The sequence below is a fragment of the Mytilus edulis genome, chromosome 3 (genome assembly GCF_963676685.1).
Source record: "Mytilus edulis chromosome 3, xbMytEdul2.2, whole genome shotgun sequence".
NCBI classification, from domain to species: Eukaryota; Metazoa; Mollusca; class Bivalvia; order Mytilida; family Mytilidae; genus Mytilus; species Mytilus edulis.
The window spans coordinates 21,044,079-21,113,570 of NC_092346.1; the positions used below are offsets into that span (position 1 = coordinate 21,044,079).

At 31.5% G+C, this 69,492-nt stretch overlaps 3 protein-coding genes across 4 annotated transcripts; 1 reads left to right on the forward strand and 2 right to left on the reverse strand.

The window, feature by feature from the left end:
- Positions 1-7,892: 7,892 nt before the first annotated feature.
- LOC139514189 (RCC1 and BTB domain-containing protein 1-like) lies at positions 7,893-27,279 on the reverse strand. 2 transcript variants are annotated; one of them, XM_071302995.1, is made up of 15 exons: positions 27,013-27,279; positions 26,473-26,580; positions 26,001-26,167; positions 24,642-24,732; positions 23,506-23,573; positions 22,875-22,982; positions 19,018-19,157; positions 18,007-18,197; positions 17,299-17,316; positions 13,478-13,533; positions 12,718-12,788; positions 12,179-12,232; positions 11,349-11,446; positions 10,811-10,941; positions 9,517-10,434 (listed from the first exon to the last, which is right to left on the reverse strand). In XM_071302995.1, exons 1-15 carry the CDS (start codon positions 27,179-27,181, stop codon positions 10,294-10,296), a joined length of 1,611 nt encoding a protein of 536 aa, XP_071159096.1. In that variant the 5' UTR covers positions 27,182-27,279; the 3' UTR covers positions 9,517-10,293. The 2 variants fall into 2 exon arrangements, with proteins under 2 accessions (XP_071159097.1, XP_071159096.1); XM_071302996.1 differs by lacking the exon at positions 17,299-17,316 and having other exon boundaries at positions 7,893-10,434.
- Positions 27,280-29,477: 2,198 nt separating this feature from the next.
- Positions 29,478-37,327, forward strand: LOC139514194 (aprataxin-like). The gene is made up of 6 exons (XM_071303003.1): positions 29,478-29,682; positions 33,484-33,602; positions 34,360-34,413; positions 35,099-35,202; positions 35,839-35,920; positions 36,822-37,327. Exons 1-6 carry the CDS (start codon positions 29,518-29,520, stop codon positions 36,907-36,909), a joined length of 612 nt encoding a protein of 203 aa, XP_071159104.1. The 5' UTR covers positions 29,478-29,517; the 3' UTR covers positions 36,910-37,327.
- Positions 37,328-41,463: 4,136 nt separating this feature from the next.
- Positions 41,464-59,795, reverse strand: LOC139516007 (zorya protein ZorA-like). The gene is made up of 20 exons (XM_071305811.1): positions 59,721-59,795; positions 57,242-57,307; positions 56,655-56,839; positions 56,462-56,504; positions 55,916-56,100; positions 54,544-54,586; positions 53,698-53,882; positions 53,221-53,257; positions 52,610-52,794; positions 51,835-51,880; positions 51,203-51,387; positions 50,098-50,134; positions 48,224-48,408; positions 47,411-47,447; positions 46,394-46,578; positions 45,517-45,553; positions 44,431-44,615; positions 43,555-43,591; positions 42,467-42,651; positions 41,464-41,531 (listed from the first exon to the last, which is right to left on the reverse strand). Exons 2-20 carry the CDS (start codon positions 57,304-57,306, stop codon positions 41,497-41,499), a joined length of 2,082 nt encoding a protein of 693 aa, XP_071161912.1. The 5' UTR covers position 57,307; positions 59,721-59,795; the 3' UTR covers positions 41,464-41,496.
- Positions 59,796-69,492: the final 9,697 nt, after the last annotated feature.

The following is a 69,492-nucleotide window of genomic DNA, read 5'->3' on the forward strand; positions in this document are numbered from 1 at the left end:
AGGGTATCGATTCTAGTCTTAAATCATAAAATTAATTTGTATGTACCCACCATGGATAATAGTGTTTAAAGATTTTTGTTTCTCTCAGACATGACTTTTATTCTTTTCGTTTGATCGTCATGTGGTAAATCGCTGAAAAGTATGTCTTATCCCAGACATATATATCCTTAGACGTATTTGGCGTAACTTTTGGGAATTTTAGATCATAAATGCTCTTTAACCTTATGTTTGGCTTTCCAACTATTTTGATTTGAGCGTCACTGATGAGTCTTATGTAGACGAAACGCGCGTCTGCCGTTTTAAATGATAAGCCTGGTACCTTTGATATCTATTCACCGGTGCCATGTGAACAATAAGTACTAAGTAACCTAGTACATGACTGTATTGATATCGTATGCAGTGTTTTCATGTCCATCTATAGTAATCACAAAACGTGATTTACTCGTGGTGTTTCATCAGAATACATAAGAAAATCTTCTAGAGAAGTAATTTAGGATAAAATAATAAATAACTAACGTGAATATGGTATTCACTATTTTGATGCACTTCATTTTCTTTAATATTTATTTACTGGTATTTGTTTTTCATTTTGATCAAACTTCCAATTTCAATATAAATAAGAAGATGTGATATTAGTGCCAATGAGACAACTCTCCATCCAAGTCACAATGTATAAAAAGTTAACAGTTAAATGACAACGTACAGCCTATTCTGTATCTTCATCTTACGCACAATTTGACAATATTCCGTGCTTGCACTGCATTTTGAATGAATTGGATGCCTTTGACATATTCCTTTTGTTCATTTTTAAAAATTGACTTGTGGTTGTCGCATTTGACTTTTTCATCGAATTTACATTTTTCACTGGATAATTCATCCATTCATATATCATTTGACCGTTATGTGAATAACTGAGTATATTAAGCTATGTTGAAAGCAGCTGGTGGACGTTTCGTCCCCGAGGGTATCACCAGCCCAGTAGTCAACACTTCGGTGTTGACATGAATATCAATAATGTGGTCATTTTTATAAATTTCCTGTATACAAAACTTGAACTTTTTGAAAAACTAAGGATTTTCTTATCCCAGGCATAGATAACCTTAACCGTATTTGGCACAATTTTTTGGAATTTTGGATCCTCAATGCTCTTCAACTTTGTACTTGTTTGGGTTTATAAATATTTTTGATTTGAGCGTCACTGATGAGTCTTATGTAGACGAAACGCGCGTCTGGCGTACTAAATTATAATCCTGGTACCTTTGATAACTATTAATGGGAACGACTTGTACACTGTTTAGTCTTACAGAAAACATGCAAGACCTCAGTTGCTCTTTTTACAAAATAGTTGCAAATTGGGTATTCGGTGATACTTAGGAACTGTGATTTGAATTGATCAGTCATTTTTAGCTCACCTGGCTCAAAGGTCCATGTGAGCTTTTCTCATCACTTGGCGTCCGTCGTCCGTCGTCATCGTCGTCGTCCATCGTTAACTTTTACAAAAATCTTCTCCTCTGAAACTACTCGGCTAAAGTTAACCAAACTTGGCCACAATCATCATTAGGGTATCTAGTTTTAAAAAATGTGTCTGATGACCCGGTCAACCAATCAAGATGGCAGATATGACTAAAAATAGAACAAAGGGGTAAAAGGTAGTTTTTTATATATCTGTAACCAAAGCATTTAGAGCAAATTTGACAGGGTAAATCAGGTTGAGATCTATCTGCCCTGAAACCCGTTCTTGGGTTGCTGCCCCTAAATTGGTAAATTTTTCGTAAATTTTTGTGATCATTTTACAAAAATCTTCTCCTCTTAAATTGCTGAGACAATTTTAACCAAACTTGGTCACACTAATCGTTAGGGAATCTTGTTTTTAAAAAATGTGTCCGGTGACCCCCACCTTCGAACCAAGATGGCTTACATGGCTTAAAATAGAACATAGGGGTTTTGGCTCATATCTCTGAAACCAAAGCATTTAGAGCAAATCTGACGGAGGTAAAATTGTTCATACGGTCAAGATCTATCTGCCCTGAAATTTCAGACCAATCAGGCAACCCGTTGTTGACCTGCTACCACTGAATTGGTAATTTTAAGACAATTTTGCCGTTTTTGACTATTATCTGCAATTATATTAAAAGATAAACTGTAAACAGCAATAATGTACAGCAAAGTAAGATCTACAAATAAGTCAACATGACCAAAATGATCAATTGACCCATGAAGGAGTTATTGCCCTTTATAGTCATTTTTTACCAATTTTCATTAATTATGTAAATTTTTGTAAATTTTTACAAAATATTTTTCTTTGAAACTACTGGGCCAAGTTTATTATAGATATATATATCATTGTAAGCAGCAAAAATGTTCAGTAAGGTATGATTTACAAACACACACCATCACCAAAACACAATTTTGTCATGAATCCATCTGTGACCTCTGTTTGATATGCACATATACCAAGGCGAGCGACACAGGCTCATTAGAGCCTCTAGTTTAAATTGCTTACTAAAAAGGTAACATATATTATACCTAGTCTTTTCACATACTGCGATATACCGAGTGCATCAAACATCTTGTAAGAGTCTTTGCATTGAGCAAGACATTGGTTAAACTACGATCCCAGCAAATTACTATGTATTTAACTTATCAATTTGAATTTTATAGTTATAATAACTTATGATTAAAATTTCTTTTACAGAACGATCAAACACAAACATTTAAAAGTCATGGATTGATCAGAAAACATGTGAAAGGCTATATGACAAAAGGGATGGTGAGGTAGTATACTCATTGCAACCTCCAAATCTAAAAATGTGAAGAATTCGAAAAGAAACCCAACTCAGATGTTCAGACATATATCTATAACAACACTTGATTATATTTTGGAAATTTATACAAATGAATCATATAAGGCCACCAATACTAAATAAAGATAACCCTGTGATTAATCAAAAATAAACAGTGTAGACTTTGAAAGGTTGAAATTCCACTTTAACATGTCAGTGCAGGGTTTTGGCAATCAGGAAGAATGCAGAGTACAATTAGATAATTTGCACTTTTTGCCCGATCTATTTTATAAACCTATATCTCTTCGTCTATAGTAATTTAAAGCAGAAATTGTACTATTGATATATTATTACGGTCATCACATTATTACATTATCTATAGTCGATAGCAGTTGTGTTTGTTCTATGAATATATCCAATGTAAGATTGTAATAAAAATTATAAATAAATATGATACATTGCAATATAAGGTTACAGAGAGATAAACCAAGGCAACACACATACACTGTGGGAATATCATGAACTCCACAAGTAGCGAGACTGTGTTCGTCTAAATAGTCAGCATCTCCTGATATCCACGCGAATTCACACTGGATAGTAATTTCACAATCGGGAATAGAGAACAATTTGTCAGTGGATTGTATTTTGACTATTTTATTTTATTTTAAGCCTTTTTTGACTTGCTGATTACCTTTCATCGTTTTTTTTTATTATTATTTTAAAAGAAAAATTAAATAACATAATGCATCAAAGAATAAAATATCTGACAAGTATCAAACATATACATGTATTATAAAACATCCCCAGCCAAACTTAATACATGAACAGTGTCGTTTAAAGAATCAGAAACAAGAATCATATTATCAATTTTTACCATGTTACTGGGACAAAAATTTGAATTATCACCACCAATAGTATCAGTAAATGTTATGATCTTTATTGGCAACGTGAACAGTTTCTGATCGTTTAGATCGTATTCGTAAGTATGTTGGATATCGCTGTTTTGGTTAAGAATCACAATTTTTCTGACGCTGTCGTCTGTTGACACAGGTGAAGCAGGTATACTGTCCGTCAGCCCTACTATAATTTGATTGCTTTCTCTTACATGAACACTTATCACATATAAAGGAGAAAAGTTTTTGAATGTTTTCAATTCCCAATCGCTTGAACAAATTCTTAGATGACTATCTCGAGATGAAACTAGAATTTCTTTATTCTTTAATGTTGCCATATCATATACTGGAATTTCATAGACGGTCTTCCTAAACCTTAACATCGTCTTCAATTTTCACTTTTTGGAATTTATCCCCTGAAATACTTACAATAAACGCTTTGTTTGTGTTAATCAACAATATGCTAGTTTCATGTTCATCTTTTGTTGTGTGGATATTGGCTTGTGTTGAATCAGGTACTTTGTAAAGACCTCCAAACATTTCACTTATTTGACATTTCAGTATATTTCCAGGAATAAACTTTGCAGACATCAATTTCAATCTGCTCAATATGTGCTTCTGGTATATTCGGATTAATGGTATCCTTTTTTCGGGAAAATATTTAAGGCTTGATGAGACATTAATAGTTTCTCCATCTTTTCCTTTGTTTCTTCCCCTTCGTGTCTAATATTTGTTGTGGCAAGAAGTTTTGTTTTAATCATTGCTCTTGTTGTAGTCTGTGTCAAAAGTTCATCAGAGTATCTTGTTACAGCCTCTCTTATTTCTTTGTCTCTCTGGCGAATATTATTCTTTAAATCTTTGTACTCTTTTTTCCTTTCCGAAAGGAGCTTTTGGAGTTCGTCTTCAACATTTTGAATTGAATAAATAGAAGATTTTAAGTTATCCAAAAAATGCTTCTTTTCACAAAGGTTATCATTATAAACATCTATGATTTTCACAAACTCGTGGTCTTTATGGGTTCCGATTAAACAATCCATACAAGCGGGTATGTCACATTCGTTGCAATATGCATAATATATTTGTGCACGGTGGATTCCACATAGCAAGTTTTCAAGATCGACTATACGGATTGCATTTGCATTATTCTCATTTCCACCATCTTTAATGTTAATGATTTCATGTTTCTTTGATGCTTTACTTTTGCTATGAATCCTTGAAGAACAATTTTGGCACAAAAATAAGTCACAGTTAATACATTTGCATGTGATTTCTTTGGATACGTCACAGAACTAGCAAAGGTCTTTATTTCTAGTCACATCATCCAACGACTGCGAAAGGGCCATAATTCCTAATTCAAATGCCTACTAGTATTAGTGTTTTGTCTTTCCCTCCAGTGAATGCATAATGCTGGTATGTTCGAAAGTGACTACCTACTGTAAAGTAGTCAATTTTATAGGCTTAATGTGTTTTCAAGGTTACAAGAGATAATGTCAATTTTTATCAGTGTACTCAATAGATATTTTAATTACATCATATTTTCATGCTGGTTCATGTCACAAATCATTAGATTCTATGGACTTTTATTATTGAAAATCATGTAGACCTGGTATCACTTAGAATCGACAAATTCGACTTACATGTAACAGCCTTAATTAAGAAGGCTCGAGGGTACACAAATTTCAGCAAAATTTTAAACATATTTTTTTCGTTACAAATTATTTATTATACATTTAGTTGTAACTTAGTGATATGGTACAAAAATTAACCAAAAGAATTTGATTCGTTTTGGCCCCCTTTGAAGCAATGCCACTTTTTTACATTAAAATTGAGATATCTTTTTTTAACTCATCGGTGACCTATTTTTTTATTTTTTTTTTCAAATAACCTGTGCTTAAACTAAACAATTGTAAAATTGAAGCGATTTCTGTAATTGATTTTTTTTTATTTCGATATAACCTCCATTTCTCCTATTAGTTCAACAGAAAAAAAGTACCCTACCAATCATTTGATGTCAAGTAGGGTATATACATAGATTTTAGTTATTGAATATATAATAGAACTTGAAATATACCCTTTTCTAATAGACTGGTATGCCGAGTCAGGTTTTTGATCTTGCTTACTCAAAAGGTAACATAGTCTCTAGGACCTTGAAGATATATTTGGACGCCGAACCGACTCCTCGCACACATTTATAAGTTTCCATGCCTCAAAAAAGTATAACAAAAATACTGAACTCCTAGGTAAATTCAAAGAGGTAGAAATCAAACGTTCGACTTTATTAACCATTGGAAAACAACTAATATATTCCTGACATGGTGTTGGCATTTTGCGAAGAAAGGTGGGTTAAACCTGTATTGATAGCTAGCTAAAACTCCCATGTTTATGGTTCCGGTATATTGAAAAAATCGGGTGTGCAACCCAAACAGACATGATAGTTCCATTTTAAGACACTTTCAACAAAACAAAACTATTAAAACTATGCTGTCATGCTGAAAATGTTATACTGGTGAGTTAAGAAATGCACTTCTATGTGATTTTTTAATATTTGCAATGGCATGTTCCTGGTGATCATCATATTCATCTCTACTAGGGTATATTTTAGAAATAAAGCATCGACGTTTGGTTATGGTCGTAATGATCTCTCAAGACCAGCTGTTTCCGACAAGTTTGACATTCGTTGTGACAACTTCTAAGCGCTGTAATAAATCATGCTTGACAAACAAAGATATAATTTACTTCCAGTTCCCCTTATCAATTTGATTTTTTTTTTAAATATGGCTAAATGGTGAACTCATCCCCGCCTCACTATTTTAATATGTAAGATTTGCACGAAATCAAAGTCACCAGCAATTAATTTTCACACGTGCATCTATAACAACAATAGTATATATTTTGGAAATGTAATTCAAAATTCATATAAAGACCACAAAGGTAGATTGAATTAAAAAAAATCGTAATTTTGAATTGCTAATCAAATTATTACAGAAAGTTATGCATTTGAGAAGAATTCAAATACATCAGAGTATTTGCCCAACATAATTCATTAAATAGATTGTTTCGTCAAATATAATTTTAACCCAATATTTACGTGTAATGTTTGATCTCTGTTATCCAATTATCTATAGATGATAACAATGTTACGTAAACCAGCAGGTCATTTTTTAAAAACCAGTGGATTTGTATTTTGTTCAGTTTATTTTTTAAAACATTTTCTCCTTGTCGATTTCTATTCATTGATAATGAGTTTTCTTCTTTTTGAAACAAAACTGTCATAAAAAAAAAAGATTGCACAAATAGACCAACATACTTTTCAATATTCCAAGTCGTACTTGATACATGTGCAGTGTTGTTTATTAAAGAATCAAAACACGTTGTTATCAATTTTTTTACCATGTGTTTGGACAAACATCCATACTGGTTGCTGAGTTGAAAATTAAAAAAAAAATAGCAATGTGTCCAGTGGACACAGATAATGCCCCGCTTTCATATCATATAAAGATGTAAAAGACATGCTACCCAAATTTGTACTTGATCTGAGATTTGTGGTAATAATAATTGTGTATAAGATTCGTACCATTTGGTTGAGGCCAGCTTAAGTTAGAAAATGGAAGGGGCAATAAATAATTTTATGTAGAAGAAATTTAATGATGTTTAAACATATTTTAAATCTCTATTTTCAATAACAACAATAACGCTTATCACATACAAATCATTGCACAATCAATAATTCAACAACAATATTCTTACATGTGAGTGGTCTATGAAAGATAGGTATCAACTGCTTTCTTACATTATACCAACTAACATTTTTATCAATTACTCTCAAATAGAGAAATGTTAATGTGACACCACCAAAGTTCAAGCTTGATCTGAATTTTGTGTTAATAAGCATTGTGTATAAGTTTCATAACATTTGTTTGAGGCAAATTAAAGTTGGAGAACGGAAACCAATTTTGGGATGTACGGATGGACCTACAAATGAACAACGGTAGAAATGAATGCCCCCTTCGCTCAACATCGGCTTAGAAACATTGGAAAAGATCCTGGCTGCTTGTTTCTCCAATCATCCTTATGATTTAGATGACATTATTTTTATGGTGAATGGATGATTAACCCCACCAAGAGCCAAAAGACAGCTCGTGTCACTAAGAACATTAACTAATGCTGTCCCATATAGTTAAATAGTTTTATGTAGAAGAAATTTAATGAAGTGTAAACATATTTTAAATCTTTATTTTCAATAACAACAATAACGCTTATCACATACAAATCATTGCACAATCAATAATTCAACAATAATATTCTTACATGTAAGTTGTCTATGAAGGATAGGTATCACCTGCTTTTTTACATTATAAAAACTAACATTTTTATCAATTACTCTTAAATATAGAAATAACAATGTCTTTATAACAAATCCTTGAACTTCCTACTACAATTCATTTACTATTTTAGGGTAATGAATATGCCATAGGTCTAAAAAATAAGTGTGCATGGTTGGGTACACTTAAAATCATTATGATAAAAAAAAATTAACACAAAAAAGAGGTGCATGCTGAAATTGTATAACACGATACAAGCCATAATTTCACTGAAATTCTTCATAAATCAAGGTTATGTATGTGTTGGTAGTTATGTCCATTCATTTTATGCTTTTGGAGAAACTAAGTGTTAACAAGAATTCTACTTCATAACCAAATTAAAGTTATGTAATGGCATTATCTTCTGTACATTCACTAATAATTCCACTCAGTCAGTTCACTAGTTTGAGAACTGTTTGTTAATATGAAAATACAATTGATTTGACCCAGACAACACAGGACAACTAACTGTAAACATTAGTGAGTACCATCAAGGAACACAAAAATACTGGAATGTTGATACTTATATACTGTTTCAAACCATAAAAACCAATACCATAACTTCAACATCACAACTGACTCTCAAAGTAGTGTATGTACAATATTGCAATGATTCAGAAATGATTGAAATCAATTACTGTCATGTTGATAATAATTTATAACATTGCTCAGCATGCAACACATGTTTCTTTTTACAATGTACATTTAAATGATCTTGACAACACAATTAAATATGAGAGATTGCAATACTTAAACATTTTCATTTAATCTTCCAATATCTTAAATATTTTGTAATGTCACATTCACCAATGACACAAATTTGTAACAACAAAATTAAATGATCTAACTTTGCCAGTATATAAGAGTTTCTTAAAAAGATATAAAAGCTTAATAATTGTTAAATTTAATTCTATCTGTTGCAAGTAGCCAGACTTTCTGCATTACATGACATCTGGCTAACTCGGACTTTAATGCCTACCTAGAATTTCTGAGGTAGACAAATCTAGATTTAAAATGATCAAATTGGCTAATTATGTTCAAATATAGGCAGATAGTTCATATACAAACTTCTATTGCTATCTGCTTTCATTTCTGTTAAATAAAATGATACTAAAATTGTTTTAGCTTTGTGTAGATGTGCATAAAATACAATTTTGCTAACACAATATCTCTTACATATATTGTAACTCTAAAGTCCACAAAATGAATGAAAAGTAAATAGAATAGATAAAAAACGCAATTTCCAATGAAACTTTTCATTATACAACAAAAGAAAAATAATCTGATGAGTATTTTCAGGCATGGTCCTAACAAATGTTGTACACCCTTACCATTTTGTGATAGGGGTAAGAAATTGTGTGTGGGGATAAAACAAGTATCAGTAATACAAAGTTTCCCATAATTCACTTGAAAATATGCTTCAATATAGTACAAACAAATAAATCTCAATTTAACAATCACAATGTTTTATTTTCTTAAAATGGAAGAAAGAAACAAATGTGCCAGTTTATACATTTTGTTTTACTCTTCAAAATGAAACGTTATAAGTGACTTGAATCAAATGACAACAACAAACAACATTGCTTTGATCACAAACCCTACAAGGCCTTTTAAGCTGTTGAGCATATACATATAACATTATTAAAAAAATATCGTTAAAAGTTTACAATCTGACTACATGTACTATTCACTGTGTTGACACTTTCCAGTACTTGATCCAAATAAAATTGATTTGGTTAATAGGTGATCTGTCATTTTCATTGTCGTGTGGCAATTGAAAAATTTGTCAATCAGTTAAGCTCTTTCATGTATTAAAATGGATATGGGAGGATAGATAGGGACTTCTAAAATTTAACACCTGCAATCAGAATACTTTTGTTAGGTTATTTTACATACCTTAAACGAATATTTAACCATAGTGACCTATGATCCACCACCTACGTCCAAAAACCCTACCACATTCATTTCAATAAAATAGCCCTGAGTCTTACCATTAACATCATCGACCAAAAGCACAAAAAGTTTTCTTGTATCAAATAATGAACTTTAAAAGGCTTTTCAACGTCATTTAGAACAATTTTCAGGCACGGATTTAGTATTTGATAATAGGAGGGCACTCCTGAAAATAAGAAGGAAGAGAACCATATTTTGACAAAAAATGGCTGTAAATTTAACTACAAATTATTGTTTTTTTCTATTTTTAGGAGGGGGCCCTGGGTGATCATGACCTGAATCTGCACCTGATTTTGATTTTGGTCAGTTTCTAAAAGCTCCTGATAATGCAGCTTTTCTAATGAACTCTTTGAGAATACATTCCTCCAGCTGACTAAATGCTTCAGTTTGTGTTACAGCAGTCATATGATTCAGGGCAAAGCGGAAACAAAAATCTTCCAATTCCTGTAAATACAAATATATAAAATGTATTCTAAATAGCTTCATGCCATGCATTATGACTTGTACTTGATGAGAAAAAATGTGACAAAAATGTTTTATAGACAGAGAACAAACATAATCCAGTATACCCCATCTTTTGGGACTGGGAAATTTAAACAAATATATACTAAAAAGTATTTCCAATTTTTTAAAACAAATGTACAAACCATATAATTTTTCTTAAAATAGTAAAAAGTTTCATACAAGGCAATACTTAACTGATTTTTGTATCATAATAATTCTGATCTTTTAATTAATGTGTGTTTCTTCATCTTTTTTTGTTCAATGTTTTTATTCTTTGACTGGAGAACAATTTAGATTAATGAGATAATATTCATACCTTAGCTTCAAATTTAATAGCAGCCGCATACAACATTGCTACATTATCTGTTGTCATCCCTTTCTTGATGATCTGTTCACACATTTTCTTCAATATTGGTTCACAGTAGGCATTGGCTAAATCTAATAAACCTAAAATTATCATAATATTCTCCTGAAACATCTGCCCTTTGCATAATTCTTGCAACTGTGTTTTACAGCCATGTTACAGTTACAAATAGTGTATGGTATTAAATATAACAAGGATAAAAGTTGGCCAAAACATCAAAAAAAAACCAGCAGTTAATCATACATAGCATGGCTTAGCATTTAGTTGTATTCATTTTATATATTTTTAAGTTCGGATAAATAATGTCAACACTTTGCAGTGTTTTGATCTTAAAATAATTGACTTTCAAAAATTAGTTAAAAAGGTTGTAATAAAATAGGCCAGTTTACACATAACTTATTTATACCTGCCTGCTAAACTCTCATTTGTACATGTAATTATCAGTATACATGTATACGGAGTAAATGTACAAGTTTACTGACAGACTCACCTATTGCTTCTTCAGGTTTCAGGTCTACCCTGTCTGTATACAGGTATCTAAGGAAAGCCTTGTATACTGTATAAGTGTACTGACTTATTTCTATAACTCTGTAATCACAAATTGTTATAGTATTATTTCCTGCAAATAGTTCTAACAAATACTGTCTTATGATTGTGAAAACAAATTGGAATGAAGAAAGAAGCTGTTAAAGATCTCTGTACCAATCACAAAAGTATTTTAAATATTGCAACCTGTCACCAACAACATATTTGTTAACAGTACAAATATTTGCCTGATTTTCTCCCAAACAAACTTTTATTTCTATCATAGTTGCTGTAGATTCACTTTTTTCTCACAAGGGGACCAAGTTTTCATGGATCGATGGAAAATTCTTTTTTGATGGATAGTTGATTCCTTGGTTTAAACAAATTCTACATACAAGCTCATAGAAAACTTGTTTTTTGTTGAATACTTGAAAATGCATTTACCCTCAAAATCCAAAAAGTTGATATCCACAATAAATAATGAATCTACACTGAATAAAAAGTGAAATGCATGTAAAATTGATTAGACATTTCTCAGCATTAGTACAGTACTGCAGACATGGTCTTTGGGCTTCAACTTTCAGGCAGGTTTACTTGTAAATCTTTGAAATATTATCTGATTCATCAGTTCATTAAAAACATTTCATCATTTCATTTGGCAATACTAAAAATAAGATTCAAACAATTGAGAGCCAGAATTTTTTAGATTGAGTTGTTTTATATTTACAAATAAACACATGTGAATAGTCAGTAGCAATATGCTTTGAGTGAACTCTGTTTACTTGAAGAACTTACTGTTTTTCATCTTCTTCCCAGCAAGATTGAAACATTGAACTGAAATGGTCACATCTGAAAAACACATACATACAGAAATATAATTTTACAGTGTTACTTGCCTAATCCGACACACGAGGGGACCAGTAAAATGTCGGTTAAAGCAGGATGTTGGAATACTCAGGTGTCGGATTAGGCAGGTTTCACTGTATATGTAAAGTTGTTTTAATAAAATTAATGGAAATCTTATAAGTTTGCTAATTCTCATCTAACATACTACTAAACTGTTGTATCAATGTGTTAAATGAGCTGCTTGTGAATAATCTGAAATTCTATTCCATGTAAAGTATGATCTTTAATTACTTCTTCTTTATAAATAGTTTGTCTGTCTAAATTTTTTCACTTCAAATCATTTACCTGCAAATTATATTATGTTGTCTGCGTGAGTCACAAAAGTATGTTATAAATGTGTATACTTTAGATTTTCATGACATTGATCAATAAAATTCAAGCTTGCATCATTTACATACAACATAGAGATCATTAAATTTAAAATTTACCTTATTTTTAGTATTGATTTGTGGACATGAATTAACCTTCCTTCAACTGAAAACTTTAAATCACTAGTCACCTGGAATGATAAAAAAAAGACTTAATGTAAACTTCCAAACTTTTGGATCTGGCTATTAAAAGGAATGTAAACTGCCAAACTTTTGGATCTGGCTATTAAAAGGAATGTAAACTTCCAAACTTTTGGATCTGGCTATTAAAAGGAGTGTAAACTTCCAAACTTTTGGATCTGGCTATTAAAAGGAGTGTAAACTTCCAAACTTTTGGATCTGGCTATTAAAAGAAAACAATAATCAATCAAGAGTGTTATTGCTGGTATTAATATTTAAAAGTCTGATATCGGAAAATTTAATGATTCTAACAAAATGTCTATATTTTTATCTCACTTTGAACTTAATATTTTTGGGAGCTCAGGTGGTTCTGGTCATTGTCAGTCCAAATTCTATGCAAGCTTACTTTTTTGCAAATGTCAGGTTACAAAATTTGTCAAGATGGATGCTCTTATACTAGCTAACCATGCTGCAATGGTTTTGCTCATTACTGAAGATTGTATAATGACTTTAAAGTTGCTTACATCCACATCACTTGTACTATAATGGATAGTTGTCAAATTGGCAATCATACCACATTTGCTTATTTTCATACTATATAATGATCTTATAAATGATCTTAAATATATACGAGAATAAAAAGGGATGTTAGAAAATACCAATGCAGTGATATGATAATTAAGAAGTTTTGTTTACTTACTGGATCATCAAATGACCTGGTAATGTCATCTAATACACTAGCACCTTTCTGTCGATCTGAAATTAATTTTTTTTCTATAGTATAGTCTCCTTTTCTATTTTGAGATTTAGATTTTTAACACTTGTTACATATACATTCACTATCATATTTACAATTAGATTGTATAAAATAAATAATTTTTATAAAAGATCATGAAGATTGCAAAACAAAATATAAAGAAATAGATTTGATAATCAATATAACAGAATAAAGCAAATCAAGCTTAAACCAGATGCTCCGCAGGGCGCAGCTTTATTTGACTGCAGAGGTCGAAACCTGAACAGTTGGGGCTAGTATGGACACAACATTCAAACTGGATACAGCTCTGAATTTGGATTGTGATTAAATAGTTGACACAGCATAGGTTTATGACACAGAATGAATGTGGTCTAATGAACTTAAAATGTTTTTTTTTGCTTTTGAGCAATTCACTATGCTGTTAAATATTAATCCTTTGATATTTGAAGAAATTTTCTTTTTCATTTCTGAAATCTGAAATAAGAAAAATTGAACCCCACCATTTTTTTTTCACCTCCCTCTTTCCCTTATTCCAAAAATGATCTCAATTCAAATTTCTAATGTAGTTTTCAACAATAACTACTCATTTAAACACATCATAAAATATAAAATGTCATACAGTCATGATTTAAGTTGATTTAACTACTATTCTGGACAAAGAAAGATAATTCCAATGCAACATTTTATAATGGCAAATATCCAATGAAGTTCATTAAACTAAAGTTTTTGGAAAATTTCCAATGGAATTTATTAATAAAAAAGATTTTGGCAAATTTCCAATATACATAATTTAAGAGCAGTTTAAGTGAGCTAATAAAATGAGTTTCAATTACCAACCTTACACTGCTTTTAAATTATGTTTTGTACTTAAGTTATTGTCCATTAACCTGGAAACCCTTTTCTCCCCTTTTTTGCACCTTATTCCTTAACGGTTTGAGCCATAACTCCCAAAGACAATTCTTACCATCCCTTTGTGGTATTCCAATATCCAAAATCTAAATACATGGTTAGATTCATCATATCACTGAACTCCAGGAATTCAATTTTTGATGAAATCAAATAAGTTCAATTTTGGACCCTTTAGACCTCAATGAGGACCAAATTGATAACCAGTCCTAAACATTAAAAATCTAAATACACACATGGTTAGATTCAGCATATTGAAGAACCCCATAAATTGAATTTTAGTTGAAATCAAACAAAGTTTAATTTTGGACCCTGATTTGGACCAACTTGAAAACTGGGCCCATAATCAAAAAACTAAGTAAATGTTACGATTCAGCATATCAAAGAACCCCAAGAATTCAATTTTTGATAAAATCAAACTAAGTTTAATTTTGGTTCCTTTGGACCTTAATGTAGACCAATTTGAAAACGGGACCAAAAATTAAGAATCTAAATACACGGTTAGATTCGGTATATCAAAGAACCCCAATAGTTCAATTTTTGATGAAATCAAACAAAGTTTAATTTTGGACTCTTTTGGCCCGTAATTCATTGGGACCAAAACTCCCAAATTCAATCCAAACCTTCCTGTTGTGGTCATAAACCTTGTGTTTAAATTTCATAGATTTCTATTAACTTATACTAAAGTTATTGTGCAAAAACCAAGAAAAATGCTTATTTTGGGACCTGTTTTTGGCCCTTAATTCCTAAACTGTTGGGACTTAAACTCCCAAAATCAATCCAAACCTTCCTTTTGTGTTCATAGACCTTAATTAGAGTGCGAAAACCAAATGTCTTCGGACGACGACGCCAACGTGATACCAATATACGACCAAAAAGTTTTCAATTTTTGCGGTCTTATAAAAAATTACAAAATGATATATTAAAACATTTCTGTAAGATTTTTCAGTCTAGTACAAATAATTTGAACTGACGCCAAGAATATAAAATTTTAATGATACCATCATTTTTTTTTTAAATCATTATTTATCTTAAGGGAGTTGGCTTCTCAGTTTCAAAGTAATTAACTTTTCAAAACACTAGTTTATATTGATAGGGGATTAATAAAGGAATCCAAAGAGCAAAAAAAATATATATGTCACCGTGCTTGTTTTCAAGATATTAGCCATTGAAATTTTTGGGGGAAAATATTCTCTCTTGACTTTTCATAGCTTTATCATTGACAAGTTGAAGTTCTCAAAAACTGTTCAAAAGTAATTAAAATTTTATAAGACTTTTACAAATGGCTTATCATTATATATGTAAAAGATTTACAAAAAGAAAAATGGGGGTCACCGGGCAGATTTTTTCAACGCATTCAAATGGATAAAATCAGAGGATTCCGAAAATCTGACAAAAAATCCAAAACATGACGAGCCAGCTTCCTTAATTATTTTTAATGTATGCCAATTATAAAAGTACACATTCAGTAGAACATATGAATACTTGCCACCATTTCCCAAATTCAAAGCCAAGAAATCTAGCATCTACTGTATAGGTTTGGTCAATAATAGATTGTGCATTACTTAACATGTTATTTCTCTGTAGTTTTGTTATTTCTCTGCAGTTTTGTTATTCCTCTGCAGTTTTGTTATTCCTCTGCAGTTTTATAAGTATATGAAGTGTCTCAATCAAAAGAATTTTCCCCATCACCAAAAGTCACACATGTATATCTACCTGAATTTCACTTGGATCAACCAATTTTAATATGGTCATTATATTTATCAGTTTTAAATAAAAAAAATTCGAAAAACAACCCAAAACCTTTAAATGTCACATTACTTTCAATTGTTTTATATTCTATCACAAAGTCTTACCATTGAACTTTTCTTTTTATATAAATGTTTTGAAATACAAAATTATTTATTTAAACCAAATAACTATAACAGAATATAAATAAATTGTGTCATGTTTTTTGTTTTTTTGAATATTTAATCATCCTCATCATGTTAGTTGTGAATTGCTCCGTCTTTAATTCATTTGAAACCTATAATTGTCTTTCCAAGTAATCTTTCTTTCAATGTTCATTCAATGTAGAGAATCAATGGCCTTATATAATATTTACTCCAAACTCATATGAAACTGAGAGTTATTTTCTCTCCCAAATTGATGTTATCTGACAGAGTGATATACGTTTTGGATTTTGAATACAGAAAAGAGAACACAGTGAAAGTACATGTATATGATAAACAAAAAAATCCTTTTAATTATCAGTGTTTCTTATTCTGTGATTGACACAGAAAAAATATTTTAATCTTAAAATATCACCACCACCACATAACATTAAAGGACCTAATTTCAATGTGAAGCAGAAAAAGAAAGATTTTTCAAATATTTTGGTAAAAGTTAAAACATTTGAAAAGTAGAAGTGCAATTAGCTTATGTGACACACTATAATGAGTTTATAAAATATACTTCAGTCACTTATATGTGGCATGGCTTGTAAATACACTATCTAAACACACATTGACATTGACAGAAGAAACAATTTTTGTCCTTAATATACATGTAAATATTAAAACTATGTTTATTTCAATAAAATAATAATTATAAGAATGCTTTTTACTAATTTTAAGATTTCATTTTGACAATTTTACAAAATACGTTTCAAATTTAAGAAAGAGAAAGTTCCTCTAAGTTCTGCAACCAAAATCAGACAACTGCCAATGCTGAAAACATACTTCATTCAATGATGATTAAATAAATGAGAGGTTAGAAATGAGAAAGAAATTAATAAATCTCAATTTAATAAAAAACCAAACAAAAATCAAAAGTTGTTAGTTACTTAACAATGTCAATTAATTTGATATATATCCTACCACAGAGATCAGGGTTATCTACAATCAAAGTTTAAATCACAATGCATCTTAGGGTTAAACATATGTGTGTGTGATCTACAATAACAGATTTTTCTGTTCCTTGATCTGGTTGCAAAAATGCTATTATAGACAATAAAATAAACCTATTACTAGTTCTAATGTTAGAGATATTCCTACTTTTAATGGAAGACTTTGGTTAACTCACTCATAACATTGCAAAATGTTACTGTGTTATAGATGTTGTTTTTTTTTTATATAAAAAACGTATGTTCAAAGGTCCAGTACTAGTTGTTTCTATAAAGAAAATATTCACTAGTTGCACCATTAGTGATGTATTTGTGACTTCATAAAGGTAGGGGAATTTCTTTAACTTGATCATTTTGCATAATTTTACAAAACCAACAACAGTTTTCTGAAAACTTAGCAGCAACGTGATCACCTCCTAAAATACTTTAACTTAAATATTCTTTACAAACCCTATTCTTTACCTTTCAACCAAAATTTCAAGGGGTGAAGGGTGGTGTCACGTATGAAATCATGACAAATATACTGCAAACATTGTCTTTCAATAATAACTTTAATACAAGTTAACTGGTTAATAAGTTGAGAGATTGTTTGAATACCCGGTCTGGCAAAAATGTCTAATTTGACAACATTTATGGGAAGTAATGAAATCATCAGCATACATTTTTGCCTGTCAATTCTTACCAATGGAATAAGTTCTCCATGTAACAGGAGGTGATGAGAAAGAGGCAAACACTTCATCAGTACTGGAGAATTTGGTTGGGTATAATGATGTTATAGACTGTCCTCTGCACTGCCCCCACATGTAAACTTGGCCAGTTTCTGTCATGGCTGCTGATATGTGGGCATAATGACTGGCGGCTATCTCCACTACCCTAAAAATAATGATCATGTTAAATAGACAAGAACTTAGCACTTGTAAGATTCAACAGATGGAACGGAAAAAAATCTGAGGAAAATCACCTGAATGATAATTGTTTTGTCTCAGCAGTATTTATCTCAATATCAATCATTTTTTCTATGTTTGTTATAATTATAGATTTAACTGACCTATGCATGAACAAATGATTTACTCATAAACTATTAATCTCTAATTTTTGTGCTATTTTCACATTCCTTGATCAGTGTCAGAAAAACATTTCTTCTCAGTAATTTGTTTTCTTCTGAATTTTCCTATTGTGATGTCATGAAAAAAGCAATCATGTCTGATGACGTCGCATATAAAGACCACAAGTTTGTGAAAATCTTTGAAAAAGAAGGATAAAAATCATCAGAGGAACAAATTCCGACACTATAACTGGTGTGTTACAAAATTTCTCCACTCTCACAGTTAAATTTTAATTATTTAAATATAATCAAATTTAACTGTCTCCAGTGGAGAAAAATCATAATACACTTGTTGCGGTGTAGGAATCTATATCTCATCACTTTTTTATTTGGATTATTGAATAAAGATAGTACTCTTAAACCTTACAATTTGGTAGATTTGACTGATACTGTTGATATGTTATTATTCTTTGGATACCAATTTTCATGGATTTCGTGGGTAAAGGTGAACCATGAAATCAAATGTTCAATGAATGACAAATTTACGAAACCATGAAATCATATACCCATGGACAGTTGTGTTTCCTTAATCCATGAAAATGTGTACCCATGAAAGTATATGAATCCACAGTAGTATTAATTGGATACCTCTCATTGGCCATAACTTTTATAGGTGATACTTGATTAGCCTTGTTTCCTGTTCCTAACTGACCATAAGAATTGGCTCCCCAAGTATATAATGTTCCTTCATCTGACAATGCCAGTGTATGAGCATAGCCACATACAAGCTGAAAATTAAAAATATCATTCAATGAATGAAATAAAAAATAAAATCTAGTTATAACTGAGTATTTAAAACAAATTATTAAAACAGTAACAATGAATTCTAAATTGAAGTCTGTGACCTTTTTTTAGCAAACTTCTATCATTCAAAATGTAATAGTTTTGATAAATTATTCAGAAATACAAATCTAAGCACAGAATTTTCTTTCGGATTTGAATAAGGGACTAATTTCTACAGTGGAATTTAATATATGGTAGAAATATTTTTGGATCATGATGTGCTTGTTTTGATTTGTTTCAGAAGTTTAAAAAGGCTGTCAGATAACTTAAAGGGAAACTTCGCAAAAAAATCAAAAATTGATATTATGTCCATTCTATATAGAAATGCTCAAATTTAAAGATATTAAAGTTTTATTCCGCTAGATAAGAGATCACCATCGATTTTAAATTTAGAGTATCAATTCTCTGCGTTCCGCCATTTTGTCGTCTTCACCGATTAAAAGTCATGATATGTCTATAAACCACAAAGGACCAAAACTACAGTAACCGATGTAGTCGTAATTGCGTGTCGATATCTTTTCAATCGTACGGTTGTTTTATCTGACACACTAATTTGATACGGAACATGTTCTTATTTTTTTTAAATAACCATAGTCTGTTATTTTTAAACTGTTAATATTGGAATTAGTTAAAAAGTCAAAGTTTAAATCATAAATAAATGTTCCGTGAAAACTGTTTTCGTAAATCTAATTCGTTTATAATTCTTTAAAGTAATAAATTTTATTCAAATAAATTCTGATCTTCCCTCATCTGATCACCAGCATGACTATGGGAAGGTATTACTCCCAAAGGTATTGTGAGGGGTGTGAGGTGACACGTCCAGGTATTCAAGCGATTTCCTGTCGGGCTTGTAAGTTCATGCATCGTTTCACTTCTGTAGGTATTGATCAGTGTACACGGCCGATAACTTATAACTCTCCATTTTGAACTATGAGGTGTATAATATACATCTCTGTCTTGCGTGTCCGAAAGTGATATAATATACTAGTCATTATTAAACTCATACGCTTGTTTATAAATAACATTACTGGTGTAAAGAATATTATTTATAAAAATATAAATAATACAAAAAAAAAAGATTTGATAAAATAAAATCTATTTACATTTTTTTTCCAAGGTTTAATTTGGGAAAATTTAATATATACTCGTTGTCAATAGTAAAGGACAGATTGGAACATACCAGAAATATTGATTTAAAAAAAATGTATGCACTTGTCGACGATTCATTTCTACGCCTGGATAGAAAGTTACGGAGCTATATCGCAATTGAAAATATTTACATGTATACATTGAACATAAGAAAGAAACATACATTGTGTGTAAATTGGGGTAACATTTATGTAAATAGACTATTCCACGTATGCCAACAGTATGTAATGATCAAATTCGATAGACTATTGTATACCAAAAGAAGAAGAAGAAGAAGAAGAAGAAGAAGAAGAAGAAGAAGAAGAAGAAAGAAGAAGAAGAAAGAAGAAGAAGAAGAAGAAGAAGAAGAAGAAGAAGAAGAAGAAGAAGAAGAAGAAGAAGAAGAAGAAGAAGAAGAAGAAGAAGAAGAAGAAGAAGAAGAAGAAGAAGAAGAAGAAGAAGAAGAAGAAGAAGAAGAAGAAGAAGAAGAAGAAGAAGAAGAAGAAGAAGAAGAAGAAGAAGAAGAAGAAGAAGAAGAAGAAGAAGAAGAAGAAAAAGAAGAAGAAGAAGAGGACCAATTTGATTTAAATACAGGTCGATATAATAACTTGCTTCGGTTCATCGAAGTTATGAACATAGTAAAATCACAAATTTATATATCAATTAGATTGTTCTCCAATAAAGGAAGAAATTCGACATCATCACCATTGTTCCGACATTCATGTAAAACATATGCAACTGAACGTACACTAATAAACCCCAAGGGATGTGAATATTTTCTAGGAAAACTTTTGAGTATTAAAGTTTCAAATTGATTTCGGGATTTATTTTCTTTCTTGATATTCAATGACAGCAATTTAAAGAATAAACTGCTTGCCCGCTTTAGGGGTATTCTTGCCAGTTGAACAGACTTGTAATTACATTCAAAAATAGGTAATTAAGATGACATAAAATTCGTTGTCTTTTTTTTTTTTAAACATCGTTGGTCAAATAGCTTAAGTATTATTCGTTGAGAGAAGAAGACTATTTTAATAAGGACGCTCCCGATTATGAATAAATTTGGTTGACGTTTTTCACACTTGAAAAGAATTTCTATTCGTGATTTTTCGATTCCATTCCAAGAGGATCCTTAAATTTCCTGTCAATTTTTTAAAACATCTTTTTTTTCAAATAGCTGAAGTATTCATGCGTTGTGAGATTTAAAATATTTTGATGAGAACATTAATTCCTAAATAGGTAAATAAAGATCGCTTTGGATGGACTAAATTATATAATTGCAATCTGTTTGAAATATTAAAGGTTGGCGATTTTAATTTAAAAAGTACAATTTTTAGTTCATACACTCGTGTTTAGAAGGCTATTTTTATTTATAAATTTATTCAATTAAAATAATTTAGTATTTTATCGTTACAAAACTAATCAGAAGTCATAATTCAATTAAAAGTGAGCTTATGCAAAATATATAAAAATATACAACAGCTATCCAGTTATTGTGCGACCTTATTTCTCCCGTAAATTCATTTTAATTCTTTTTCTTACATTTCTGTGTCTATAACTATAACTGACTCCCGTATATCATTCATACGAAATGTTGTTCACACCTGAAATGCTGAACCGTGACGCCTAGGTGTCACTGAATGAAGATCAAAAGATTAGAATTACATAATGCTAATCTTTTAATTACCTTGAGTTTAACTACGCATTCAACATTCACTAAGTGTCACAAATTAATACACATTTAATTTCCACAGTACAAGCAAGTGAAAATGTTTTCTGGAATGAAGCAAAAAAGTTCAGAATACAAACATGTATTTTTTAATACACTATCGATCGTGTCAGTTTCATGTGTTTGTTTAAAGTATTTGAAGAAAAAAAATCATAAAAATGTTCTATTGTATTATTTACTTTAATTACTAGAATTCGTATAAAAAATCCACACATGAATCCTACAATCTAATTTAAAAAGTTACATGGCTATCACTTACTTTTCATTGGTTAATAGCTACACCAAAAGTCGTCGATGCGCTTTAAATAGCGTTATTAGATGGTTAACGAACAAGACTTAAATGAGATTAATTTCACTCCCGGCATGCTCAAAGACTTAAACTACGTCACATAAGTCAGGAAGTTTGATAAAATAAAATTCATTATTCCCAATTTTCTCCTTTATTACTTTTCATATCGAAATAAAACTTGGTGAATATGTTTTTTATGGTATTATGAACATAATAAGATGAAAAGTGAAAATTCGCGAATTATCCCTTTAAGGTCAATATAAGCAAAAAGAGTTGTGCCAAGAAGAGTGTCTGATTCAATAACATATGTTTCATTTGTTCCATTGGTTAGAAAAGCATTTTCTAATTTTGCCATTTATTTTGAACTTTTTGTTTTGTATTAACTAAGTTTAGAATACTTTTGGTTAGCATAGATTTAGAACAATGAACCAAACAGGCAGAATTAAATACTTCCAGGTATTATCTGCAGTTTTACAGAATTGACCCATTTTAACAAATAGTCTCATAAAGGAAACAAACCTGACTTATTATTATTCCTTGAAGCTGTTGTACTCTACAAGGATTTGGTTGATTGACATTATTACCCAGTCCTAGTTGTCCATTACCGTTATAGCCCCAGCCATACACCTACAATAAAATATTAAACATAATGTTGTTGTTGCATCTAATAAGCAGCTAAAAAGATGCTTAAATTATACCTAATGTAAAGTGCATTGCCTATTTTTGTGAAGACATGCACTTGAATTTTACTTTATAGTAATACATATTATATAAACCAAATATCACAATAAGAGCTGGACAAAATATATAGTCTAAATAATAAAAAAATGCATTTAAAATCATACCGAACTGTTGCCTTGTTATAAAAAATCAAAATGTATCATAAGTTTTTGTCTTATTTTTTTTTTCATCTCGGCTGAAGCTTGAAGGTCTTCAATGGAATTATTCAAAGCCAAATGGATATCACTGATTGTGGAGTTTTATTCACTGATATGGTTACATTTTCTTTCTATTTCATATTTTACAGTATGATTATAACTGTCATTCAGGTCGCACTCCATTTTTATGATCAAGTTTATTATTTATTCTGACTTTTGAGTGAGATCTTACTAACAGCATGAACAAGTTTTTATAAGATAAGTGTACATACCTCACCATTTTCCATTAGACACATTGATGAAGTTTGTCCGCAAGCTATAGATATGGCCATTTTAGAACCTATTAAAATACATCAAAATTTTGAAAGACTTAAATTAATCATTCAGCACAATAAACCTTCCACCACTGTCCCAGGTTAGAGGAGGGTTAGTGCCCATTACATGTTTAACAACTCCACATTCTGCATGTGCCTGTCCGGTCAGGAGCCTGTAATTTAGTGGTTGTCATTTGTTACTGTGTTACCTTAATATTTTTCATTCATTATTTTGTACATAAATTAGGCTGTAAGTTTTCTCGTTTAAAGGTTTTACCATTGTCATTTTGGGGTCTTTTATAGCTGACAATGAGGTATGGGCTTTGCTCATTATTGAAGGCAATAAGGTGACCTATACATGTAGTAGTTAATTTCTGTGTCATTTGGTCTCTTGTGGAGAGTTGTCTCATTGACAATCATACCTCATCTTCTTTTTTATACTTCTGTACACACTTTAGTTTACAGTTCTGGTAATCAACAAATGTGAACTTGTTGTTAAAGGAGTAAGTTCGGTAAGGGCCATATTTGGCCCCTATTATAAAGTTTAATTTATCAAGATGAAAAATGTTTTGAAGTTGACTTTATGACATGAGAGAAAGTTAAATAGAACTATTTTTGTCAAAGTTTTATTCTAAAGCGTTGATTTTTACAGCCAAAATAGGTCAAAATAGTAGATTTTGAAATTTTTTTACAAAATCGGCCAAATTTAAACCAAATTTAGGAACAGGAAACATGGAGCGCAGGCGTCGACATACTAAATATTCAAGGTAGACAGGTAAAATGTATTAACACACATTTTTTTTAAAGATTCTTGCTGTCGACAAATGCGCTCTATGGTTCCTGTCCAATAATCGAGTGAAATTCACACGTTTTTATTGACTTTTTCAAGGAAAATCAAAATAAGTACTATTTGTGACGTCATAAATAAAACGCAGGAAGGTAAATTTTCAACAAAAGGGCTTGTTTTCTATCTAGTCACTGTATAAGCTTTGTTTCATTGTGATATTGGTCAATGAAGCATAATTTGAAATTTAAACTAAAAAGGGGGCCATTTTAGCACCTTATCGAACCTACTCCTTTGAAAATTACTTTACCTATGACGGCCATGACTTTTTTTGGTGTAGGTTGATTAGTTGTTGTTCCTGATCCTACCTGTCCACAATTATTCTGTCCCCAAGCATATATCTGTAAGAAAATAAATTATATAAGTGAACTAAAGAAGAAACTAGTTTTAACGTCACTTTAATAAAATTTTGTTAACTGCAAGTGCACAACACCTTGTGATTATAGGGTTGTTTTATGAATAATGTGAGGAATAGATTGTTACAATGAATGAGCTTGTGAGTCAATATATTCATCAAAGTTCATGCTGTCTGTTTAAAGCATATTTTTGCCACTGATGATGTCACTAATTTGGAGCTTTATTTCCACCTTAAATAGTGTAACATGATACATTATCATTATTGCAAGCTAACTTTTGGTTATGTTCTGTATAAAATATGTTAATGGTATACACCTTATCGCTATTTGTCTGCCATTACTGGATATCACACAGGTTCCCGTAAAAAATTTGACGTCATAAAACAAAATATCTGACGCCACAATGGAAAAGTGATTGTTTTATGCATCAAAAGTTCAGCCGGGATTAGCAATAAGGTGTATACCATATGAGACCTTATCATAGTTTGGCATAAAGCCAAAATGTATGACAACATTCTTCATCCTTTGTGATCTGTCAATAAAATTACATTGTTTCCCTTTCATTAAGAGGGTGTCCATGGAAAAACCAGGCAGTGGATGGCGCATGACATATTTTGTTTTCAAATTTTTTTCATCTATTTCATATCACAAATTCATTCTTTCTCAAAGTTAAATTTTGGTTTTTTATTAACTGCAACAAATAAAGTGAAAAAAAACCATAGAAAGCACTGAAAATTCATTGAAAAGGGGAGATAACTCTTCATTTTGTACAAAATTTTGTTGCATTGATAGTGAACTTTAAAATCCTTTTCTGAGCCATCCACTGTTGATTCAAAAATATCTTTGTATGATATAAATATTGCATTGGAACCAAAAATTCAGTGGGAAAAAAAATATGTGTGCCACCCATATCATAGGATTTGCCTGATATTTACTTGGACAGCCTCTTAACAATTATCTATCAATATTTCAAATTTCTCAGTAGATTATTCATACATTGTACTTTGTCTGAATTTAATTTGATGTTCTTCTTTTTGGATACATGTGTTGCTGGTCAGTAGACATTGTACTAACTCTAAGTTTTACTCAGACGGCCACATAGAACTCTCTATGAAAGTGAATTTCCAACTGAGAAATCCATTCCCATTAGAAATAGTGAAGGAATGTATATAGTGCATAAGCTGAATAATGTTTGTACTTTCATTTCTATGAAAAGACAAAATTTGAAATTCCTTTTCCTTACTGTATCCTACCTCACCATCCTGTGTTAAAGCCATAGAATGATGACTGCCACATGCCACCTTAGTCACTTTTTTCCCAAGGACATTAGTATTAATCAATGAAGGACTCAGTCCCTGGGTGGAACCTCCATTGCCCAGCTGACAGTACCCATTGTGTCCCCAACTATATATCTCACCATCTGAAAGTACAAAAGGAAGAGCAAAAAAGTGAATCAATTCAAAAATAATATTTGTCTCAATTCAAATGTAGGTTTAAAAGATACTTTATCAATTTATCTATCTGTTATAGGAAATTCAATGTAAATATAGAGTACATGTATATTTCAAAACTAATCAAACACACACACACATGAAAATGTCTAGCATATAATGTTTCTCAAATTTGTCTTGATTATCCATGTATTCAACAAAATATGATAAAAATTCAAAGTCGACAAAGACACCTTATAGATATTTTTATTTTCACAATTGCACATGGATTTACCACTTGAAACTGCTAAAACGTGAGGACCACTTCCAAAGGCTATGTCTATAATTTTCTTCTTGCATAAAACTTCAATTTTTCTGGGTTCAAAACTGCTGTGTGAATCACCTGTTATAATATAAAATCAGTACATTTAGTGACTAAAAATATCAGTTAAAGAAGACATTTCTTTTGCATGTATTACAATAAGAAAATAAGGTCTAATTTAAAAAGACAGATTTTATTAAAGAAAACAAAACAATCTATTTATTGGGAGTCTTGCATCGAAGGGATTGGCTTCTATACCATGTATACTACTTTTGACTTATTTAGAATAAACATTATACAACATTAACTGTCAGGATGAACATAAAATAAAGAACTATTAGTTTATATTCACTTTAAGAATATTGATTCTAACAGGATTAAGAAAATTCAAATATCCCCACAATATTTTTAGCTATCCCTATCTTAAACTAGTGATGTAAATGTATTATTTTGACAGTCGCCATGTAAGCTTCATAGATATATCTGTTTACAAGGTAGGTCAGGAAAACTAACCTAGACCAAGACAGCTACTACAGTTAGATCCAATAGCATACACATCATCATCTTCATTGATATAGACAGCTTCATTACCAGAACTACCAAACACACAGATTTTCTTTATAGCCTGAACTTCACTTTGATCTAGCACACTAAACATTGGCCATTTACTAACATCTAGCATGGTGAAGGAATTTGTTTGATCTTAGCCTTATAAAGTAGTGTGCAGGAAATTTTCAGCCACCAACATTTTGCATGTCATGTTGAAGTCAATAACTACACCTGAAATAGTAATAGAAAACAAAAATTTAGGTGATCAAAATTTTTGAAAGAACAATTGAATATGTATAGATAATGCAAATCATGTTAAGGTATGAAGTTGAAAAAAATAAATTAATCATGTTAATAGCACTATTGCAGATATACATACATTCTTGGATGCATGCTTTTCAGATGGAAATAACATTGTTCACAGTTTATCTGTCCAAAACAATAGGCATAAGAGTTTATAGTGATGAGTGTATGAATTCTAAATGTTCTTATTATCTGTAAGTTTGATGAAAATATTATTATTTCATGTTGTTTGCAAATGTTGCATGAGATGATTCTTCAAGTTTTTACTTTTATTGTGAAAGAAATTAAACCTTTCCCAGAAACAGCTTTTGTTAACCTAGATACTCAAATTTTAGGAGGCAAGTTGCTTTGACACCATGCTTTTTGACTCTTGTTTTGTTGTGCAGAAGACAGAATAATCCCTCAAGATAAAATTCCATATACATGTATAAGAACCATGCCATGTGAAATTTTCATCAAGGATGACAAATGCAACTATGCATGGTACCTACATGTATAGGACACAGAGAAATGATGATTAATTTATTGTGGAAGGAAAAGAAGTACAGATAAACAAAATTAGGTCTTCTCATTTATTAGTAAAGATTCATAAGAAATGAGGTGACACTGTAATATTTATTCTTATCAAATGATTGTGTATGAATTTATATTGCCTACTTATTTTGTATTTGTCATAAACTTATTGTTCATAGTTTGTATCATACATGACATGTATGATACGTGTTTCTCGTTTTTTTATATAGATTAGACCATTGGTTTTCCTGTTTGAATGGTTTTACACTAATAACTTTGGGGTCAAGGCTCCATGTTGAAGGCCGTACATTTACCTACATGTATAATAATTTACTTTTGTTATTTGGATGGAGAGTTGTCTCATTGGCACTCACACCACATCTTTAATTCCTTGATCTATGTAAATGTGATTATTATTATTATTTTTGTTACAATTCCTGAATTTGCCAGGTTCACTATTCATATGAAAAAAAATCAGGGTTGTGTGTAAAGGAAACAGGCTAAATTGTAACAAACCCCTATAAAATGAATCCGGGTCCGTTCGCCCTGATTCATGTTCGCCCTAGTACCTGTTCGCCCAGGGTCCATTTGCCCTGATTTTTATTTTTATTCTAATTGTTGTCTAGTCGCATTATATTAAGTATTTGAAGAAAATATGTTAAAGTTTGTTGAAAAATTGACAGAATATTTATATTGCCGCAATTAATTTATCATTAATTTTTCCCTTTGATTTGCAGAGTAGAATACTGGAATACAATGTATTTATCTTTATTGATATTTGTTAACAAAATAATTGTATTCAGTCAATCACGAATGTATGCACTATGACTAGTCTTAAGACTAGAGTATAAATAAATGAACTTGTAAATTTTATCTGTTTCATAATTTACAGTTCGTACTACATCATTGTTTTTATTAATTTCAAAATATATTTTATCAAAACAAAACCAGGGATTCAAATTATTTTGTCATTGAACAATTTATGATCCTAAACAAATCCATAAATTTCAAAAATATACATGATTATAGATATAATTTACCATAGAAATATCTGAATAAGTTTATTCAACTTCATGAAATGCCCTCCACTGGCGGATCCAGGGGGTTTTGACGATCAATGTATTTGAATGGGAGCATATAGTTGGAACACCCGGGAACACCCCCATTTTAAAATGGCTGGTTCCGCCCCTGCCCTCAATGACCTCAATACTAATATTTTTAAAGTAGGGCGAACTCAGAGCGAACGGACCTAGGGCGAACATGTTATTAGGGGGAATGGTCCCGATACCCTATAAATGGCAATAAATATTTATAAATTCATATATTCCAATAATCACAATATTTCTTCTTCTGACCAAATTCATGTTTAAAATATTAAACATGCATAGTATAATTTCAAACATATGGGCCAAAGAGTGTCACATATGTACCTAAATTTATAATGATTTTACCAGGCATGAGACCGAGTGAGTGCATATAACAGTATAATAAATGTAAACAAACTAAATTCATATTAGTCTGGTACACTTTTCATTTGTCAACTGGGAACCAGATAAATGGTAGGTTTTTGTTATGTACGTGTTCATTGGATGTTCTGAAAATACCATCGAATCAGAATTCATCTATCATTGGAATGTTGGCAATTCTCACAACATGGCTACAGGTGGATTGAAAAGAAAAAACGACTCAGATAATGACGTTAAATCAAAGAAACCAAATAATTTTTGGCAAGGAGGGCTACTCACTTCCATGAATGACCCCGATCTCCAAGTATTTTCGGACGAACAAATAACTGTCATCAAAGATAAATATCCAAAAGTACAATTTTTTTTACATTAGGGGTCTTTATATAGGTTGTGGGACTCCAAAGTAAAAGAAAGCATTATGGCACTCTTTTACTTAAGGGGTCCCAAATTTTGTATTACAAAAAAAGAAGAAAGTGGTGTGTTTTTTTAAAGTTTGACTCAATATCTGCATACAAAATTCAAATAAATAATGTGAGGATGAAAAATTAAATGCACTTAAAAAAAAGTAAAAACACAAAAATACTGAACTCCGAGGAAAATTCAAAAAGGAAAATCAAAAATCAAAAGGCAAAATCAAGAGTCCAAACACATCAAACGAATAGATAACAACTGTCATATTCCTGACTTGGTACAGGCATTTTCTAATGTAGAAAGCCAGCGTAAAAAGAAGGGAACTAAATTTTTTTATTTTTTTTTGCAAACATACTTAATGAACCAGGACCCCTAAAGTAAAATCTAAACGTCGGGACCCGTAAAGTAAAAGAAGTAAAGTAATGTCGGGACCCGTAAAGTAAAAGAAGGCCACTGACTGAACTGTGCTGTATATCACTTAATGCATAATAAAGCGTTATTGGCCGCTGAAGAGGTGTATATAGAAATTGTTAACCTCATTAAGGGTAATTCCACAAGGGCATTATACCCATGGTAATAACCCTTACTTTGGTTAACAATTTCTGATAATTACCGACTCAATGGGCCATAATTGTTTCAATATATCTTACCATAGTCTGAAATCAATCATCTTGTTGGTTCGTTCGGTATTTGTGTTTGAACTTATCACACGGGTTAACTATGCATTGACGTCACTACGCTACTACCAGCGTAAAAAAATTAGTGCAGAATATGTTTTTATACGACCCAAAAAAAATTTTGGGATTGTATAATGGTATGATGTCGTCGTCGGCGTCCGAAGACACATTGGTTTCCGGATAATAACTTTAGTTTAAGTGAATAGATCTTCATGAAATTCTTTCAGAAGGTTCAATACCACAAAAGGAAGGTTGGGATTGATTTTGGGGATGATGGTCCCAACCGATTAGAAATTAGGGGCCAAAAAGGGGCCTAAAACAAGCATTTTTCTAGTTTCAGGATAATAACTTGTGTAGAAGTATTTCAATTGCTCTGAAATCATAACGCAATGTTTAAAACCACAAGTAGAAGGTTTGGATTCATTTTAGGGGTTATGGAGCCAAAGTTTAGGAATAAAGGGCCAAAAAGGGGTCAAAACAAGCTTTTTTCTAGTTTCAAGACAATAACTTGTGTAATTGTATGGATCTCTCTGAAATTGTACCACAATGTACCATATAACAGAGGGGAGGCTGGGATTAAGTTTTTGGTTAATTGCCCAAAATATGTAGGAATTAGGGGCCAAAAAAGGGCCAAAAAGAAGCATGTTTCTAGTTTCCAAACAATCATGACAATAACTTGTGTTTAAGTGTATTGATCTCTCTGAAATTGTACTACAAGTTTCAATACTGCAATGGAAAGCATGGGATTGAGTTTAAGGGTTATTGCTCCAAGGGGGGTTCAAAAAGTTGGGGGGGGGATTTTTTGTTTACCATTTTTTGAAGGGCTTCCTTTTTTTCAAAGGAGTTTCAAGAAGAAATCCTTAATTGCACAGTATTGTGCAATAGATTTGTTAGATCTTTGACCACATTAATTTTGTGACAAAAACCTATATTATGTCAAAAAGGAGTAAGTTCGGTATTAAAGGGCCATATTTGGCCCCAATTATAAAGTTCATAGTTACAAGACAATAAATGTTTTAAGTTGCCTAAAAGATATGTTAGAAAGTTTAACAGAACTGTTTTTGTCAAAATTTTATTCTAGCACGTTGATTTTTACATCCCAAATAGGTCAAAATAAAGGGTTTTGGTGAAATTTGACAAAAACATCTAGATTTCAACCAATTTAAGGACCAGGAAAGATAGAGCGCAGGCGTCAACAAACTTAATATTCAAATAAAACATGTGAAATGTCTTCACAAACATTATATTAAAAGATCTTTGTTGTCGACGTATGCGCTCTATGTTTCCTGTCTAATAATTTATGGGAAATTTACCCATTTTCATTGATTTTTTCGTGAAAAATCAATATGAGTACAACTTGTGACGTCATAATGAAACACAAAAACGTAAAATTTTCAACAAAATGGCTTAATATTTCCTATCTTGTCACTGTATAAGCTATAATTTATTGTGATATCGGTCAATAAATCCGAATTTGAAATTGACGCTAAAAATGGGGGCCATTTTAGGACCTTACCAAACATACTCCTTTGATCACAATCCAAATTCAGACAGAATCAAGCTTGAATATTGTGACCAAATTTGCCCCAACTATTCAGGATTCAACCACTGGGGTCGTATAAAGCAGCGCCCTGCGTAGCACCTGGTTTTCTACTCTTTTGAATTAAAAAACAATTCTAAAGATATGTTTTCATTGTTATTCTAAATTATTGCTAAAAATGCAAATTTTCTAATGGCCGTTTCAAACCTGACTTATGAATGCCTAAAAAAATTTCAGAACTTCCCAAAATCCCACTTCCAAATGCCTAAAAACATTTCAGAACTTCACAAAATCCCACCTCCAAATGCCTAAAACATTTCAGAACTTCACAAAATCCCTCTTCCAGCCTCCATTGCTTTGTGAACATTACATTAAGCATCATCAATCTTGTGGCAGACAAATTAGGTCAAGCAAATAGTATTTTTATGAATTTCAAAATGACAAGCACCTAATGTCTTACGCGATTTCCCCCAAAAAACCCATCCAAAACGAAAGGAAAACTATACATTGCTATATGAAAAAACGATGTTCATGCCATAATTTTGTTCAGGAATATAGAGTAGGTTAATAAAAACCGATTTACATTTATTTTTCATATAAAAAAAATTGATTTAATATAAAAAGATCAATATTCTGACCATCATGACCATAGGTAAATAGTAAATATTCATACAAAATTCCATTGATGTCAAATCTCATGACTAAAAATGAGGTTTCCTGTTGAATAAACTCCCAAATTATTGCAAACTATTTCAAAGCAATATCTCATAAACAAATAATATAATTGCCTTAGACTGAAAAAATCAACGTATTGACAATAGAGCTATTTGATTGGGTAGAACTTTTCAATGCATCACGTGATTGTGATGCTGTTGGAATTTCAATGTAAACAAACAGGGTCAGGAGCTTTAGTATGGAACAACATTGTACATTGAGTGACTGAAAAACAATTATGAGTAACCAAGCTTAACAATACATGGTAACAAAAAATCAAAGCTAAGTCTACTGAAAAAGATAAGGAAAAAATGTTCATAGCGGGATACCGAACGAACAAATTAATATATAAAAAGAAAATATTGTAACAGATTGTGAAAACAGTTACCTGAGAAAACTATTTTCTGTCTATTGACATTATGTGTATGTACTAGTCCGAAAAATTTTGATCTTTTATAATAATGAAATTACTATATAATGTAAGATATAATCTGGTTTATCTCCAGACATCCAAGCCTTCCTGTCTGTGGAACATTTTTGACATGCTATCCAAGATGTCTCTGTATTTTGTTGAAAATACTAGGAAGGGGCAATCATATAATTTAGGTCACAACGTACAAATGAATGGACATAAAGAGTGTGGCTAAGTAAAAATATTATAAATTGTTTAATAAGGAGTTCTGGTGTGATTTCTAATGTGACAATTATCCACCATGTCAATGAATTTTATGGGTCGATGATATGGTTGGAAAATTAAAAATGCATTACAAATGTAGCAGTAATTCTTATTTTTATCTCAATTCATTCGCAGGCAAAGTATCATTTCCTTATTATGCCAAAAAAGAACATTCCTAATTTAAAAAGTCTAAAGAAAGAAGACATTGATTTATTAAAATATATGGAAGAGAAAGGAAGAGAATTAGCAAAAAGGTATTTGTTTGGTTTAGGATCTTTTAAAAAGTAATATTAAGATTCCACAAATTAATTTTCTAAATATAGGTATTCTTCTGGTCAGTTGTGCAGGATTTTATGTTTACAATAATATGTTGTTACACAGTCTACAAAGGTGAATGGTATTTATTAGAGCATGCCTTGTTTTTTTATTTCTTAGCTTAACACAATTATTACAATCATTAAAAAGGCTGATTAGCATGTATTCTTTATATATTTTTCCTCTGATTATTTCATTTTCCAATTAACTACTTTCAAAGTCTGTTTCAAATTGTCGAAAAGGGAACTAACTCTTTGATAGAGCAAACTCAATCTCAGCAAAGTTTTTCCTTACCAACACAAAGTATGATAATGATCATGGTGCATAGTCAATGGAAACAGACAATTGTTATGACTTTGTAAATACATTGCACTTTTATGTTAATATTATACAGCAAAATAAGTGGTTATGTCCATGTAAGTTCTAAGGTAACAGCTATTATGTAGTTTAAAGCTTGCTCTTTTTAGAAGACTTGTACATGTATTGAAACTGTTCCTAGTCTACAGTCCTAAGATTTTTTCTCCCCTAAAAAAATCATAAACTGGAGCAAGGATTTGTAAAGTGAGATTCCTTGACTGGAGAGAACAAAAAATACAGTACTGAGGTAATTTGAAAGTGAACTTTTAAATATTAATTATGTTAATTGTATACGCATATATATGTATTGTGTTTTTACATTGTGTTTTAAAATTTCAGTTCTGATGCAGAAAGACAGTTTAGATATGGATATCATAGTATACCCAGTATGAGGTACAGTATGCATAAATATAATGCTGTTGATTTTAAAGGTAAAGTTTAATTTAGAAATACTAGAAAAAAAAATCCAATGATGTACAAACAATTATAAAAAAAAAGACTAAATTGTCAACTAACTTCATTGAAACATTCATGCATAAGTTTTGTCTCCGTTCATTAAAAAAAAGCATCTTGGATAAAAATACCCCTTTTCATATGCACCTGTAGTGAGGACTGCATTATCATCAATAGAATCAATGCCTGTACAGATATATTTTGATTATTTTCCTGGCTAATTGTTTTGTTGAGGTATGATACATTGTTAACATATAGATGTTTAATAAAACCTTGTTAAGGTGGTACCTAACACTACAGGGAGATAACTCTGTAAAGTCAGCTAAACGTTTTAATTACGTTGTGTTGTAAAAGGTATATTAAGCTTCTCAAAGATCAAAATTGGTGTTTGTCAAATTGATATATAACCAGTGTATTTTTTCTGACAAAACGGTTGGTTCAAAATTTTTTAAATTTATATATTTTTATAAAAGTCTCAAAGTTAATACTTTGACAAAATTTTATGAAAATTAAACGAGCCAAATTAATATTAGTGAAAGTGTTGGGTACTACCTTAAATACATAACCCATTAAAGATTTAAATACAGGTAATTTATTTTCATTGAAGTATTTATATTTTTTCCAGTCATTTACACCTACATGTGATAAGCCAAGATTTTGACAGCCCTTGTCTGAAGAATAAGAAACATTGGAACTCTTTTACTACAGAATATTTTGTAGATTCAAAAGGTAACTTCTTTTATCTATTTAGGAAATGGTAAACTGTTTCCTTGCAAATAACTAGTTGTTTATATTATTAATGTAATATAATTAAGGCATATATGAAGTATAAGCTTTAAAAAGATAATAAACCATTATACCTCTGCGGTCGTATAAAGCTGCGAGTCCGCAACTGGTTTTTACCTAGGGGCACCAATCATTCTAGATTGATTGTATAGTGATGGAAAATGTACCACAACTAGATAATATTTACTCTTTTCAGATGATGAAACTTTTGTCATCTTTCATCAGCATTCAAGATGGATGCTACCCATTATTTTTATCCAACAGTTTCAAAAGTTGAAGTACTAGTCTTAAATTTGATATGTGGTGGTATTGGACGTTCATCTCTGAGAACTGAAGATTTTGGAAGATTTTTTTGGGGGGATGAAATTTCAACAACATTTTCCATCAAATTTATTCATTTTGTAGTTTAATTTTTTTAACATATTTTATTTATTAGCATAAAACTTTCTAATATTGGTGGATTTAAGTTTTTAGATACATGTATTTGCAATTCATTTTGTACAGTCACATATGGATGATTTTTGTAGATTTTCCAGATGGAAAAAATCAGTAACATAAAATATTAAATTATTATTGTAGATATAATAAAAACTCTAGAGAAGACTGGAAAGGTAGAACATGAATCCTCCCACTTTACATCTCTATTAAAATCTGATCTCAGGTAAGATGTGCGTAACAGTATCAAGCATTTTATAAAGCTAACTTATTTTAATGAAGAATATTTTGTAGTGCACCTTGGAATTATGATCATGGGTTTAGATATAAAGTAAGTAGATATAAGAAGATGCGGTATGAGTGCCAATGAGACAACTCTCCATCCAAGTCACAATTCGTAAAAGTATTATAGGTCAAAACAGCAATCTATAAAGACTAGTGTAAAACCATTCAAACAGGGAAACCAGTGGTCTAATCTATATAAAAAAAACGAGAAATACTTATGATTGAAATCACTTGACTCAATGAAAAGACATATAAACATAAACAAGTGAACATACAATGACAGAAAAAAATTGATCTATAACACAATGTAAATACAAAATCAATAAGATAAGGGGTGAGATGTTGAACAATATCAGAAAGACATTGATATGATCTACATATTTATTTTTTCATGTAAAAATTTCATGCTTTCATCAGAGAAATTATACTGAATTTCAACATATAATTTTTTTTTTTAAATCCACCAAACAAGATTAATGTTTTAGCAACTTGTATGCATTAGAGATTATACAAGTTCTTATTGTCTATTATCAAATGGCAAAACCAAAAGCTCAAACACATCAACCGAATAGACAACAACTGTCATCTTCCTGACTTGGTACAGGCGATTCCTCATGTAGAAAATAGTAGATTAAACCTGATTTTATAGCTAGTTAAACCTCTCATTTGTATGACAGTTGCATAAAATTCCATTATATTACATGCTAGATAATCTGTTGAATCTTTGAAAAATCTAGCACAAAATAACATCTTATTAAGCAAAAGTTTCTGACACTATTGTTTACCTTCTTTGTTATTTACACATGATAGGTATAAATAAGAATGCATTCTTTTTATTTTAGATGTCATATTTGCAAGAAAGAGATAAAGACAATACCTGCACTAAAAACTCATATTCAGCAGCATAGTTACAAAACAACAGATACATAACCTTAATTGCTTGTGTAAATATAATATATGAGAAAATTTAGTGTAATTGAAATACAGTATCTCCAAAAATGGGAATTGTGTAAAGTATTACTTTCTTTAGTTTACAACTGTGCTGATCCTAGATGTGGCTGTATCATACTTTGTTTTTTTAAATCAGAAATGAAGACATTTGTTTATATCAGGACTGTCAGCCAAGCTTGTATTTGCATGTACTTAAAGAAGGAAAACCATAATTGCTGTGATCTCAATGTTAAAAATTGTTCCATAGAATTTACTCAGAAATGTGAAATAAGTTACGGACAATATTTTATAAGAAAGCTTTATATTCTACAACAATAACGTAGGAAATAAATATAAAAAATGTACCATATTTATTGATTTTTTTTAGTAAATAAAGAAAATAATAAATGTAACTTGATTATTGTTCTTATTGGTACATTAAGCAAGAAGATTAATAGGAAATCATAAATTTTGAAAGTCAACACTATATATGTGACCCACTTTCTGCTATGATATCTGCACATTCTTCCATCATACTATAACATATATTCCAGTGCCTGGAGACATGACTTCAATATCTGTGTCTTCTGTAAAACTGATATTAAACAGTTAATTGTATTATTTCTGATCTGATGTTTAGAGAAGGAACCATAAATTGATATAACCATCCACATACGAATATATCTGTCCCAAATCTAAAATCTTACTAGTGTTGATGCCAGTTCATTGGTGTTCTGTATTCAATGAAATTGAGAATGGAAATGAGGAATGTGTCAAAGAGACAACAAACCGACCATAGAGCAGACAACACCGAAGACCACCATTGGGTCTTCAATGCAATGAGAACCTCCCACACTCGGAGGAGTCCTTCAGCTGTCCCCTTAACAAATATTTATACTAGTTCAGTGATAATGGACGTCACATTAAACTGAATTACACACAAGAAACTAAAATTAAAAATCATACAAAACTAACAAAGGTCAGAGGCTCCTGACTTGGGACAAGTGCAAAACATTGATGGGGTTAAACATGTTTTTTGATATATTAACTCTCCCCCATACCTCTAGCCGATGTAGAAAAACACACAACAATACGCCCAGTTAAACTCAGTTTAAGAGAAGTCTTAGTCTGATGTCATAATAGGTAACAAAAGAAACTAAACAAAATGACTAATACATGAAAAAAAGGGCTACTAGCAGTTACTGACATGTCAGCTCCAGACCACAATTAAACTGATTGAAAGATTGTCTTCATCATATGAAAAACAAACACAATCTCTTCCGTTAGGGGTATAGTATTATACAATCATAACATATATGAGACGAACATAACCCGTGCATGCCAACAACTGGTTTAAGAATAAATGTATCTTATTCCAATGCAAAGACCCTATAAGTTAATCAATATTAAAGCCAAAATATGCAATCTTTAATGACCTGACAAAAGTATCGTAGCTATATCCCTTTTTCATCTTGTTTTTGTTAGCTTTTGATTTGAATATTGACATTTTTCTGCTTTGTAAATTTCCATATAAGATTGGATCTGAAATGCAGGTACCTGAACGTATGAGATGTCTAAGTATTCAAACTCTTTGCTATTTAAAGTTTATGTATGGTATATACTCTGGTCTTTTGTAGATGGCATTATGTTATTCCCTAGATGTATAAGTTTGCTCATGTTGCTCTTTTATTAACCTCAACAATTCTTATATTTATTGATAAAATTGTTTTTTTTTATTTCCCGCTATTATTTTCATATCTAAGAAGCCTACACAAAGATATTTTTTAGTCTATGTTTATCCTTCAAAAGTTTATCATTTACGGGTGATATTTACTGTTAAAGTTTGTTTATTGATTGCTGCTTTTTTCTTTTTTTCTTTAATTATCTGCAATGTAAGTTATAGAAATTGAGCCACAATCTGGCAGCATTGCATACCATATATCTCACAGTGTAGAATACCTTGAATACAAATGCTTACTAAATGACCTTATTTTCATGGTTTAATGACTGCTCGAAAAAAAAAATTTGTCATGTGAATATCTCACTTGTTATGAATAATAGATCATTGGTCATCAAGATTAAAGTTGCATAATTACGTCAACTACATATGTATATCGTACATGGAATGATTGAATGGTGTACATATCAGTAAAAGCAGGTTTGACCTGACCTTGACCCCATGGTCATGATTTATTGGTCAATGTTAAGGTCTGGTGTTTTTGTCTGCATATTATGCCATAAGCAGTTATATGTCAACTATATTTGATGCATGGAATGATGTAAAGTTTACCAGTAAAGTTTAAATTTATCCTTCACCTTATTTTCATGGTATATTGGTTAATGTTAAGTTTCAGTAGTTTGGTTCTCTTCTTTAAAGTCCACTATTAATAGGTGTTTTAAATGATTTCACGTTGATCTAGGTTGTCTGGCAGGATTCATCTGACCTTGACCTCATTGTGTGGTTCATTGGTCAATATTTTCGTGGTTTGGTCTGTTTCTTGTTCACTAAATGTTTATATAAGCAACAGATTAACTATATTTGGTGTCTAGAATGATTGTCAGTAGTACATGTCTATCTGTCAGGTATTATTTATTTTCATGATTCATTGGTCATTGTTGATCATTGTTTAATTTAAAGTGGTTATATTTTGCCAGATCGTATTATTAGCTCAGTAGTCTGTGCTTTGACACTGACATGCTTTTTAACACACCTTTCTTAATTATCTGTTGATATATTTGGAAATAAGAAAAACACATTTTTTCTAGCTTTCTTTTCCTGTAGACCAAGTTTTAGTTCCTTTTATATGAATGAGATACGCTGGTAACCTCGATGTCAGTCTGCAAAAAAATATGCAATTCAACAATCAGATCTTACTATGTCAATAACAATATTGTGGAAATGGAAATGCATGGGAAAATGTAGGAATGTGAAAGTCGTCTATAGTTGCAGTAAAAACATTTTAGAGGAAAAATCAATGACACTTAAACTCTGCAAACACAATACAACAGAACGACATTGAAACAGAATGTATCACTGTTGTGATGGGATACTTTTACAAAACTACACTTCTAAAATGCTTGATATATATATATGCTACTTTTACAAACAAAATATGCGGACGATACTTAGGGGAACATTACAAACTCAGAAGTCGACAGAAACTGGCAACGCCACGAAACAGAAGATAAGAAAACGGAAAAAAAACCATCAAGTTCCCTTATGGAATTGAATTATTTGCCGCAGACTTGCTGCAAGCTTGCGGCAAACAAAAAGTTTACAGGAACACAGAAAATAATGTTTGCAGATATTTGCCGCTAGCTGCAAACTTCTGGCAATTTTGCAGCTTTTTGCTGCAAGCTTGCGGCAAGTTTACAGAAACATCAATGTTTGCAGTAAGATTGCAGAATAAAGAATGTTTGCTACAAGATTGCAGAAAACTTTGACAATTCGATATGTTTGACGCAATATTGCAGAAAACTTTGGCCATTATAAATGCTTGCCAGAACATTGCAATTCACGATATTGACTGGGCATGCCTAGTTGGCACTTCCTGGAAGCTAACAATTTGAAATTCTGGCCCTAGGTCATGTTGGTTGTGTTTGGAAAATGCAATTATAAGAGATCAAGGAGGCATTTTGGTTCAATATTATAGGATATTCAGTATTTTGTAAGTACAAATAATTCATAGAACTGCATGTTTAATAAAACAATTCATGTCATCATCATACATAACTATGTAAGCAACTATATATACATGTATGTGTGTTTGAAAAACTTTAGCTATTATAAGATTGAATTTTGTAACTGATGTTACTGTATTGTGTTTATCAAAATTAAGTTAAATACTGTAATGCAATTATTACTTAGATTTATACTCAATACAAATTTGAGATTTATCCTTTTTCATTTCTTAACACAGGTATATAATGCTATTTGAGAATGACCCTTGCCCCTTTTTCAAAACTCAAATGCATGTATGTATTTCCTTAAATTCCAAAGTCAAGAATTCTTTCAATGACTGTTTTTATACAGGCAGAAATTGACTATTTAAAAATGTTTATGTGTAATTTGAAAGAGATAAATTGAATGTGTCTATACACATGACATTGGTATATGTGTAGTTCCTGCAAGTTTGCAACAAACAATTGCCGCAAGCTTGCGGCAAATCTATTTTGCATAATTACGTTTGCTGCAAGCTTGCCGCAACCTTTATTTGCATGGTAAAATGGTTGCGGCAAGTTTGCAGCAAACTTACGGCAAATGTTTGCAGCAGGACTTATTTTTCCGTAAGGGTTAACAAAATAATTCATAGAAAATAACGACTGTGCAAAACGAACCACACCTTGGAAATCAACTTTGAATTGGCTTTAGTCAACGGTAACTTGAAATGAAAGCATAAGAGTTAGTTTATTTTTTAAACCATTTGGAATCAAACATATTTAAGGAAGAGACTCCTCTATTCCTTAACTAGGAACAGATTTTTCTCTTCTCTGACTCAGTGTAGGTTAATAAGTGCCTATAATTTTAATATGTGTAAAAAGCAAAACAAGTACTTTAATAATATAATTTTAATTTGTTGTATCCGTCTATCCATCTGTGTTCTGCAGGTTTGTTAGTAGATCTGCAATTGATATACTCAATTAGAATTTTTTTAAATATGAAACATAATTTGCTTCGTAAATACGGTCACTATACAAAATACGTAAACTATAATTGCCTTTTACCATCTGATTCTCTTTATAAGTTCTTCTGTTGAAATTCCGAATTACCTGAGCGAGATAAGATTTTATAAGTTTTCCTTTTTCATAGATCAATTATGTTCTCTTAAGCCAATCTATTAACATTAATACCGTTTAATTCATTTGATTTGCTTTGATACTACTGGAGATCACCTTTGAATCCAAATGAGTGATGCATGTTCAGCTGAAGAGTCATTCCTGTATGGTTGATGAGTGGTACATGTTTAGCGGACGGATAATATACATAAAAAAACAGAGTTCTAAGATACCCCGTGTTGCGTATATTTTTTCTGTTCATGCACAATAACATTAAAAAAGACCACACAATTACTTTTAATTGTCTTTAATCCTTTTTATGAATATTTTCCAGCAATAAAGGATTAAAAGTCTACTTGCAATATTGTCATATAATCTATATTTTTATGGATATAAGTCTTTTATAAATAGTTGATCAGCAATTGTTTGAGCTTGTCCGAGACTTTGCTAGAAGGTATTTCAGTAAAATGTCCAATATGATCAAACTGGTGTAATTGTGTACCCCCTGGTGTACAATTCGTGTCAGATCATGATATGTATCAATAAGATATGTTAGGTTTATATCAACATAAGGGACATTTCTGAAAGATTTGTTTTTATTTCACTGCATGGTTTTTAAAACAAAAAACAACACTTGATTTTATCGCAAATTGTTTGGTTTTATAATGTTCAATGGTTTTCCATTTTGATATGTAAAAACGTTAACAGGTGATTAAGTCCAATTGATTGCAAACACTTGAACTTTGATTGGCCTTTGACAAGACAGCTTCATAAGTCTTACTTGTTGCTCCGTTGGCTGCTACCTGTGCTCCTTGTTGCAGGGCTTGGTTTAATAAATCTGTTCCTTGTTGTGCAGCAGCCTGTCCCACCTGTTTAAAAGTTTCTCCAAATGTTTCACCCAAAGCATGGAGTTGCACCTTCAGTTGTTCCAAGACACCTTGGAATGTATCTTTTAGGAACCGTTTGCTGTAAATTTGTACATCAATTCATCTTTAGACGACATTGGAAAAAAGAATATTTTCTTAACAAAAATGTACGATATAGATTTCTGGGTGCAATAAACAGAAAAAAAACAAGTTTCAAACTTCACCTGATACTGTAAACATAGAATGGATTAGGAATTGGGAAAACGAAATGTATTGTTCAGATAACAAATACCAAACTTTGAATGCTACTACATAAGTGACACCCTTAAGTGTTTCCTACGATGACATAAGATAATTTGAAGTCAATGACAGGGATTCATACCATAGTGCGGATTTGCAATTGTTTGTCTATTATATAAATCTTATATCCAAAGCCTTGTGAAGATAATTTTCCTTATTCATTGATACAAATAAAAAATAAGGATATGTAATTTTATTGCCAACGAGACAACATCAGACCAAACAATGAAGTTGCATATTAAAAAAAACATAGACTTTACAATTAAGTCTTTGTTCATTTTAAGGTATATTCATGTTAGCCAAAACGAACAAATGCATTGTTCACAGTCCCGATGTCGTCATTAATCATTAATTGAAACGAAATTCCTTAATAGAATGGTTATACCTAGTTGAAAATTTAAGTGGAAACGATAAAAGTCCAATAAGTATTAAAGACTCAAAAATAGTCAGAATATATAATTTTGCACACTTTTCCTTAATTGTTATTTTGTACAGATTTCTAATGATGACACCGCCATACGTTTTCGGTAAACAGGAGGTTTATTTGTGTTTTATGGAAAAAGGTCATTATATTTTGCACTCGAATTTCAATTTACGAAAGGATGAAAACATAGACAGATATAAACTGATATAGCCTCGCGAATATAGCACCGGAGCGGAATATAGTTATCTATGCAATAGTTATGTTATGTTTATAGTTTACCTTGTTCCATCGGGATTTTGGAGATTTGTTAAAAGACCTAAAATAAAAACAAATTCTGATAACATTTTAATCATTTTAAGTAACATAATATATAAAAGCGATGCTTAAGATTTGTATGATTAAATGTGTTGATGTGTTCTCTCGTAATTTCTAATGATTTAAAACAATTGTTCCAAATGTTGCAAGCCAATTCGACATGCTTTCTGTTTTAAGCGATTTTTTTTTCTGCATACCATTCCTATATTCTATTAATGGCGATCGACACGACAGTGCAATATATAAGTAACACAAATAAAAATAGATTATACACAACTGTAAAATTCATAATGAAATGGCAATAAAAAACGCAAACAAAAATAGCTTAGAAACGGTACCGGGAATACGAATCCTATTTTATCTGCCGTAATGGCTAATTAAAGGATGTGGTTCACTTTCCGCATCATTTGAAAGGTAAATTTGAGAGATGATTTCAATAAGAATAGATACTACAACATTAACGAAAGTCTATAATTCTGGCTTGTGAGAGTATCACTTCAATCTCTACGACACAACCTACGTACATTGTAAAGTTTTAATTACATTTCGTTTTTAAATTTTCGTTTTCTTTTTTTCCATGATAACAATTCCAATTTCTAGGAACGCATGTCGCGTGAACTGAAATCCTTTTAATGGATAAGTTGACACTAAAATTTCATAATAAACCGCAGCAGCTGAGATATTGAATAACTCAGTTCGAACCGAGGAATAGTTTTATATCGTTAGCCTACAACATACTTTGCATTTTTCTTCGAGTAATGAAAACCTCCGATTTAAACATTAAACTACTAAACATCCTTATTTTTTAAATTCTTCAACAACAAATTTATAGATGTTAACCTGTTGCTCCATTAGCAGCAAGCTGTGCTCCTTGTTGTAGAGCTTGATTCAAAAGATCTGTTCCTTGTTGTGCAGCAGCCTGTCCCACCTGTTTAAAAGTTTCTCCAAATGTTTCACCCAAAGCATGGAGTTGCACCTTCAGTTGATCCAAGACACCTTGGAATGTATCTTTTAGGAACCGTTTGCTGTAAATTTGTACATCAATTCATCTTTAGACGACATTGGAAAAAAGAATATTTTCTTAACAAAAATGTACGATATAGATTTCTGGGTGCAATAAACAGAAAAAAACCAAGTTTCAAACTTCACCTGATACTGTAAACATAGAATGGATTAGGAATTGGGAAAACGAAATGTATTGTTCAGATAACAAATACCAAACTTTGAATGCTACCACATAAGTGACACCCTTAAGTGTTTCCTACGATGACATAAGATAATTTGAAGTCAATGACAGGGATTCATACCATAGTGCGGTTTTGCAATTGTTTGCCTATTATATAAATCTTATATCCAAAGCCTTGTGAAGATAATTTTCCTTATTCATTGATACAAATAAATATAAGGATATGTAATTTTATTGCAACGAGACAACATCAGACCAAACAATGAAGTTGCATATTAAAAAAAACATAGACTTTACAATTAAGTCTTTGTTCATTTTAAGGTATATTCATGTTAGCCAAAACGAACAAATGCATTGTTCACAGTCCCGATGTCGTCATTAATCATTAATTGAAACGAAATTCCTTAATAGAATGGTTATACCTAGTTGAAAATTTAAGTGGACACGATAAAAGTCCAATAAGTATTAAAGACTCAAAAATAGTCAGAATATATAATTTTGCACACTTTTCCTTAATTGTTATTTTGTACAGATTTCTAATGATGACACCGCCATACGTTTTCGGTAAACAGGAGGTTTATTTGTGTTTTATGGAAAAAGGTCATTATATTTTGCACTCGAATTTCAATTTACGAAAGGATGAAAACATAGACAGATATAAACTGATATAGCCTCGAGAATATAGCACCGGAGCGGAATATAGTTATCTATGCAATAGTTATGTTATGTTTATAATTTACCTTGTTCCATCGGGATTTTGGAGATTTGTTAAAAGACCTAAAATAAAAACAAATTCTGATAACATTTTAATCATTTTAAGTAACATAATATATAAAAGCGATGCTTAAGATTTGTATGATTAAATGTGTTGATGTGTTCTCTCGTAATTTCTAATGATTTAAAACAATTGTTCCAAATGTTGCAAGCCAATTCGACATGCTTTCTGTTTTAAGCGATTTATATTTTTTTTCTGTATACCATTCCTATATTCTATTAATGGCGATCGACACGACAGTGCAATATATAAGTAACACAAATAAAAATAGATTATACACAACTGTAAAATTCATAATGAAATGGCAATAAAAACGCAAACAAAAATAGCTTAGAAACGGTACCGGGAATACGGATCCTATTTTATCTGCCGTAATGGCTAATTAAAGGATGTGGTTCACTTTCCGCATCATTTGAAAGGTAAATTTGAGAGATGATTTCAATAAGAATAGATACTACAACATTAACGGAAGTCTATAATTCTGGCTTGTGAGAGTATCACTTCAATCTCTACGACACAATCTACGTACATTGTAAAGTTTTAATTACATTTCGTTTTTAAATTTTCGTTTTTTTTTCCATGATAACAATTCCAATTTCTAGGAACGCATGTCGCGTGAACTGAAATCCTTTTAATGGATAAGTTGACACTAAAATTTCATAATAAACCGCAGCAGCTGAGATATTGAATAACTCAGTTCGAACCGAGGAATAGTTTTATATCGTTAGCCTACAACATACTTTGCATTTTTCTTCGAGTAATGAAAACCTCCGATTTAAACATTAAACTACTAAACATCCTTATTTTTTAAATTCTTCAACAACAAATTTATAGATGTTAACCTGTTGCTCCATTAGCAGCAAGCTGTGCTCCTTGTTGTAGAGCTTGATTCAAAAGATCTGTTCCTTGTTGAGCAGCAACTTGTCCTACTTGCTTGAATGTTTCTTTAAAGGTTTGCCCGAGAGCGTTCAGCTGTTCATTAAGTTTATCAAGAACTCCCTGAAATGTGTCCTTCAAGAATCTTTTCCTTTAGTAAGAAAAAAAGAAACTTTTATGTTTAATTATGTATTTCGGCCAAAGACACATGCATGGCCGGAGTGAGAAAATCAAATCCACATAGACCTGTGGGCATTATAATTTATATAAATAGTTACTTTTGATGCAGAGCTGTCTCATTGGCACTCATACCACATCTTCCTATATCTATATATAACTAAAAATTAGAGTTCATAATAAAAAACCAGAATATCGTGGATATAACAAAGGGGCCATAAAACTTGACTCATTGCATAGCTAAAAAAATCATGTTTGAAACATGAAATCCAGTATTTTGAGTATTTGAATTTAAAGTATCGAGTACAATGAACTGACTCGATTGTTCTATAACCGATAGGCTGCTAACAAAATTCTATTTTTTAACTCATAATTCCACACAGTTGTAATGTACAAATAAATAAATTATTTATGTATTTCTTTGTGCTGTGTGTTCATACATTTGTTTGTACTGTATTCCTGTCCCGGAGTGTTGTCATTTTGTCGGCATTTTTAACTTTGCCAAAAAAGTGGGAGGTTTGGTTAGCCATAACACGGGTTCAACCTACTATTTTCCTTTAAGATGTCTTGTACCAAGTCAGGAATATGGCAGTTGTGATCTACAATCCGTTTATATGTATGTTGTTGTTGTTCAGTGTTTCTGTTGTTCCGTTGTTTTCCTCTTATAGTTGATGTGTTCAGATGTGTTTTAGTTTCTCACCAGGATTTGTTTTTGCTTAATCAAACTATGACTATTGGTCAGCGATATACTACTGTTGCCTTTATTTACTGCGTTAATTTCATTACAATATAAGTGGGTTTTTTACCTTGCATCATCAGGATTTTGAAGATTTGTTACCAGATCTGAAATAAGAAATTGTGGTGTTTCAACATTTGAATATTTTTTTCGAAAGGGAAACGTGAGCTGGAAGTCAGATTGTTATTAGTTTTCGAACTCCTTTAACAACTCAATACCATGTCATAAAAGGTCAATCAAAATTTGAAGGACATTCGATTTTAAGTCATACATTATCATTGTTAATATGCTTACTCTTTCATCCAATTTGGCTTTCTACCCTTTGTAAGACATTTTTTTAAATTAGATACGTTTCCAATTCTGAATGAATTGAAAATACTGGAATGCAATTGACACAATGTTCGATGATTTTGAATTTCACATGTAATATATAATATAAGTAAAGCTATAACAAACACAAATCAACGGCTCCAATAATGCAAAGATGTTGAATACATTTAGATTTTCTTGTTTGTTAGATTTTTTGTTTGGAACGTGTGGTTTTCTCACAAAATAAAAAAAATTATCCTTTTTCTATTATAAGATTCTTACATGTACGACAAAAAATACCAACTCCAAGGTAAATCAAGGAAGTTGTTAATCTTTTTTTTTGGGGGGGGGGGTGTTTGTTTTTTGTTGGTGTTTTCTTAGATTATTCTTATTAACTTCTACACTATCATTGAGTTGTTAATCTTTTGTAATCTATAAATTCGTAAATAAAATCATTCAAAGAAGAGTGTAACTGAGCTTCAGTTGCATCTTAATTCAGGTGATGAACTTTTGATTTGAAATAAAACTACGAATTCTTTTCATATGATACTACAACATATGAACAAATACTTACTTGTAGCTCCATTAGCAGCAAGCTGTGCTCCTTGTTGTAAAGCTTGGTTTAAAAGATCTGTTCCTTGTTGAGCAGCAACTTGTCCTACTTGTTTAAAGGTTTCTGTAAATGTGTTTCCGAGAGCTTTTAGCTGTTCATTAAGTTTATCAAGAACTCCTTGGAATGTGTCTTTTAAAAATCTTTTCCTGCAGTAATAAAATGAAACGTTATATTACAGTAGATATGTGTTATGGACGAAAATATACTGAATTTTTAAAGTTTAGATGTTAGACATTATCAGCCGATTAATACAGAAAAAAATACTAATTTACCAAAAAAAAACAACAGGAAAAAGTAATGAGGCAGAAAACTTAATATCACAGTGGCGAATACAACAATTTATAGTATTACAGTTATCCTTAGAAAGTCACATAATTTCCACCTACCACTTGAAGAAGGAGTGAATGCACATTGTATCGAGGTATATAAACGGATTAGGTCAGCATAGGTCCTATTGCAATTTTACAAAAGTTGCTTACAAATATAATTTTTCTAAAAACATAGTATCTGTATGTGTTTAGAATATATTAACTATTTATTATTTAGCATGTAATGCATACTATAATACTAGACAATGAAACCAGCTTTTGATGATTTTAGAATTCCTGAGCTTCGGAACCTGATTTAATTTTTTTTTAAATCAATATTTACACTAGATATTCAATTTTCAAGAACTACTATGTTTTAAATTATTTCATTGAGAAAATTCGCATAATTTCAGAATGCCGAAAGTAAACTCGATTAGTTGTATTATTTCTATGGCAAAGAGTGAAAAACAGTCGTAGTAGTACTGCCATTCATTTTAGTGCAATTTTTCAGTATATAATACTTAATCAAGTTCTCTATAATTTTATAATTAACGAAAACATATAATAAACAATTCAACAATTTCATTAAAAAAAAAAGATTGAAAACAGGAAAATGTTTTATTAAAGGGACATCTCTCTTCTAAACATCGAAACCACGCCACATCTGTCATTAACAGAGAAACCACGCCCCAACGGTCGTTATCAGACGGAAACCACGCCCATCCGGTCATTATCATGTAAAATTTGTTAACGATCGGTTTATGGTACGTTTTGTTCTGTTAATGACTGATTGAGTTTATTACTGAAGAATAAAGAATGTCATGTGGCCCCTTTTTATCCAATAATAGAAGATAATAGAAGCGTATTCTTCACCGATATGAAATAATCAACACTGGTTCTATACATTATGATATATTAAAATATTCGTTAAATCGTATGATAGTAAAATGACGATTTAAGTATAAAAAGAACAAACGAAGACTAAATAATATAGACAGCAACCAACGACCACAACGGAATTTCATGCTCTTGGCACATTACAACAAATTTGGCGTAGTTTATGATCTTTGTAAACATTGAACCTCCTCTGAGATGAGACAATAGTGCGACTGCACAAGACAAGAACAAACCATAAATTTTAAAATCATTAAAATCTTTACCAAATAGATTGGAACTACACACAAAAAAAATCCATGACAAATTAACGGACTAAACCACAGCGCACCGATTTAAGAGTACTCATAGATGTTTCAACTTACTCACAGCTAATGATTTAATTACTATGTACGTACTTGCAAAACCAAATATGTTCTCTTATGTACATTTAATGCATCGTTCTAATAAAATACAGCTAGCCTTTATGATAAAGGACGAACAGCCGCATGACTATGGATGAAATGATGCGAATCAATAATGATAAAAAGTCACCTCCCTTTACTTGTTCACAATGCCAGATATTTAAAATATCCTTCCTTACAAAATAAACTTTGCAGTATCTATACAATACTGACAAAATTTTATGTTTACCTTGTTCCATCAGGATTTTGGAGATTTGTTAGGAGATCTGAAAAAAACAATTTCAGCTGATTAAACACTTTTAAATGTGGACCACAAGAAAGCTATTAAACCAAGAGTTCCAAATGGTGAATGGGAAATCATCCCTTCGTAAATTTTACGGGCCTCATCACGAACTGGTTGACCGTTATGGAATAACCGTTTCAAAGATGATATCGGATATGTTTCTTATGTCGGATCTTTCACCATGAATATGACCTACCGAATAAGACTATTTACCGAGCTCGTAATAACATGAGCAACACAACGGATGTCACGTGTGGAGACCCTTCCGAAGCACCTGCGATCACCCAAGGTTTTGGTGGGGTTCGTGTTACTTAGTCTTTAGTTTTCTTTGTTGTATCTTGTATACTATTATTTGTATGTTTGTCTTTTTAGCCATGGCGTTATCCGTTTATTTTCGATCTATGAGTTTGACTGTCCTTCTGGTATCTTTCGCCCCTCTTTAAAGTAACTTGTTTCGTTGAAAGAGTGAACGGCGATGGAGGATTAGGAAATTTAATTTTTGTGTACTTTTTTGTGTATTTCTTTAAATATGATCAAATGTAACAACTTATAATTTAATTAATTGATTTTTCTTACTTTTGAAAATTGAATAATTTTTTTTAAAACGACAATAATAATAAAATGTTTCCAACAGAAAATTTCTACCAGTTAAGTAAAACAAAGCGGAGAAAATAAGCCCATTTTCATATTGTAAGATGCAACTTGAATTGAATAACATTATCAATCAAACATTCCTACTAAGTTGTTTAGGTTTAAAGTGTTAGATGTTAATAGTAGCTGAAAGCTGCATGGAATCTCTTATAAATGCATTAGAAACTCTACGTTTTCTTGAAGATAATATAAATGCACAATATGCTTCTGCTTATTGCCCATGTTTCAAGCATCAAGATAAGTTTATGAAAATTCCTGGAACAGATATTTGAACAAATTATTAAAGGGTTATATGTTATCCTAAACATATCGATTGTATGAAACATTGCAATATCCCAAGTTGTTATTAGATCCTGAATATTTCTCTGGTATTGAACTTCTTATCAAATAAGATATTTACTTGTAGCTCCATTAGCAGCAAGCTGTGCTCCTTGTTGTAAAGCTTGGTTTAACAGATCGGTTCCTGATTGTGCAGCAACTTGTCCAACTTGTTTAAATGTTTCTTTAAATGTTTGTCCAAGAGCATTTAGTTGTTCATTAAGCTTGTCTAAAACGCCTTGGAAAGTGTCTTTTAAAAATCTTTTCCTGTTGAGAAAATACAAATGTTCTTAAAGCCATGATTAACATCTGTATCGGCGAACAATATTTTGCATTCGAGCGTGAAGATATAGCCAACCAATAAGCAGTTATATCAATGGAGATACTCTTTCAATAAAAAGATTTTTAAAAATCATCACTGATAGTTCACCCATTCAAAATAAAAATGCCAGCTCACTTACTTGAGCGTAATGATATAGCCAACCAATTAGCAGTTATATCAATGAAGATACTTTTTTAATTAAAATAATTTAAAAAAATCATCACTGATAGTTCACCAATTCAAAATATAAATGCCAACAATCTTACTTAACATGATTGGCTGTGTACTTCACTTGACAATGGAATTGGTCGAGAATTGACAAAATAATGATTTTTTTTTTTTTAGCAACTTTATTGTATACAAAATTAACTCTTTTGTAACGTGAGAACTACCTTGTTCCGTCTGTGACTGCTGCATGTTGAAGGTTAGTAAGAAGATCTGGAAGGAATAATTTTAAAATTAAAATTATGTCATCTGATTATGTTCATGATGTGAACAAGCCCTATGTAACCATCCTATATCATCTTATAATGTTTTTTCAAGTACAAGAGGTATGTGAATATCTTTCAGACAAAAACATATTTGTTATATATAGCAGTAGCTTATAAAACGAACGAAACTAGCTGTTCAGTCCTGTGAATTAATGTTAATTTTGAATCCAGGAAATTTTAGTTCGTTTCACGTGATGTTTTTTGTTGTTGATTATTTCGAAAATTCATTATAGATTTTCATCTTTATTTTATGAGTTGAGTTTCAATTAGCATGATATATTGAACTTCTGTTTGGTTTTTTTAATCAAAAATATACATCAGAGGATTTTAATGTCCGGACATATCAATCTCGAAGAGATTAAGTGTACCAAGTCAGGAATGTAATAGTTGTCCATTTGTTTGATATGTTTGAGCTTTTAATGTTGCAATTTGTAGGGACTTTCCGTTTTGAATTTTCCTCGGATTTCAATATTTTTGTGATTTTACTTTTTGCAAGATTATATTTTTAAATGAACGTATTTTTTCTTATCATTTGTATCTTAAAGTGCTGATTCACGACAAATTGCAAACTGTAATCTACATTATATGATTGTACTTAGTTTAACTTTTGTTTGCTTCTTAAAGTTTGAGAATTGCATTATATTTAATCGTTTGTACATTTGAGAAAAAGTTTTACTTGTTGCTCCATTAGCTGCTAACTGTGTTCCTTGTGTCAGGGCTTGGTTTAATAAGTCTGTTCCTTGTTGTGCAGCAGCCTGTCCCACCTGCTTAAAAGTTTCTCCAAAAGTTTCACCCAAAGCATGGAGTTGTACCTTCAGTTGATCCAAGACACCTTGAAATGTATCTTTCAAGAACCTTTTTCTGTAATTTTTAAAAAAACAATTTATCTTAAGAATACATTTGCAAAACAAAACTGCACAATATAGATTTGTGTGTGCACTTTACATATTTCTTGTTTACTGTAAAATAAATCGGAACAGAAAAAATAAACTTCAATGGTGATTACAAAAACAAATGTTGAATGCTACTCCACGAGTGTCACCCATAATGTATTTCATACAGTAAAATAAGATAGGTTAATGTCAATAATAAGGATTCATACCACAGCGCAGAATAAGAATTGTTTGTCTATTATAAATCTGATATCAAAACCCTCCTTAAGAAAATGCACCTAATGCATTCAAAACAATATGAAATGGGGACATATGTTTTGATAACCATTTAAGAAGATGTACGTTTCAAAAATGAAGAAATAGACATAATCTTGTTCCGTGAAATATACATTACCTTGTTCCGTCGGGATTTTGAAGGTTAGTCAGAAGATCTAAATGGCGAAAAAAGAAATTGGTAATTACATCTTTTAAAATATTTTATATTGCCATTTTTATATCGGATTCGTAATGTAAGTAAATAAAATATTATTAAAATTTATTTGAAATGCTTTGGTTAAAAAACTTCACAACGTCATAGATCGAAATTAAGCAAGATTTTTTATATTGACCGTCAGAGTACATTTTTAAAAATAGAAACATGTAGCGTCAATATACTTCAAAATAAAACAAGGCTTTGGATACATGAAATAAACTTTGAAACACGTGATCGTAATGACCAAAGAAAAAAGTAGAATGCTACACCATATGTAATATTGTTTCATATCATTTCATAGATAGACTTTTTAGTTATGTTATATGAATGTTTAAACGTTTTCTTATGATGTCAACTGTACGAGTCATTTTGATAACACAATTTAATGCTGACGCTTACTTGTTGCCCCATTAGCGGCTACTTGTGCTCCTTGTTGTAAAGCTTGGTTCAACAGATCTGTTCCTTGTTGGGCAGCAACTTGTCCTACTTGTTTGAATGTTTCTTTGAATGTTTGTCCAAGAGCAGTGAGTTGTTCATTAAGCTTGTCCAAAACGCCTTGGAATGTGTCTTTCAAGAATCTTTTGCTGGAAAAAGTAATCCATAATCTTTAGTGTATAGCATAGTAAATGAAATACCAAGTAGCATCATTGGATAGAAAACGATACAAAGGACAATATAAAAGTATAGATCAATTCAACAAATTCGTTTATAATAACTGTTTTTATCCGTGATCTGTTTAATTTGTTATGTGGAATAAAAATTATGTTCTTGAAGATCCTAAATGAACTACCATAGATGTTTAAAGCTTTAAATTACCTCATTTTCCGAACAAAATATTTACAATTCACGTTTGCGTAAGGATATCTTAATTTTATTCTACAATATGAAAATAAGGAGATGTGGTTTGATTGCAAATGAGACAATTGCCCACCACAGTTCGAATGTAAGCAATTATATCCAACCGTACGGCCTTCATTGATAAGAAAACGTCTTTCTTATAATTTCATATAATTAAACCCTAATTTGATTCCTGTCATATTTTAAAACATTGAAAAAAGTTTCCCGTATATCAAATAAGTCACACTTATAAAACATTGAGAGACCAAACAATCTGTTTTAAAATAAGTCTTTTCGTGAAAAACACAAAGACGGCCTTATATAATTTAGATTTTTTTTTAAAGTTACTACATTATGTTGTCATAAAGGCGAAATATACTAGTATTGAGGATAAAAGGAGAGTATTACCTTGCTGTTGTGCCATCAGGGTGGGCAAGATTAGTCAACAAATCTGAAAAAGAATATACGTCTGCTAATAGAAATATGTAATGGTAATAATGAATAAAAAAATGACATTTCAATAATACGTAATAAAAAAAAATGCACAAGCTAACCAGCAAGAAAAGGAAACACAAAACAATAAACTGGAACACAATTACAAAATTACAACATGGTACACACTTTCGAGTAAAAATATAAATATATAAGTTTTATACTATACATAAATTTCAACTTATGTGACAATCAATCATTGTTAAGTTGGAATAACAGAGCATATAAGGTCTGTCAAAGCGATTCCAATGATAATGCTCAAAGGAAAGTGGGATATACAATTCACTAATAGACGAACTTAAGTTTTGGTTCCGTTCACCCAAAGTAGATTCAAAACAAAACAGGTTCTTTTTTTAAGAAATAAAGTAGCGGTCGCTCTAGGAATATGTTCCTTGTGGAGCAGCAAGTTGTCCTACTTGTTTCTTCTTTTTTCAGTGTACCGTCAAATTTTCAAACGTTTTTGTATTTCACTATGTTCAGCAGTTATAGTTTCTATTTCAAGCATTTTTAGATTTAAAATAATTTGTCCGAAGATTTGTATAATTGCCATCTTGGTTTTTTTTTATTTCGTCGCCCGTGAACTATGGAACAACAAATTCGAAAATATATTGTTTGGCCTTTTTATGTTTAGTTCATGTCTAACAGAACGTTAATCTCACATCTCATTTTACTCATGTCTATAACTAAAGAGAGTAAATTATTAACAGTGTTTCAAAATGATTTCTTTTTCATAAAATAACCACGGTAATGTCAGGATATTGCAGAAAAAGAATGATTATCTTCATAGCATTATTTTGTAAAAGAAAATTGTGTTCTTTGGCTACAAGAGAGATTATATAAGATATCCTGTAGTCGAAGTTCTTTCCTAGATTTAACTTCATGAAATCAGGCAATGCACTTCACATAACATACGCCCTATTCTTGGCGGCAAAATCTTTAAATATTTGTTCACGTTATGTGTTCTCGTTATTTGTTTTAAATACTCATCTCAACCTACAAACATATGTGGTATGCAATAAAACCAGATTTCTTTGTTGTTTCAGAACACATGATCAACTCAACTCGATCTCTGCTTACTGATCATTGCATTCATTTTTAAAGTTGTATGAATTTTAAATAGGCATTTGGAAATTTAATGACAAAGTAATAGATTGTGAGTTGCAATAAAAGTTCACTACTTTCTGTAACTCAGAAACCTTATTCGTACGGATTGGATCGTAAAATAGACAATTTGTTTATATTTAAACATGCGAACAATGAAAAACCAAACGTTATCAAACACACATACTAAAAGCTCCTTTCACTGCAAGATTTGTTCCTTGTTGTAAAGCTTGGTGTAACAAATCTGTTCCTTGCTGTGCAGCAGCTTGTCCAACTTGTTTGAAGGTTTCATTGAATGTTCCACCTAATGCATTCAACTGAAGTTTCAATTGTGCCAATATGTGCTGTACGTCATCCTTCAGAAATCTCTTGCTAAAGAACATAGTTTCAGATTAAGTATAAACAACTTCTTTCGACAATATAGATACAACAATATTCAAAGTTGCATGTCTGACCATTAATGTTAATTTGTAAATTTTATCTATGAAAAGATTTACCGAGATAATTGGCAACAAATGTCGTTTTACTTTTACTTTGGAGTAACCAAATATGATAAAGCAGTATTTTTCAAGAAAAAAGAAACAAAGGATTCAAAACCAATATCTAATAAATAGGCCTTTGAAACATTTGTTTACCAAACATTAAAACAATAATGCAAAATATTGCTATTTGCAACGCATGATAGCATGAACAAAATGAAACAGTAGAAAATCTAAAACACATTATTTATTACCTTGGATCTGGTTCTGAGGTGTGTTGAAGATTTGTTAGAAGATCTGAAAAAACGAAATGTGTTTAAAAAATATATTATTGCAAGGCGTCAATGCATTAATCTATGCAAATAAGTCTTTTCCAAGAACACAGATAAGAAGCACCGATATAGAAAAACCAACAATATTGGCACTGGCTTTGTTTTAATCACTTACTTGTAGCCCCAGCTGCAGCAAGTTGTGTTGCTTGTTGTAAAGCCTGACTCAGTAAATCTGATCCAGACTGTGCAGCAGCTTGTCCAACTTGTTTAAATGTATCTGTAAATGTGCCTCCCAAGGCATGGAGTTGAACCTTCAGTTGATCTAATACACCCTGGAGTGTGTCTTTCAGGAATCTCTCCCTGAATAAGAATTACAGGTAAGGTAAATCTGTTCACTCATGACATGAAAGGGGAAGGGTTGTTGGAGAAGATAGTAGATTAATTAAAAACAAATCTGAATGGAAAGAATAAAATAAGTTAACAACGTTTTAGGGGATCTTCAACGTCATCGGTTTTTCACAATCTTCCCAAGTAAATAGCCTCGTCTATTATCTATTCTTATGTATTGATTTTGATAGGCCTTGTATGGATTTGGGCCGAGTTAAAGCATTACACTTTGCATAGATACTTATATAGTCTTGACGATTGTTGAAGATCGTATCTAGACCTCGAGATGTCTTTAGGTTTTAAATTTAATTATGATTAATAATGCAAATGTCTTATGAACAAAAGAAGAATGTATATATCGTTGTAAACACTTACTCCTTTGTCGGTCTGGCATCAGCTGCCACCAGAAGGCAAGCCGTTAACAAGACTAGGATCTTCATTCTATAGTTGAAACATAAAGTCAGTACATTACTATACAGTCAATATGTGTGAAAACATTTGACTTTAGCTATTTATGATAGTTTGTTTAAATGATTTCCCCTTTGATAATGATTAATAGATTTTAGATAAAAGACAATTGCGAAGAACTACTTAATCTTGTCTACTTTATGGGTTATTCTTTGTGTGTTTTTTCCTTCCTGACTTGCTCGTAGGTATTTGAAATTTGAATTGTCCCAAAACGACTGACAAATTCAGAAGAGGTAACATGTATAAAAAGAGTATAAGGTGGTTTGATTTCCAATAATAAAACAGAAACCAAGTGACGTTGAGTGAAGAAACTATAATATACCATCGTACAGCATAAAAAAAGCTTGAAACCCATTTCGTATAGTAAACTTTTAAAGATCCCGAAATGACAAAATGTAAAACAATTCAAAAGAGAAACCAACAGCCTTATTCATGTAAACAACAATAAACGAAAAACAAATATAATACTCAACGACCTACAACAATCACTGAATTACAGGCTGCTGACGTGAGACATATAATCATAATGCTTATATGTCTCACGTCCGGGCCGCATACAAACAATCCCATTAACCTGGGACACTGGTTCAACAGCGCAAAATACTAGTAAGAACAAACGTAATCGTGATTCAACCATTTTCCAAACTTGTGTTCTTGTTCTTGTTACGCGTTTACCTAACAACATCAACTCACAACATTTGGTAAAGTTCAACTCACAACATTTGGTAAAGTAATATGTATATACGAATCTAAATTGAAAACTACGTTCAAACCTATGATTGCGTTGGATAAAAACCGCAATTTTTATACGTGTGCATGTAAAACAAATTTCGTTGTAGAAGGGTCTAAAAACAGCACAAACAACATTTTCCAAACGACCAAAAAAGTAAAAAAGTATATTTAAACAAAACGCATTTGACTAACAGGTCGAACAACTGATGTTATTTAACCCTGCTGACTGCCATTGGCGATTGCCAAATAAAATTGATCACAAGATGTAACAAAATGGATCTTAATATAAATTTAATACTAAACAGAAAAAAAAATTAACTTGTGGCCACGATGTTATGCCACAAACATACGGTGTCAATATTTTTTTAGCACACTGGATCCGGATTTCGACAATCAATGTCTCTTCAGTGATGTTAGGGATCGAAACGGTATTTGGAAGGCCATATAAAAAGTACCCTCATTTTTAGATAAACTCTTGAATTTTAAGAGTCAATATAGGATGAACGGATCATATAAACCGGAGGGAAAATATGATACAAGCCCAAACGAAAATTATAAACGAGTCCAAATTGAAAACTACGTTCAAACCTATGATTGCGTTGGATAAAAACCGCGATTTTTCTAAGTTTGCATGTAAAACAAATTTCGTTGTAGAAGGGTCTAAAAATAGCACAAACAACATTTTCCAAAAGACCAAAAAGTGAAAAAGTATATTTAAATATAAGTCTAGCGGGACGGCTGCAGTGCAGGCGATTTGGTGTCACGATATCACAGTAGCATGGGTTCGAATCCCGACGGGAATAACCAAAAATTTGCGAAAGCAAATTTACAGATCTAACATTGTTGGGTTGATGTTTAGACGAGTTTTAAATATAAGTATATATATATATATATATATATATGTATTTGTCATTATATCCTAAACGGAACGGTACAAGTATAATAAAATTGAGAAAGGAAATGGGGAATGTGTCAAAGCGACAACAACCCGACCATAGAACAGACAACAGCCGAAGGCCACCAATGGGTCTTCAATGTAGCGAGAAACTCCCGCACCCGTAGGTGTCCTTCAGCTGGTTCCTTAAAAAATATGTATACTAGTACAGTGATAATGGACGTCATACTAAACTCCGAATTATACACAAGAAACTAAAATTAAAAATCATACAAGACTAACAAAGGCCAGAGGCTCCTGACTTGGGACAGGCGCAAAATTGCGGCGGGGTTAAACATGTTTATGAGATCTCAACCCTCCCCCTATAACTCTAACCATTTCTGCCATATGAAAGTTTCACCAACTGGCAATGGTGGACCATATATAAATTCTTTGAACATTTATTTGTAAGCGATTTTGACAACGAATGCAAAGGGAATGGATTGTTTATTTCCAGAAATATGTAATTTTACGATTGATGACTTTGACAACATGTATCTTCTTCATGACAGAAAATAAAAGCATGCACTCAATAAAGCAGGGCCATAGTCTGATAGTCTATATTGAGTTTCAAATTCTTAATATCCAAATAAAATATCTTGAAATTCTGTATGCTTGTTATTTGTTTCACAATATCTTTTTATCAGTTTTATATAAAGATTTGCATTGAAATGATACAAAGTGCATTATTTGTGAAAACGTAATCTTCTCTGTACTTACCTTCTTTGCAGTAGTTAGCGAAGAAATGAAATGACATGAATGTTAGGTATATCAGAAAAGTCGTGAGAACTTCACAGATGTGCATTACTAACATCACGCCGTACCAGTATAAGGATTATGTATGTCGAAGTGTAGAACGTTATAACGTGTCTAATGTTCTGATGCTTCCTGATCATGGTATGATATTAGGGACCTTTCAGTTAGACCTTAGACATCAGTACATGTCTACCTTACATTACAAAAAACTTTTTTTTTCTGTTGTATTTAATTACAAGGACTCTGCGTAAAGATGAATGCAGAAGTTTTGTAACTTAATTGTCACTTTCTTTGTTGACTATCATTTATTTGCCGAGGACATATAAATACAAAATTTCAGTCGACCTAACATAATTTCAATCTTTCTGTTGGATAGAAAACAACGATAAATTACCTACAAGATTTTAAAACGCATTTGGAAATTCGAACAATAATGGGTTTTTCTCTCGTAGAAAACGTGTTGTATATCTAAATTATAGAATTCTACAAATAGATCTATGTGCTATTTTTTTGTATTGGCTGTTTTTTGTTGTTGTGGGTGTTTTTATTTATTTATTTATTTTATTTTTATTTATGTATTTACTTTTTTGGAGGCGGGGAGGAGAGCGACAGGTGGGTGGTGATTTGTTTTAGATATATGCAATTGAAAACCTAAGACAAGAAAAAAGATCAATCGATTTTTCTAATGAAACAAAAATGGACATAAACATTTTTAACCCCGCCACATTATTTATGTATGTGCCTGTCCCAAGTCAGGAGCCTGTATATTCAGTGGTTGTCGTTTGTTTATGTGTTACATATTTGTTTTTCGCTCATTTTTTTACATAAATAAGGCCGTTAGTTTTCTCGTTTGAATTGTTTTACATTGTCTTATCGGGGGCTTTTATAGCTGACTATGCGGTATGGGCTTTGCTCATTGTTGAAGGCCGAACGGTGACCTATAGTTGATAATTTCTGTGTCATTTTGGTCTTTTTTGGATAGTTGTCTCATTGGCAATCATACCACATCTTCTTTTTTATATATAAAATAATAAAAATCAGAAATTATTGGTGAACTAGTAAAAAAATAAGGGGGTTTGTATGCAGCATGTTTTAATTACTTGGTCATCTGAGAAAGCCGAAATATAATAGGCAAACCTCAGAGAAATGTTTGTTTTAAACGTTGTTGTATACGTTCGACAACACCTAAGTTGCATCGATTGAAACCAAGTACCTTTCGTTTAATAACAGAGGTTTTTTTATCACCTGAATATTAACAACCAAAAGCAAGTAACTACCAAACCATTACTAAATCCTTTTATACAAAATGTTCTAAACATAGAAATATTGATAACAGAAAAGTACAAACACGGTGACACATGGCCCCTAACACTGTTTCGTGTTCACAATTTGTAAGGTCTGTTTAGGTCAAAAGGGTTCTGTGAGGTATTTCCATTTCAGGGAAAATTTTAATATAGATTTTGCAGTAATTTTTTTCATATGTTTTATTTTTATAATGTAACCTTTCGCAGATTTTGTATTATTCAATTCACCAAGTGATCACGAATTACAGTCGGAATGCAAGTACAAAATATTTCAGACGACTTCGGTAAACATAGGAATTTCTCGGAAACCTTCGGAAAAGGCACGTAATTGGTACATATCAGCAAAGATGTGTATGTTGATACTATAAAAATCATTGATATCAGCAATTAAACTTTGTATTCATCAGCTTGGTTTAGTCAGGAACATATATGATAGGATGTCCTCGTTAGATCAATTTGAAATTTAGGCTTCATTGGATTTTTATTATATATGTTAACGAATTTCTTGTCATCTTGGTATCTTCCTAAGAAAATTATCACTTCCTTGGTTCGTGAAATATATGTTATACATTAAAGATTGAACAGGTAGTAAAAGTTTCTTAATCTTAAAGGAATGCGGAATACACAGTACACGAATCACGACAAATGATTTTCTGATACATTTGTAATGGATCAGATAACACCACTGAAATGAAAGGAACACAATAATGGCATGTTAAAACGCAGATTCTATAATTCCCTGAAGGAATTCCTGAACCAAATAAGAAACGTGACAAGTTAATCTTGGTGAAACCACTGACTATAGTTTTCTGTTTCCAGGCGTACATATTGTAGGCTTTATTGTTAATACTGAAGGAGGTCATACTTCTGTATGTTACGTATTTATAAGGCCGTTGGGTGTGTACTGTTCTATAGTCTAGACTAGTTGGATTTGTACATGATTTGACATTTGTTTCGAACGTGCTTCCAAATAACGGTGTCTTCTCTTTCTGATTTGAACTTTGTGTCTTTTGTCTTTTTGTTAGTTTATTTCGTGATCCGTGTCGATCTCACTCAGATGAGTCGAGCCCTTTCCAACTGTTCACTTTTCCGGTTTGTATGTATATTGTGGTGTTACAACAATGTTAACTTTTTTCTGTACAATCCGATAAATTTCATAGACTATAAAATTGAGAATGGAAATGGGGAATGTGCCAAAGAGACAACAACCCGACCATAGAAAAAAACCCAGCAGAAGGTCACCAACAGGTCTTCAATGTAGCGAGAAATTCCCGCACCCGGAGGCGTCCTTCAACTGGCCCCTAAACAAATATATACTAGTTCAGTGATAATGAACGCCATACTAATTTCCAAATTGTACACAAGAAACTAAAATTAAAATAATACAAGACTAACAAAGGCAAGAGGCTCCTGACTTGGGACAGGAGCAAAAATGCGGCGGGGTTAAACATGTTTGTGAGATCTCAATCATCCCCCTATACCTCTAGCCAATGTAGAAAAGTAGACGCATAACAATACGCACATTAAAATTCAGTTCAAGAGAAGTCCGAGTCTGATGTCAGAAGATGTAACCAAAGAAAATAAACAAAATGACAATAATACATAAATAACAACAGACTACTAGCAGTTAACTGACATGTTTACTCTAGCATGACTGTTTACTCTAGTATGAAACATAGGTCACGTTGTTTGGTTGAAATATCCAAGTACAACTACTCTTTTTTTTGTTCCTTCCATGCCTACAAACCATGTTCTGTCGAAGTTTATACGTCTGCTTGTACAGTGATTTCTTTCTCTACATTCTGTCGGTACTCTTTCCAAAATAATTTCCTTCTTTGAGGATCATTTAAAAACGAATGGACTTCTTAGTAGAATTGCATTAATTGTGAACTTCAATTCCCCGTATTTTCACACAGGATCATGCGTACCCTTATTTTGATTTCTAATTTCTAATTTGAAAAACAAAATTTCATCGACAAACGGCGTGCACCATTCATAAGAATGTATTGTAAAAAAAAAACAGAATAAAAATCTCAGTCTGTTATGCACGAGAACACGTATAGATAAATCTTGCAAACGCTTACAGATCATTCAAAATATATTTAAATGAGAAGAAAACGGGAGTAAGAAGACGAAACCATCAATGTCAAATAATGTACTTCATCAAGTCCCTCATCATTCTGTATCTTTTCGAAGTTACTATCAATTTATTTAATGAAAATGCCACTGCTTGTGAACGTTTCGTCCCCGAGGGTATGACCAGCCCAGTATTCAGCACTTTAGTGTTGACGTCATGGATATCAATTATATCGTCCTTTTTTATATAAACTAACTGTTTTCAAAAGAATGAATTATTCGAAATACTAATAGTGGAGCGGCGGAAAGGACAATTTTAGAAATTTTAATTACCTAAATACCTCATGGGATTTTAATAGCTCATTGGAAAGCTGAAATGGTGTAGTTTTTGAAAATATGTGTCGTAAATATAAAATCTGGTACAATTATACCTAAAATCAAGGTCAAAGGTCATCACTTAAAAACATCCTATTTTCATCTCGAGAAACAATACCATTGATATTTTTCAAAATTAATAATCTATATAATAAATTATTTGAGTAGTTTTATGCAGAAATGCATTAGTTCATACACAATCTTTTTCATATTTGCACATGACGTCAGAACAACGTTTTATTTAACTATTTTGAAGGTAGTCCGTCCGTGGTATACAAATTATAAAGCCTAATAAAAAAACAGTAACAGAATAACCTTGACTTTTCACCTCGACAAATATCATTTCTTGAATACTTTATGATAAAAGTTTTCCAAAGAGTATCCGAAATGCAAAGTTGATAAATCAAACAAAATGTGCAGCCATGTTAAATATACTTTCAGTTTTCAAGGATTCGACATGTCACTGAGTTTTCTTAAAATGAATTGCAACTATCTCAATACAAGATACCTTTTCATATAATATAGTAATTGGAGTGATATATTACTCAAAGTAAGTGGAAGCGTGTTGAAGAACAAATTCAAAAATTGCGACATGACATTTTGGTATCTATGATGAGTTTATTTTCATACAAAATGAAACATCGAAAAAAATAAATCAAATCAAAATAAAGTTACCAAATATTACAAAGAGAACTATGTTCATGTTATTTTATCTGTGTCATCAGCTATGTCGGCTTATTCTGCCTGGACATTGTTACAATTACCTAAATTTTGATCAAAACATAAATCAGTGCAAGGAAGACACTGGTCCTTGCAAACACATGCTGTCCCTGCTGCCTGGTACGCCTTTTTCCCCATTACAAGAACGAATTAGATCTTGTAGAACGTCTGTTGCCATTTGTCACTCAAAGAAAACTGACTATAACTTGCGCAGTTTTCCAACCAAAAGCACATGGGGAGCCATTATTATTTTGGGTTGGTTAAATTTGTCAAAATGGAGCAAGTTGTATGGTACAATTACTAGACAATTCAAGTGACAAGACATATCCCTCTCTGCATATCATTCTACGAATTGCCCACAACATATCTGGAGTCTGGCCGATTGGATTCTCTGCAAGTGTTTAAAAGTTCAAGTGCAATTTGACATCGCGACGGTTCGCCTTTTATTTTTGGTTTTGTAATGGATAAGCACTGCATCAGCGAGGATACTTTTTCCGGCGTCATAGAGTAATGATTTGTTCGGTTTCCGTTCAAACCGTTGTCTGATACTAAATCCGAGTGTTCCATGTAGAACTGAATTTTGGAATATAGCACGCGCCATCGAGTGAAATGGTTTTTTTTTTTACCGTCAATCGTTTCGGCATTAATGTCAATGTTGTCAACACCTTCTTGGAATAAGGAACCACAATTAGCTATACCGAATTGGACATAACAACCACCTTGTATTTTTGTTATTTCAGCATTCGCTACACTAGTCAAAAACCTCCGAACCTCGTCATACTTGACATAGAAACCATGTGCATTAAAATAGTCAATCACAGACTTCGATCCGAGCTCCTGCAGGAGCGGATTCAGCCATTTTAAAAAGGGGGTTCCTTTACTTATTTAAAAATTTATCATTTTTTATCTTAATATTGAGGCTGCTTCATAAAGTACATGCATATCGGTCTGTTCATTGGTTTTGATGGAGCTACATGGACTTAAGTAGGCTTTTATCTCAAGCATTTCTAATTATGCTTACATGTTATTTGCTGCTTTAACAGCGACTTCAATGGAAATATCGCTAGCAAATACAATGCTAGATTTACCTTGTCCTTGTTGAGCAAAAAATCCAATGGCATTCCCGTAGTGCTTCTCAAGTTGATCTTATGTCTTACTTACTTTATCAGGTAAAAAAGACTGGTACAATGTCAAAAGTAATGACAATACCAGAGAGTTTTTGTCACAAATAAGGTCTCTGTTTATAATTTCACTTACTCTTTCAAATGCCAAATCATACGCAGATTTATCAGTGGAGTTTGGTCTATATGCCAAGTATGTGGTCAGACATGCTGCGTGATACATTGCATTATTGATCAAATTATCTTGCTCTATTCGATGAATTATTCCAGCGTCGCATGTTCTAACAGCAGCATCTTTAAGATTGAATAACCTTTCAGCGTATGAAATTGTATGTAAAGTGTTCACCCTTTTATGAGACATTTTTTTGCAAATAATACACTTTGATGTATTGTGATCAATATTTTCAGGCACCAAAGAATAAGTTACATCAGAATTTATATCTGGTGTTTCCTTTTCAGCTAAAAAACATGATACTGATTTTAAATTCTGCTTACTTGTGTAGCTTTTATAACATGACCTATGATACCTAAATACGGGTAATTCACTTGCTGTTTAAATTCATTGCATAATTCATTCAAATACCTGGACAAATAATCACGTATCTTTGCTGCAGCATTTATCACACTTTTTCTTCCAGATTCTGTTGGTGTTAATAATTACATTAGATGTATGTTTCATTATAATATCTTATTCTGATTGGCTAACTGCACATCACGTGTTATTCCGTAAGCAGTTCACTGTTGCATTGCTCAATACAACTTTTCATTCATGATAACACGTGCTCCAACAATAAAGTGCACAGGTGAATTAAATAATAAAATATATAAAATTCGTGTTTTCATGATCATAGCTAAAAAATGTAATTATAAGTATTGAATGCTTCTTTTTGCAACTTTATAGGGTTATAAAAGCGTTGACCGTGCGTACATTTTTAGAATGAAGCGTTTCCGCGCCCGCGCTTCATACAAAATGTACTTCGGTCAACGCTTTTACATCCCAATAAATTTACAAAAAGAAGCATTCAATTCTTAATTAAAAAAATTTCAACAACAGAATCTTAGATAATACATTTGTCAGCACCAACAACCACTCTTCTTATTTTTTTTTTGCATCTGGCGGGACCATGTGAAACGAGACTGTTAAATTGTCCATTTGATTGAATAAAAAACAAATCAAACACACCCGAAAACCAAACAAACCCTACAGTGATATTCACTTTCCCAGTTAAATTGAACTAAAACGAATAAACAACAACACCAAACAACATAGATTAATCACAAGGCTTCGGAAATTATAAAATAAACAAGAAATATGCTTGAAAATTACTACGAATGACCTTCGTTAAATCGCTGAATGTGGGACTATAACTAGAAACCCCAACAACGTCGGTAAATCTGTGACAAATATTCGGACTTGAAATCTGGATAAAAAGCAGATATTTAGCCAAATATCTATCTTATTAGGATTTAATTTCAAAAAGTAAATCGGGTCGATTGAAGTATTATAAGGCGGCTTTACTGTTGTTCCTTTAAAATACACATATACTGCACGTGCTAATAATGCTTGGGGGAAAATGATGATTTTTCAGTGTTATTTTCAACTGTTTTCAGATGCAGTGTGCTTTACATGTAGAACTATTTGGAAATGCCCTTATATTGTATGAAGTTCAAGAAGAACTGTATTTACCAATTTCGTTCACAAATCATTTTTTTAGAACGGGTTTGTTATGAAATTTGTCTACAGAATCAGTAGTGGGGTATTCGATGCAAATTGGGTAACGTCAGTTAAGGCTATTTTTAACATCATTTGTACCACATTTGATATTTACGACAAACATTTTTCTAAAGCTGAATAATCGATAGACCTTAAAATTCCATGAGGTATTTAGGTAATTTAAAATCATAACGGTTAACTAAGCGACTTTTTCAACTTTCGCCGCTCCATTATAAGGAGTTTTTAATCCCAGGCATGGATTACCCTATTAATCGTATTTGGTACAACTTTTTGGAATTTTTGGTCCTCAACGCTCTTCAAATTTATACTTGTATGGCTTTATAGCTATTTTTGATCTAAGCGTCACTGATAAATCTTATGAAGACGAAACGCACTTCTGGCGTATCAAATTATTAACCTGGTACCTTTGATAACTATTTACACTATTGGTTCGATGTCACTGCTGGTGGACGTTTCGTCCCCAGAGTATTACCAGCCCAGTTGTCAGTACTTGGGTGTTGACATGGATATCAATTATATGGTCCTTTTTATAAATCAACTGTCTACAAAAGTATGAATTATTCGAAATACTAAGGTTTTTCTTATCCAGAGCATAGACTACCTGTTCTTAGCCGTATTTGGCACAACTTTTTTGAACTTTGGGTCCTCAACTCTCTTCAACTTTATACTTGTTTGACTTTATAGCTATATTTGATCTGAGCATCACTAGTGAGTCTTTTGTAGACGAAAACGCGCGTCTGACGTATCAAATTATAAGCCTGGTACCTTTGATAACTATTTAGTCATTGAAACCATGTATTTACCTAATCAACAGATGACAGTTAGTGTATAGTAATACCGAATGGCACGTACATGGTATTTTTGTTAAGCAGATGCGATATATCTGTCGTAAAGTGTAATTAAGAACACGCTTGACTCAAATTGAAATTTTCTTTCAAAACTTTCGTGGGTGTGTTTCCTGGTTCGTTAAATATATTGTTACGTAGCAAACATTCCGTTTCAAATTGACTAGTTACATTACAATAATTTAAACAAATATATGTATTCCGTACTTTTTTCATGACGTATAACAAACTTTTTAAATATTAACCTGTAAGCTTCTACTCCAGTAGATATTATTTTAGAATAAGAATGTCCTTCCTAGACGTTGCATTGTTCAATAGCTATTCATAATTTGAAACAATGTATCAAAATTGTTGTTTTGATGTCTGTTTTCTGTGTTATATGTTGTGGACAGTTGCTACAATGAAGAGACTGTGCATCTGGTGCAGAAAAAATGATACCGTTAATGTTATTGCTTTTCTGTTTTGTATTTTCATGGTTCTTGACTGTCCAATTTCTTTAATATGTGTTTTTTCCAAAACTCTTGAAGGTTATGAGATTTATTTTGATAGAAAAGTGTGCTTTTCACTTGATGTCCGAACGATAAGTTTAAATTCAGATTTATATTTAATGTTTATGGTCAAATAAATTTTAAACAATATGACAATGATAGAAAGTCAAAACTTTATGATCCTTTGGAAAAAAACCACAAAGGAGTGTTTGGTCAAGATTCTCAATGGTCGTAAAAATAACGCGTATTTTAAAAAACAAAGTGTTTAAAATTTATTAAATCATTCCGCTTAAACCAGCGCTAAGGGCTGGTTTAAACTTGTAATTCTGAGTAGAAGGGTTTTGACTTCGAGATCTAGAAAAGAAACATAGAAGCGTTACAAAATAACATAGAAGCTATGTTTCCTTACATTTGTTTGAGTTTGGTTTCTTGATGATCTTTTGTCATGAAAGGCAAAATCGTGTACACGAGAGAAGCCTCCTTAAATATACCAGGAAAGCGTTACAAAATATTATATATGTAATTCTTTATTTGCAAAACAGACAAAAACCAATTTTGGTTATGGAAAATACATTGACAAAACAAACATGATCAAACATAATGAAAACTCGACAATATTATAAGAGATATATATGATAAAAACAGTTATTGTTCTCCTTTCCTCAGTTCTAATGACTCTTTAATAAAAAAAAAAAAACTGCTTTTACATCATTTGGTGTTGATGGATTTAGTATAATCACGAGTTTATCAGTAAAATTAAGTGTTTTAAAATTCACATATTTTTGTATTTAATATTTTAGAAAGATTTCTTTTTTATTTTCATTTATTTTACAGTTAAAGAAAAATGAAATTCATCGTCTAAGATATTACATATTTTACATTTTCTTTCATTTCGTGGTATTTTGGTATATCGTCCAGTTTCTATTAAGAGACAATGGTATCCTCGAGGCTTTAAATGTAGTAGTTCCATATTTTGAACCCAGATTTTTCTACACTGGGTCAAACGTAATTTTTAAATCTATAACAAGGTAGTAAAGGTATATTTAAGTTATGACAGATAAATCAAGTCGTG

Coding starts and splice junctions, on each gene's coding strand:
- LOC139514189 (XM_071302995.1), bottom strand. CDS start 27,181: ATGCTAGATGTTAGTAAATGGCCAATGTTTAGTGTGCTAGATCAAAGT. Junction 26,168..26,472: donor CGTTTTAGCAGTTTCAAGTG/GTAAATCCATGT, acceptor TTGTACTTTCAG/ATGGTGAGATATATAGTTGG. Junction 12,789..13,477: donor CCAGGTCATTTGATGATCCA/GTAAGTAAACAA, acceptor TTATCATTCCAG/GTGACTAGTGATTTAAAGTT.
- LOC139514194 (XM_071303003.1), top strand. CDS start 29,518: ATGGCTACAGGTGGATTGAAAAGAAAAAACGACTCAGATAATGACGTT. Junction 29,683..33,483: donor TCAAAGATAAATATCCAAAA/GTACAATTTTTT, acceptor ATTCATTCGCAG/GCAAAGTATCATTTCCTTAT. Junction 33,603..34,359: donor GGAAGAGAATTAGCAAAAAG/GTATTTGTTTGG, acceptor TTAAAATTTCAG/TTCTGATGCAGAAAGACAGT.
- LOC139516007 (XM_071305811.1), bottom strand. CDS start 57,306: ATGAAGATCCTAGTCTTGTTAACGGCTTGCCTTCTGGTGGCAGCTGAT. Junction 51,881..52,609: donor AGCAGCTAATGGAGCAACAA/GTAAAACTTTTT, acceptor TATTCCTTCCAG/ATCTTCTTACTAACCTTCAA. Junction 46,579..47,410: donor CAAAATCCTGATGATGCAAG/GTAAAAAACCCA, acceptor TTCTTACTAAAG/GAAAAGATTCTTGAAGGACA.